The 71,094-nt window shown below is 50.9% G+C and overlaps 1 protein-coding gene across 2 annotated transcripts; it reads right to left on the reverse strand.

The window, feature by feature from the left end:
* Positions 1 to 24,395: 24,395 nt before the first annotated feature.
* Positions 24,396 to 49,881, reverse strand: SYNGR1 (synaptogyrin 1). Of its 2 annotated transcripts, none has more exons than XM_081249491.1 (4): positions 49,728 to 49,881; positions 30,372 to 30,609; positions 28,839 to 28,984; positions 24,396 to 24,740 (listed from the first exon to the last, which is right to left on the reverse strand). In XM_081249491.1, the coding sequence occupies exons 1-4, from the start codon at positions 49,824 to 49,826 to the stop codon at positions 24,519 to 24,521; spliced, it is 705 nt and encodes a 234-aa protein (XP_081105617.1). In that variant the 5' UTR covers positions 49,827 to 49,881; the 3' UTR covers positions 24,396 to 24,518. The 2 variants fall into 2 exon arrangements, with proteins under 2 accessions (XP_081105617.1, XP_081105616.1); XM_081249490.1 differs by lacking the exon at positions 24,396 to 24,740 and adding an exon at positions 27,303 to 27,606.
* Positions 49,882 to 71,094: the final 21,213 nt, after the last annotated feature.

Below are 71,094 nucleotides of genomic sequence, written 5' to 3' on the forward strand. Positions count from 1 at the left end.
GGACTTCCCTGGTGGCACAGTGGTTAAGAATCCGCCTGCCAATGCAGGGGACACGGGTTCGAGCCCTGGTCCGGGAAGATCCCACATGCCGCAGAGCAACTAAGCCCGTGTGCCACAGCTACTGAGCCCGCGTACCACAGCTACTGAAGCCTGTGTGCCTAGAGCCCATGCTCCGCAACAAGAGAAGCCACCGCAATGAGAAGCGCGCGCACCGCAATGAAGAGTAGCTCCTGCTCGCCATAACTAGAGAAAGCCTGCGCGCAGCAAGGAAGACCCAACGCAGCCATAAATAAATAGATAAATAAATAAAATTAAAAAGAAAAAGTGTCCTGCTATTGTGGGTAAAAACACATTAGTAGGAGACACCAAGGCCTTTCCTGGCAACCAGTGAAGTAAGCAGACCCGCCAAGGCCCTTCCCAGCTAAGCCTCTGCATAACTTCTTCAAGTTTCTCAGACAACCACATGTTTCCTGCCTCCGTCTTTGTCCCTGTTGTTCCCACACTTGCCTGCCCCGTGAACTTCTGCTCCATCTCCAAGGCCCCTAGCAAATGAAAGCCCTTGACATTTTTCTTGATCCTTAGGGGAGGAAAAATTTCCCTCTGCCCTTCTAGGTTCTCTTTGGCTGGTCTAATATAATTAAATTGGCATAAGACAGATCAACAGGAGAAAAACAATCAAATTTAATTTCAAACGTACAGGAGCCCCAAACATACGAAGCTCAAAGAAATGACTAAAGCAGGCAGCTTTTATACCTTGTAGGCAAAGAAACAATTACTTGTGAAGATTTGACAAAACGGAAGCCTTTTTGCTTGTGGTAGCAAATTAATGAAGAAGTAACAAAGTTTGTTTATACAGCCTTCTTGGCCTTGAGGCCTTGAATTTGCTGTCTCTGGTGATAAGGATGCCTCCTCTGTTCCTGGTAGAGGGTATCTTCACATGGGAGATTTATTTCCTGCTTTTTCAGGGGGACAAAGGAGGGTAAGCATGTTCTCGCACTAGCTGTTTCCCAATAAACTTTAATTCAGAATAATCAATATGCCAGAGTGGCATGTTTGGGGGTAGCCTGCCCTGAACCCCATCAATTCCCTCACCAAGAATCACTCCCTCAGTCATTTTTTGATCATTTAAAACCACAGGGCTTCCCTGGTGGCGCAGTGGTTGAGAGTCCGCCTGCCGATGCAGGGGACACGGGTTTGTGCCCCAGTCCGGGAAGATCCCACATGCCGCAGAGCGGCTGGGCCCGTGAGCCTTGGCCGCTGGGCCTGCGCGTCTGGAGCCTGTGCTCCGCAACGGGAGAGGCCACAACAGTGAGAGGCCCGTGTACCGCAAAACAAAACAAAACAAAACAAAAAAAACCACACAGTTATTGTTTGGAGTGACCTTTCCGAAGACAGGAACTATGGCAGTTCAGCTCTGGGTCTCCTCGTAGGCCCTGGGGAAGCTGCTCAGTGACCGTGTGTGGCATCAAATTGATTGAAGAGTCAGAGATGAATGGATACATTGGTAGATGAGGCAAGTGGGGGACAGGCAGTCCCAAGGTCCCCAGGTGACTTATAGGGGAGCTGGGACTAGACTTGGGGCTTCTAGATAACCCCCCAATGCCTCTTTCCACCCCTGACCCCCTAACCAATGCACTATGATGGGTCCTTTTTCCAAAATTCCTCGAGTCTGATTTTCTAGGGAGCAAAAAGACACTGAGCTCAGCATGGCACTTGGGAGAACAAGCATTAAGTCAGCGCCTCCTGTTTGCAGGGCACTGAGCTCCCAAGGAGTAGGGGTGGACCCAAGGAAGTCCACTGGGGACAGGCCCCCTTCTCCTCTGGGGTCACCGTGCCTGGGAACCAAGCTGTAAAGTGGATCCTGTTTTCCCCAGGGCAACCCTGTGGGTCAGAGTTTGCCATCAGTCCAAGTGATGCTTCTGCCAAGGAACAAAGATGTCACAGCTGCTGACCTTGATAACTGTTTAAACAGCCAGAGCAAGCTCCAGGTGCCCAGGTGGGCAGGCCACCTGGCGGGGACAAGGGCCCCGATGCACTGTGAAGCACACACATGGCCCGGGACATCAGATAACTCCATGCCACCACACCGTGGCCTTTCCAAACCCCCAGCAGCAGAAGAACAAACAGCCATGCAGCTCGTTGGCCACCTTCTGGGAACTGAGAAGGGCGTGCCTGGGGGTTGGATCCGCCCTTTGTCATGAGGTCTGCAGCAAGGCTTTCTATGGCTCCAGCAAGCTCCCCATGGAGCCAGCAGATGCCATCAGTCCTTTGTTCAGCCTCACACACAGCCCTGCAGCGAATCTGGTTTGCAGGTAACAGCTTGGAAAGGTGCTGTTAAAGACGAAGAATATTTGGAAGAGAGAATAGCATATTCGCCCACATCCCACCACCCTCATCCTCACCTTCCTTTCTGCCTTCTCCCTTCTGGCTGGGAACCCAGGCAGATATTTTGGCCTGGTTGCCAAAAGAGAATGCAGAGACCACCTTGGACTGGGGTCTCTGCCTTTCCGGGCTTTTCTTGGTCACTAGCATTTTTCCATGGGGCTGCGTGGTCTTCATACTGACCATCTGAAAGGATGCATCAGAGTCCTTTGGGAACCCCCTCATTTTCAAATGTAAGCTGATAAGCGTGTTTCCAGTTGGGGGCTATTATAAACAGCTTGGCAGCAGTCATTCATATGATTAAAAACTACTGATTAAATTTCTTAGAGAAGCACAGTGAAATACATGGCGGGGGGGAGGGAATGATTTGCTTTACAATTTTAGGAAAGGGGAAAAAAGAAAACAAAGAAAAGGGGAGAGAGGTAGAACCAGTGGGACAAAATCAGTATAATCTGGGGTGATGGGTGAATGGGATTTTATCGTGCTGTTCTCTCCCTTTTTTGTGTATGTTTGAAATTTTTCATAAAAAATTAAAAATAGAAATGTAAACACAGTTCCTGCCCTCAAGGAACTCACAGTCCTGCAAGGAAACAGACAAAGAACCAGACCCCGGCAGAGCAGTGTGACAGGGCTAGCATGGGGCTAGGGGACCCAGAAGAGGGCCACCTCCTCTGACTTAGGAAATCAGGGAAGGCTTCCCAGAGGAAGTGACATCTTAGCTGAGGCCTGAAGGATACATAGGAGGTGGTCAAATGATATGGAAGGGAAGGGTGTTCCAGGCAGAGGTACCTGCAAGAGCATACACCTGGTAGAGAAAGAAAGGTGGCAGCTAAAGCCTGAAGCGATGGTCTGTCTGGCTTCAGTGTTGGTGAGGCTGAGCCAAAGCTGGAGCAGAGGCAGGGGCAGGACCAGTGGTGCTTCGTGACCCGTAAGTGTCTGGGGGCCTCCAGGTGCCTGGCAGCTGGGGAAGGATGTGATCAGATCTGGATTTGAGGATGATCGTTCTGATCTCTGTGATTCCTGGGCACAGGGTGAATTGTGGGTGGTGGAGAAAGCCCCAGGCATCCTCACGTTTGCAGCTTTACTTTCCCCTGAATTACTCCTTTAAGATCATTTCCAGAATGCTCACCCCCACGTCGTGCTCTCAATTTCTCTGTGCACTACTGCCATCTTCACTTTGGTTTACCTCTTCAAAGATGCTGTGACCTCTTTGAAAGCAGGGACTAGGTTTTACTCATCTCTGCAACCCCTGTGTTTAGCACACAGCAGACACTAAATAAATGCTTTGTGAATGAATGAACTTTTATTGAGCACGTACCAAGTGCCAAGCACTTTCCTCAGTGCTTTACCCATATTACTTCGTGTGCAGGGTTGTCATAACCACTCCTGTGGAATGTGTTACTATTACCCCTGTCTGGGATATGCCATCAGACCATGATGCAGGTCTGAAGGTCTGACTCCTAGGGGTGGGGGGGTGGGGGGGTGAGTAAGAAGGGTCTCAGATGGCAGGTAGTGCAGTTATAGGAAAGTGTCGGTCAGGTGACCTGGAAAGTCCTGGTTAAAGGCGTCCTGTCTCGTGTGGACCAGCCTGAGTTTGCTCCCCTCTGCTCAGTCACTAATTGGGAGCAGCCCATTCCTGCAACCTCGGCAGGAACATGAGGGTGGATCCGGAAAGGCAGCAGCTGGAGCCGTCTGACAGTGATATGCACAATCCCTATTTTACAGTCATGAAAACTGAGGCCCAGAGAAGTTAGGTCACTTGCCCAAGGTCACACAGCTAGGAAACAGTGGAGCTCCTTTGCTTCAAGGGCTGTCTTTGTGACCCCCCTACTTCGTGGCAGTGTTGTTATGGGTTGAATCATGTCCCCCCAGATTCATAAAGTCCTAACCCCCAGTACCTCAGAATGTGACCTTATTTGAAAATAGGTCGTTGCAGAGGTAATATGTTTTGTTTTGTTTTGTCTTCTTTTGGCCGTGCTGCATGGCATGTGGGATCTTAGTTCCCCAATCAGGGATCAAACCCATGCCCCCTGCAGTGGAAGCACGGAGTCTTAACCACTGGACCGCCAGGGAAGTCCCAGATGTAATATGTTAATATGTGATCATACTGGAGTTAGGTGGGCCTCTAATCCAATATGACGGTATGAATTCCTCTCTAAAGTGGAGCCATAATACCTACTTCACAGTGTTGTCGTGGGTTCATAACACACGGGGGAATGTATGCAAAGATGTCCAAACTGGGAAAGGCAAGGTGGTGCTCTTATTACAGAGAGGGAGACTGAAGCCCGGGGAGTTGAAGTAACAGCTAGAATGTGGCAGAGCCAGGATGTGAACGCAGGCCCCTCGGAGCCCCAGGTGGATCTGACTTCCTCTGGTCCCTGCCAACCCCTGGAAATGGCCCAGCGTGACAAGAGGAAGCCAACTCAGGCAGGAATGTGCCCCGGCCCCCAGCCAGCAGCATGACCGAGGCTGGGATCCTTCCCCGGCTCGGTTCCAGCTCCTGACCATGGTCGGGTGCTCGCGGACAACACCATGTCCTGTGGCTCCTGTCCCTGCCTCCTGTGGCTCAACCCTCTGGAGGATATCTGTGCGGGGGACTCCTCTGGCCAGCCACCCCCAGGGCCCAGTCGTGACCTCCCTCGTGTATCTGCCCCTCAGCTCTGTCTGTGGAGACTCCTGGCTTCCGAGCCGTCCAAGGGAAGCAGGTCCTCCTTGAGTCCAGCCCGGTGCCACCAGGCTGCCCATCTGCCAGGCAGGCTGTTTCCCCACCTGGCAGCTCCTAGAGACAAGGCCTCTCCTTTCCGGCACTCCAGACCCCTCCCTGAGCATCCCAGACCCCCAGTGCCCACCCCAGGCTTCAGGAGCCCAAAGGAAGGGGAGTTTGCTGGAAGGTGGTCAGAGCTGACAAAGAAAAGGGCAAAAGGTGTCTTTCCTGAGCATCCAGAGGGCTATGGAAAAAGAAGGACTGGCGTTTGAGTCTCAGCTAGAACACTGCTAGCTGCGTGGCCCTCCATCCAGCCACTCATTCAACAAATACCTACCTAGCACCTACCATGCATCAGACCCTTAGAGAAGGCGGTATGTGCACGACTCTGGACACAGACAGACCTGGTTCAAGTCCCAGCTCAGCCCTTTACTGTGTGACCTCAGATGAGTTGCTTAACCTCTCTGAGCTTTCTTTGTCTCGTCAGTTAAATGGAAGGAATGTTACCATCCTCTTTTCAGGATTGCTGGGAAGATAGAATAGACATCGATAAGGAGTTTTGCACGCACCTGGCACCCAATGAGTACTCCATAAATGGCCTTGTTGCTGCTATAGAAGGTGCTGGAGGTTGAAAGGTAAGTAACATGGATCCCCTGCCCTTGAGAAGCAAATGGAGAGAGAGAGATGAACCTGAATCAGTGATTAGTAAAAACACACCCTGGGTTTGGCGTAGAAGGACAGACACGCTGGATGGGGTGGGGGCGAGGAGGAATAAAGAGGATGGAGAATCCAAAAGGCTTCCCAGAGGAGGTGCCCAACCTTAGGGAGTTCAGCTAACTTCTCTAAACATCTCATCAATCGTTTATTTTCTTTAATGAGTAATTCTTAGGCAAAACTATAGTCACCAAAAGCAGGTCAGTAGGTACCAGGGGTGCAGGGAAGCAGTTGGATAGCACTGTACATATTATTTTATAACCTGTTTTTCCCACTGAATATAATTTTAATGTTTTATTTCATTATTCTTCTACAATAAAGTTCTTATTTCCCTCATGGTATTCCATTGTAAAGATACAACCAAGATTAATTAACCAGTTTCCCTTGCAAGATGTCTTGGTTGTTTCCTGCTTCTCAGGATTCAACTCCAGGTTGCATGGTGTATCCCTGTAGACCAAGATTTCTTAACCTTCTCTGTGCAAGAGAGCCCCTGCCACCAGGAGAAGCCTCCCACCCCCCAAAAATAATATTTTAAAATGCATAAAATAATATACCAAAGTTTGCAAAGGAAACCAATTATCCTGAAACACATTTATCAAAATATATTTTAAAATTGGGCTACAGCGGTCCAAAGAAGGTGTGAGACCCGTGGAACAGAGCAGCCCACAGATCTTCAGGCTGCGAGTGGCCTGAAGCACCCAGCCCCACCCAGCCCCACCCAGCCACGATCAGCTGAACCCCGCAACACCCACAGATGTGTGAGTTTATTTTAAACCACTGAGTTTTGGGACTTCCCTGGTGGAGCAGTGGCTAAGACTCTGTGCTCCCAAGGCAGGGGGTCCGGGTTCGATCCCTGGTCAGGGAGCTAGATCCCGCATGCATGCTGCAACTAAAAGTTCGCATGTCACAACTAAGGAGCCCACGTGCTGCAACTAAGGAGCCCTGGAGCCTCAACTAACGAGCCCGCCTGCCGCAACTAAGACCCGGCGCAACCAAATAAATAAATAGAAATAAATATTAAAAATAAATAAACTACTGAGTTTTGGAATAGTGTGTTACACAGCAAAGGCTAACTGATAACAGTGGGGGAGGATAGTCTTCCTACAGAAAGCATCATCTAAGCTTATGATTAAACCTGGAGCAGAAATGGCAAATAAGCATATGAAAAGATGCTCCACATGTCTTTGGGGAACTGCAAATTAAACAACAATGAGTTACCACTACATACTTATTAGAATGTCTAAAATCCAAAACACTGACACCACCAAATGCTCGCAAGGATGTAGAACAAGAGGAATTTTCCTTCATTGCTTGTGGGAATGCAAAACGGCATAGACACTTTGGAAGACAGTTTGGTGGTTTCATATAGTTTCACCATATGATCCAGCAATTGCGCACCTTAGTGTTTATCTAAATGAGTTGAAAATTACATCCACACAAAAACCTGCACATGGATATTTATAGAAGCTTTATTCATGATTGCCAAAACTGAAGCAACCAAGATATCCTTCAGTAGATGAATGGATAAAGAACTGTGGGAATCCAGACAATGAAATATTATCAGAGATAAAAATAAATGAGCTATTGGGACTTCCCTGGCGGTCCAGTGGTTAGGACTCTGCACTTTTCACTGCTGTGGCCCGGGGTTCAATCCCCAGTCAAGGAATTAAGATCCTGCAAGCCGCATAGCATGGCCAAAAAAAAAAAAAAAAGAGCTATTAAGCTTCATGAAAAGACATGGAGTAACCTTAACTGCATATTGTTAAGTAACGAAGCCAGTCTGAAAAGGCCACATGCTGTATGATACCAGCTATATGACATTCTGGAAAAGGCAAAACTAGACACAGTAAAAAATCAGTGGTTCCAGGGGTTCAGGAAGAGAGAGGAAGGGAGGAATAGGTGAAGCACAGGGCATTTATAGGGCAATGTAAATATTCTATATGGTACTGTAATGGTGGATACGTGACATTATGCATTTGTCAAAACCCATAGAATGTGCAACATAAAGAGTGAACCCTGATGTAAACTGTGGACTTTAGTTAAGAATAATATATCATTCATATATACAATGAAATACTACTCAGCCATAAAAAAGATTGAAATAATGCCATTTGCAGCAACATGGATGGGCCTAGAGATTATCATACTAAGTGAAGTAAGTCAGGAAGAGAAAGATAAATACCATATTATATCACTTATATGTGGAATCTAAAATATAACACAAATGAACTTATCTATGAAACAGAAACAGACTCACAGACATAGAGAACAGACTTGTGGTTGCCAAGGGAGAAGGGGGGTGGGGGAGGGAGGGATTGGGAGTTTGGGGTTAGCAGATGAAAACTATTATATATAGAATGGGTAAACAACAAGGTCTTACTGTATAGAGCAGGGAACTATATTCAATATCCTGTGATAAACCATAATGGAAAAGAATATAAAAAAGAATATATATATATGTGTATAACTGAATCACTTTGCTGTACAGTAGAAATTAACACAACATTGTAAATCAACTGTACTTCAACAAAATAAATTTCTTAAAAGTAGTAATAATAATGCATCATTATTGGTTTATCAATGGTAACAAATGTATCAGTAATGCAGGACATTAATAATAGGGTAAACTCTGGGGGCAGTGAGATGAGAAGTATGTGGGAACTTTCTGTATTTCCTATTCTATTTATTTATTTATTTATTTATTTTCCGGTATGCGGACCTCTCACTGTTGTGGCCTCTCCCATTGTGGAGCACAAGCTCTGGACGTGCAGGCTCAGCGGCCATGGCTCACAGGCCTAGCCACTCCGCGGCGTGTGGGATCTTCCCAGACCGGGGCACGAACCCGCGTCCCCTGCATCGGCAGGCGGACCCTCAACCACTGCGCAACCAGGGAAGCCCACAGTTGCCTTTCTTTGGCCTTCGGATAAACTCCAGGAAATGGTTTTGTTGGGTCAGAGGATGCGCATTTTTGAAAGGTTTTGCTGCAATTGGAAAATTGTCTTCCAGTTTGCAGGTGCAGTTTCCAGTCACCCAGCATATAAAGGGGCCTGTTCTCCTGCCTCCAACCTGCAGCCAGGGGTCCTGGGCTTCTGCATCCCCTGGGCCACTCTGCTGTTTAATACTCAAGTGACAATCACCTAAGCGTCAGCCCGGGAGACCAAGCCTTCCGAGGCTCACTTTGCCAGTGACTTCCAAGCAATGCTTCCTGTTTCCTGCTCTGACCTGGTTGCCACTCGTCACCTCGGCCACCTCCCTTCCTCTGGACCACTGCCCTTCTCCCCAGAAATGGGTCACCTCCTGCCATCTGGTGACATCTCCAGGCTTCAGCTCCCAGGATGGCTTCTCTGGGCTCAGCACCCTCCCTGAATTCCCTAAAACACAGCTACCACCAACCTGACAAAACCTGGCTGCAGGTTTGGGGAGAACAAAAGGCAGATTTAAATCGGAGATCAGGGACTTCCCTGATGGTCCAGTGGTTAAGACTGCATGCTCCCAATGCAGGGGGGCCCAGGTTCAATCCCTGGTCAGGGAACTAGATCCCACATGCCGTAACTAAGAGTCCACATGCCGCAACTAAAGACCCAGCAAGCCAAATAAATAAATAAATATTTAAAAATTAAAAATAAACTGGAGGGCTTCCCTGGTGGCGCAGTGGTTGAGAGTCCGCCTGCCGATGCGGGGGACACGGGTTCGTGCCCCGGTCTGGGAGGATCCTACATGCTGCGGAGCGGCTGGGCCCATGAGCCATGGCCGCTGAGCCTGCGCGTCCGGAGCCTGTGCTCCACAACGGGAGAGGCCACAACAGTGAGAGGCCCGCGTACCGCAAAAAAGAACCCCAAAAAACAAAAAACTGGAAGTCCACAGTCGGGGATTCTTCACGGGGGCCACATGCCTGCTTTCTTCTTAGCCCCCACTGGCCTCTGTGCAGGGGCTCAGTGCCCTTGACTGGGTCCCTATTGCCCAGCATGCAGACCTCCCCAGCCCCCCACCCCAGGGGAGAAGAAATCCTGGCCTCCCGTCTAAAGCTTGCTTCACCTCCTTCTCCTGCACCCTCCTGCACAGAGCAGTCCAAAATCGAAATTAAGGAGGAAAAAAAGTTCTTTAACTAGCTGACCCAGTTTATATAACTGAATAGAATACTTAACACCTTAGTCTAAAGCAGCTGGCTTTGGGCGTCCCCGAGTACAGCAGGAGGCTCTTACTTCACAGCTGCCTGACCAAGAGGGCTCAAGAAAGTGGTCTTTCCAAAACAATCCAGAACAAAGGGAGGATCATCTCTGTAAACAGATCCCCTCTGCTGCCCTAGAATGCAAAAGATGTTTATAACCTTTAAGATTGTCACAGTTTCTATCATCAGCAGTTTTATGCTGCATTCTCCCATGGCGCCCCATGACACTCTCGTTTTATTAAAATGAATGTTTGATAATTTAGTAAAATTTATTTTTTTAATTAATGAATTTATTTTGGCTGCGTTGGGTCTTCATTGCTGCACACGGGCTTTCTCTAGTTGCGGCGAGCAGGGGCTACTCCTCTTTGCGGTGTGTGGGCTTCTCATTGCAGTGGCTTCTCTTGTTGCGGAGTACAGGCTTTAGGTGCATGGGCTTGAGTAGCTGTGGCTCACGGGCTTTAGAGTGCAGGCTCAGTAGTTGTGGCACACGGGCTTAGTTGCTCTGTGGCATGTGGAATCTTCCCAGACCAGGGCTCAAACCCGTGTCCCCTACATTGGCAGGTGGATTCTTAACCACTGTGCCACCAGGGAAGTCCCTAATTTGGTAAATTTTAAATGGTACCTCAATTTGATTTAATTTATATTTCTCTGATTACTAGAAAAATTGAACTCTGGCCCATTTAAATTTCTTCCTATGTGAATTGTCTGTTTAGATTAGGAATCTATATTTCTCTCTGGTAACATATAGGAAATATTTTTCCCAGTTTTCCATTGTCATTTTAACTTAATTTGTTGACATAAAACGTTTACACTTTTACCTAGTCAAGTCTCTTAGTACTTTCCTTTCTGGTGGCTGCCTTCTGTGTTATGCTGAGAAAGACCTCCCCTACCCCAAATTCACATAAATAATCACTTAAATGATGGTGTTTACTCCATTTGGAGTTTTAATGCAGTGTAAGGGATCCAACTTGATTGTTTCCATGTATATAGCCAATTTCACATTAAAGTCTTCTATTGAATAGTCTCTTATTTCCCCACAGCTTTGAAATGCTACCTTTATTAGTTTTGGAAATCCTATACACCAGTTCCTTTGTTTTTAAAATCCCTACCTCCCAGGGATGTTTTGATGATTAAATGAAGTAGCATCTTCAGAGCCTTTAGCACTAGAACATAGAATCTGCTCCAAACATGTTGGTTCTCGTCCCTTCTCCTTCTCTTTCCCAGTCCCATTTCCCTCTTCTCATGCCATATGCATCTACCATTTGACCTTGGGATTCTGGGAACAGTTCCAGATTCACAGAAGGTGTTTACTAAGGCCTTTGCCATTTGGGCCCCCAAAACTGCTTTTTAGCCTGTTAATCATCTCAGCCAAGGTGACCTTGCTCGTGAGGACTGGATGAGTGAGCCCCCGGTGAGGAAGGTGGTAATTACACAGTGCTGGGGAGGTGGGAGGGGGTGGTCAGGGAAGAGTTCACAGTGGAGGTGACCTTGGAGCTGGGTCTAGGAGGGGAGAGGAACTGGGCAGGCAGAGAAGGGAGAAGTCATTTCAGGCCAAGGGAACAGCATGACCAAGGGGTGGGTTGCGGGGTGTTGGGCAATGGCTGAAGTTGAATGTGGCAGGACGCTGGGGATGGCAAGTCAGGGAGGGTGCACGGGAAAGAGTAGGGCTTCATCTAAGTGGGAGAGTCACGTGATCATGCTTGTGTTTTTGGAAGATCACCCCAGGCCAGGCAGCAGGCAGGGAGACCAGGACTAAGAGGCTGCTAAGAAAACCCAAATAAAAGTCCAGGGGCGGTGACCTGGACTAGAATGGCGGCCATGAGGAGGAAAGGAAATGGTCAGTTTTCCAAAATATCCAAATAGGTAAAATAGAAAGAATGGCCTTAGACTGGCAGAGAGGGGAGCTGAGGATGCCTCCCGGGTGCCTGGCTCGGGCAGCTGGGCCAATGGTGGAGGGTTTCCTGAGACAGGAGGAGCAGGTTGGGGCCCGGGTTGGGAGGACTTGGGGATGGATGGGGAGAGGCAGGGGTGGAGAAGACACGGAAAAATTCAAAATATGCAAACTCAGTATATTACTGTGTGCATTCCTGGCATCTGTTGTGGAAGGGCAGAACCAAGGAAGTGGCAGAAGGGATGGTGGGAAGTGGACGGTTTAAAAAATACTTAGGAAGTTGAGTCAATAAGACCCGGGGGTGGATTTCTGCAGAGAGGGATAAATCTCGGATAAGACCCCCGGCAGGAACTGGAGACTGATGGCACCTTTTTCTGAGATGGTGAACACAGAGAAAAGTGGAGGTTTGGTGGGAAGATCAACTCAGTAACTCAACAATTCTCAATTAAGCACCTAACTGCTCTATGCCAGGTACCTTTTTTAAAAAATTTTTATTGGAGTATAGTTGATTTACAATGTTATGTTTCAGGTGTACAGCAAAGTGAATCAGTTATACATATATATACATATATCCACTCTCTTTCTTTTTTTTTTTAATGCCAGGTACTTTTGTATTTGGGATAGAGCAATGACAAGATCTCTGCCCTCATGAAATGTACGTTCAGTGAGGAGAGCCAGACAGTAAAGAAATAAACAGGCAAACATGTTAAATGGTAAAAAGTGCTACGGAGGAAAATAAAGTGGGGGTGGGGACTGCTGTTTTTAAAGGCATGACTAGGGAAGATGCCATTGAGAAGGTGTCATGTGGGCAGAGACTTGGAGTGGGGAAGAGCATTCCAGGCAGAGGAAACTGCAAGTGCAAATGTCCTGAGGCAGGAACGTGCTAGGTGTGTTCAAGACACAGTGAGGAGGCCAGTGTGGCTGGAGAACATGCGATGGGAGAAGTGGCAGAGGCAGATCCTGTGGGGCCATGTAGGTTATTGTAAAGACTCTGGCTTTTATGCTCAGAAGGACAGGAAAACTTTCTGGAGAGTCTTGAGCAGAAGAGGACCATGAGCTAACCTGTATTTTATCTTTTTAAATTTTTTAATTAATTAATTTAGTTTTGGCTGCATTGGGTCTTTGTTGCGGTGCGCGGGCTTCTCATTGTGGTGGCTTCTCCTGCTGTGGAGCGCAGGCTCAGTTGTTGTGGCACACAGCTAAGTAGTTGTGGCTCACGGGCTCTAGAGCGCAGGCTCAGTAGTTGTGGCGCACGGGCTTAGTTGCTCCGCAGCATGTGGGATCTTCCCGGACCAGGGCTCGAACCCGTGTCGCCTGCATTGGCAGGCGGATTCTTAACCACTGTGCCACCAGGGAAGCCCTAACCTGTATTTTAAAAGCTTAGTGATTAAGAATTCTTTGGTCTTTAGATTCCCAATTCCACCATTTTCTAGCTGGGTGACCTTGGATAAGTTTTATGTATATATATATGTATATATACATATATGTATGTATGTATTCTTTTCCAGATTCTTTTCCATTATAGGTCATTACAAGATATTGAATATAGCTCTCTGTGCTATACAGTAGGTCCTTGTTGTTTATCTATTTTATATTTAGTAGTGTGTATCTATTAACCCCATGTTCCAAATTTATCCCGCCCTTCTTGGACAAGTTATTTAATTTCTCTGTGCCTCAGTTTCACTATCTGTAAAATGAGGATAATAATAGTACTCCCTCTGGGGAAGCAGCCGCATAGCACAGGGAGATCAGCTCGGTGCTTTGTGACCACCTAGAGGGGTGGGATAGGGAGGGTGGGAGGGAGGGAGACGCAAGAGGGAAGAGATATGGGAACATATGTATACGTATAACTGATTCACTTTGTTATAAAGCAGAAACTAACACACCATTGTAAAGCAATTATATTCCAATAAAGATGTAAAAAGATAGTACTCTGTATGGATATTGTGAGGATTATAGAAAGTTAATATAAGGAAAGCACTTAGAACAGTTTCTGGCACATTATGGCACTGTATAGTGGGAGCAGTGATTGTGATAATATTGAATAGTTATATCTTGGCTGCTGGCGTTGAGCACAGACTGGAGGGGCCCACGGTGGAAGCAGGGATGCCATCTGGGCAGCTCCTGCCGTGGTCCAGGAGAACGATGAGAAGGGCTTGGACTAGAGGCCATAGTGGACATGGAGAATTAGGAGGAGCAGACAGCATTTGCCAGTGGATCAGATGTGAAATATGACAGAAAAGGGGAACCAAGGACAGCTCCGAGGATTTCGCCCCGGACATGTGGAAGACGGAGTTCACTGAGCTGGGGAGTCTGGGTTTCAGGGAGGAGCATCATCAGGACTTGGGCTTTGAGTATGTTACATGGGAGACGTCGACGAGGCATCTCCGCGTAAAGATGCTTGGATCTACAAGTGACCTGAGCTGGGGGTGTACGCTTGGGAGTGGTCAGTAAACTGTGGATATTTAAAGCCAAGAGACCAGATAGGCTCACCCAGGAAGCGAGTATGGATTGAGAAAAGGGCCAAGGATGGGCCTGGGAGTCTGCCATGTTGACGCTAGGGCTCAACGGATGCCACCACCAAATTGATGCGACTTGAACAGCCTGCAGACTCTGGAAAAAGCTTGAGTAAAAGGTTTTTGGTTTTGTCGGAGCTCTCTCAAACGTTTGAAGTAGCACTTCTAGGACATGTATTGGGACAGGCTTGGGAAGACAGCAGAGATGGGTAAGCCCAGAGGACGGATGGGTACCAAAGCTGAAGCCTTTGCTGATCCAGAAATATTCAGAGCTGGGGAAATTGTTGCATAAAACAGCCTTTAAGGATATGTGAACTACTGAAAGTGTATAAAAATATTTCAACAAAAAGCAGCAAAGTGGCCAAGAGCATTTTTTTTTTTTTTTGGCCGCACCGCCCAACATGCGGGATCTTAGTTCCCCAACCAGGGATCAAGCTCGCGCCCCCTGCAGGAGAAGTGAGGAGTCTTAACCACTGGACCACCAGGGAAGTCCCAGAGCATGGGTTTTTTGTTTTTTATAAATTTATTTATTTATTTTTGGCTGCGTTGGGTCTTCGTTGCTGTGGGCGGGCTTTCTCTAGTTGCAGCGAGTGGGAGCTACTCTGCGTTGCGGTGTGTGGGCTTCTCATTGCAGTGGCTTCTCTTGTTGTGGAGCAGGGGCTCTAGGCACGTGGGCTCAGTAGTTGTGGCTTGCGGGCTCTAGAGTGCAGCAGAGCCTAGGTTTTGAAGGTGGGTGCACTATGGTGCTTCAGGCTCTGCCCCAGTGTGACCCTGGCTCTACCCAGCTCCTCCTCAGTAGAATGGGGTCAGCTTAGTGCCTCTATCCATAGGCGCTGGAGAAGTGAAATAGATAATACAAAGTACCTAGCATAGCGCTGGCCCTAAAAGAAAAAAACAAGGGCTTCCTGGGTGGCGCAGTGGTTGAGAGTCTGCCTGCCGATGCAGGGGACGCGGGTTCATGACCCGGTCCGGGAAGATCCCACATGCCGCAGAGCGGCTGGGCCCGTCCGGAGCCTGTGCTCTGCAACGGGAGAGACCACAACAGTGAGAGGCCTGCGTACCACAAAAAAAAAAAAAAGAAAAGAAAAAGAAAAAAACAGTTTTCTTCCTTTTTTTTTTTTTAATCGGGGTATAGTTATTTTACAATGTTGCGTTCATTTCTACTGTACAGTGACATAGAGTTCCCTGGACTATACAGCAGGTAAACACTGTTTTCTTCTATACCTACTCACACTCACACTTGTGACACCAAAAGTGTGGGGCTTCTCCCACACTGACCAATTCTCTGACACCAGCTGGGTATCCTAACCGAACCCTATTCAGTTCTGACACTATCCACCTGGAGTTAGGGTCCCATCCCACAAGTTAGGGGACCAGTTTCACAGACTGCCCTCACTTCAGAAACTATTTCTGACCTACCGGATATAAATCAGAGGTTCCCATGACCCCCTCCTTGGGTTCAATAATTTGGTAGAATGGCTCACAGAACTCCAGAAAGTGCTTTACTTATTTTTACCTATTTATTATAAAAGGATACATCTCAGGAACAGTCAGATGGAAGAGATGAATAGGGCAAGGCATGTGGAAGGGGGTACAGGGCTTCCATACCCTCTTCAGGCCTGCCATCCTCCCAGCACCAACCTAGAAGCTCTTGGAACCCCTTTGGTTAGGAGTCTTATGGCGGCTTCATGATGTAGGCATGATTGATTAAATCATTAGCTGTTGGTGATTGAACTCAATCTGCAGCCCCTCCCATCTCTCCAGAAGTCAGGGGGTAGGGCTGAAAGTTCCAACCCTCTAAGCACATGGTTGGTACCCCTGGAACTAATCCCCCATCCTTAGGGGCTTTCCAAAAGTCACCTCATTAACATCTGCTCAGGTGTGGTTGAAAGGGGCTTATTATGAATAATAAAAGACATTTCTTTTACCCATATCATTCAGAAATTCCAAGGATTTTAGGAGCTCTGTGCCAGGAACTGGAACTGGATGAAGACCAAATATGTATTTCTTCTTATAGCACAATATTACAGGCCCACAGTCAAGTGTAGCTATGTAGTTGACAAAGAGAGTAAAAGGAGAAGGAAAAAAAGATTCAGAATAGAATAAAGGGGAAATGGAGAGGGGGCCAGAATCAGTATTCTGGGTAGGGCTGAACTCATGGGCATGTGACCTGTGCAGTCACACAGAGCCCTGCTCTCAGAATGGACCCAGCCTTTGGTTTAATGCCAGCATGCGCCATCTTGAAATTCTTAATAATTTTCTCCTTGAACTTTTTTTTTTTTTTTTTTGCGGTACGCGGGCCTCTTACTGTTGTGGCCTCTCCTGTTGTGGAGCACAGACTCCGGACACACAGGCTCAGCAGCCATGGCTCACGGGCCCAGCCGCTCCGCGGCATGTGGGATCTTCCCGGACTGGGGCACAAACCCGCGTCCCCTGCATTGGCAGGCAGACTCTCAACCACTGCGCCACCAGGGAAGCCCTCCTTGAACTTGTTTTGTAAGAGAAGTCCAATGGGACGATGATGCATGTGTATGAGCGGAGAAGATACACCAGGTGGCAGCAAGCAGGCTCTGGCCATCAAGAACAGCAGGCAGTGGGCAGTATGGGTGCTGAGCAGTTGGCCTGGCCACCCCACGTGCACCCATTTGGCTGGGCAATCTGGGACGCCGTGGGGCTGTAAGGGGCCAGGATCTGAGCCCAGATCGACAGCAGTAGAAGATGGTAGCAGTCCACCAAGGCCGTGGTGAGAGAAGGAACCCCATATGGAAGAGCCCGTTCTGTAGCATCTACACAAATATAAGCTCTGCGACCTAAGTCTGGGACAGGAACTGCCAGCACTCACACCGTAAGATGTCAGTAAATTATCACAAAACTAAAGCATATACACATGGATGTTGCAATAAAGCATACCAGGGAGTCATCAGAATTCATTAGAGCTAGAACCTCTGGCTTTAAAAACCGCTGCAGGGCTTCCCTGGTGGCGCAGTGGTTGCGAGTCCGCCTGCCGAGGCAGGGGACATGGGTTCGTGCCCCGGTCCGGGAAGATCCCACATGCTATGGAGCGGCTGGGCCCGTGAGCCATGGCCGCTGAGCCTGCGTGTCTGGAGCCTGTGTTCTGCAACGGGAGGGGCCACAACAGTAAGAGGCCCGCGTACCGCAAAAAAAAAAAACCTAAAACCGCTGCAGCATTGCAAAGCAAGTATTCACAGGCTTAGAAATACAAATTAAATTTAAAGATCATATACTTCAGAAAAGAATTCTATTTTCACTGAAGTTTCATTATTAATGAAGAAGGCAATTTAAAACTAATTTTTCCTTGTAATCAAAGATAGAGCAATCAAATGTATAAACAGGTTATTAAAATTATATACAGGGACTTCCCTGGTGGCGCAGTGGTTAAGACTGCATGCTCCCAATGCAGGGGGCCCGAGTTCAAACCCTTGTCAGGGAACTAGATCCCCCATGCACGCTGCAACTGAGAGTTCTAATGCCACAACTAAGGAGCCCATGAGCTGCAACTAAGGAGCCCGCTTGCCTCAACTGAGACCTGGCACAACCAAATTAAAAAAAAAATTATATACAAATCATGAAGTCACTCAGATTCTTATACAACTTCCACAAGTTACAGAAAATGTTAGGGGAAACATGAAAATGTCACTGTATAACTTTACATATAAAATTAAATTCAGACATATGAAACTGGTTTGTATGAAGAGTTAAATCTTTTTAGAAAGATTGTTCCACAAGAATCATAGTTCTAGATGTACTAATATTTGATATATTTTGAAGTAGTTTATCAGAAATTTCTCCTAATGTGACAGCCTATAAAATATTCTTAACAACTCCAGTAACAACTGCATCAGCAGAGCCTCAAAATTAAAAATTATAAAAAATTATCTGTGATCTTGCATTTGCCAAGAATGACTGTCATAGCTTTTAATTATGTCAATTGAAATGAAGTTGACAAAAGTATGTTTTGATGACTTAATAAATGAATTTACAAAAAAGTAAGCCAAAATAGTTTAATGATCAGATATCATATTAACAAGGTATTATTTATTGTATTATATAAAATTATGACAATAAAAATTTTTATTTTGCAATTTTAGGTTTATGGTGTTACTCATGTATCACTATTACCCCTTACTTATCATTATAAGTAATAAAATGGGCTTCCCTGGTGGCGCAGTGGTTGAGAGTCCGCCTGCCGATGCAGGGGACACGGGTTCGTGCCCCGGTTCGGGAAGATCCCACATGCCGCGGAGCGGCTGGGCCCGTGAGCCATGGCTGCTGAGCCTGCGCGTACGGAACCTGTGCTCCGCAACGGGAGAGGCCACAACAGTGAGAGGCCCGCATACCGCCAAAAAAAAAACCAAACAAAAAAAGTAATAAAATATTTTGAAAGGAAAAATCTTTGCATTTTAGTAACTTTAACTGTACTATTTTTTTTACACGGCTTTTTGAACAAGAGGCCCTGCGTTTAATTTTGAACTGGGCTCTGCAAATTATGTAGCGGCCCTGATTCTGAAAACTAGTATTTTTTCCAAGGGTTTTCACATTTCCGCAAATTGTCCTGACTCTGTGACAGGACAATTCAGGCTTTTACAGACTTCCCTCCAGTCCAATGAATGGCCATCACGTGATAACTTCTTAAAACCCACATCACAGTGTGGAGGGCTGGTCATCTTGGAAGGCTGACACTCTTCACTGTGATGTCCTATTCATCTCGTTTGGGGCACAGTCTTCTCAACCTGAGACACATTCTTCTGAATCGCTCCCCCACCCCCACCCCAGATGGCAGATCTGAGTCCTTCGATGTCAATTTTTGAAGTCCTTTGGCAATATGTGACAAGTGGTAACTGTAAAGAGTGGAGGGAATACCTGAATGATGACGAGGACGGAAAGTGCAAATAGAGGACGGTGTGACTGCTAAGTGATCACAATTCCATTAATCTTCTTGAAGACTGAGGGGAAAGGTTGTTACAGGTGAGCCCCGGGGTCAAGCAGAAGCTAGCGGGTTGGAGCCCGGCCCCACTGTGTCCCAGGGGTACGCTTCCTCACGCCGGGGTGGGGATGGGGGGACAGCAGCCTCAAGGGCGGGCCTTCCAGGGGTGGTGGGGCTCTTCTGATTGCGAGCAGTTGCAGCCTTCAGGCCTCCTTAAAGCAAAGCTGGACAGAACCTGGGTAGGCTGAAACCTGCGGTTCTCCACTTTCTCCTGGAACTCGCGCCTCTTCCTGAGTCTCCGCCCACCCCTGATTGACCAGTCCCTCTGCTCCATCGCCGAGGGAAGCAATCTGATTGGCTTAGTCATAGCGGGGTGGGGGGTGGGGGGCGGTGCTTTATAACAGACATGGCGCCAAGGCCCTGGAACCCATCAGCCTGTGAAGGGGCGGCCCATGGATCAGGTGCTCACCTCTATCCAATCAGAGGCCTAGAGGCTATTTCCCAGGCCGGGACTACTGCGGAATTTGCAGAGAGCAGGGGAGTGGGCGCGGCCAGCACCATAACTGACAGGTCCATACTGAAAGCCGAGCTCACCTGCTCCTCCCCGCCAGCCTGACCTCCAGCACTTCCAGTACTTGGGAGCTGTTCTCACACCTACCTCACCCCTCTTTACTCAGTCCATCATTTACTGATCTGCTCCTCCGTCAAACTTCTTCCACCCTTCTCATCGCCATGGTGACCTTCCTGTCTGAACACTGGGCAGCAACCTCAACTGCCATCTCACCACCGGAGTGGTCTTTTTAAAGAACACACTGGGACGGTCACTCGCTCTTCAGTGGGTTCCACACACTTGCTCTGAACCAAACCCCTACGCAGGCCTCAAGGCCCTGCGCCGTGCAACTCGAGTACCCTCCGCATTCTCTCCTGTGTCCGCCACCCTCAAGCTCTTCCCCAGACAGGACGGCGTTTTAGTTCCTCTCCAGAATGCTCACCAGCCCACCTTCTTGCCAGCGAACCCCTGCTCATCCTAGACAGCTCAGGTTAAGGGTCATCTGCTCAGAGGGGCCCAGGTCTAAACCGCACCTTCTGACACTCTCTCAGCACTTCACACAGTTGAGATTTTTGCTTTCACGTTGGTTTAACGTCCATCTCCCCTGCTGGAAGACCACCTCTGCAAGGGCAGGGGTGTCTACCTCGTTCAGTGTTGAGCTCCTAGGGCCCAGCACAGTGTCTGGCACTTTATAGAGTCTGAATAAATACTGTGCCAGCTGAGGGCCACTAACTTTAAAAACAGCGCCCTGCAAACATGTGTAAGAGCATGGGAATGGTCTGGAAGGAATGAGGCCAAGCTAATCTTGGCTGCCTCTGGTGGTTGGGGAAGGGACCAGGAAAGGGAGTGGCGATGGGGTGTGCGTGCATGCACACATGTAAAGGTGTGGGGCACTGGCTTCATCTGTAATGACTTTACTTTTTACTAAACATTAATGAACAAATAAAGCATGTTCCAGGTCAGGGGAGACAGAGGGGATGGGCAAATGCCAAGCCACACTCACCAAGAACCAAAAAAACACCGTGACACTCTGCAATCCACTGGTGGGTTTGGAGTCTTCACTTTATTACTATGTCACCAGAAGTCACCATCTTCACTTGGTTCACCACAAATGGACGGATGTCATAGAGGAGGGTGCCACGGGGCCACTGGATTCACTCTTGAGAGACTTAACCAGGTGGTGGGGGAGTCCAGAGTGGGGGCCCAGGATGGGGACTGCCATTCACTGCACACACACACGCACAGTATATTTGTGGAGCCTTATATTATACATCTTATATATAGAAAATATATATATTTATACTATACACAGGCAGTAACGCTGCGGGAAGGGCCAGGGCACCCAGACAAGGGCTGTGGGCACCAGGGGATGGTGAGCGTCACATCAAGGGGCAGCGCTGGGAGACGGATGGACAAGTCCATCCTCCCACAAACTCTTGGGGGGGGTGCTCCCCCTTTGTGCTCCTTAGAGAATCAAAGGGGTCTTGGGCCAAGGTTGGGGGCTCCCGAGGGGTAACACGGGGGCTCTTGGTTACATGGGGGAAGCCTGGGACCCCCAACAGTCTTCGAAGATCAAGAACCACCAGGGAAGGGTGGAGTGGGGAGCAGATACCAGTACCCTGGGAGTTAGTCCCTCAATTGTTACACACCCTGGTGGACCAGGAGCCACAGCCAAGCAGATGTCTGTGATGGAGCAGGATCAGTGTCAACTCAGAGGCAGGAGACCTGGATCCCGAACCTCTAGCTCTGTGCTTGACTTTGGACAAGTCACTGTCTTCCTGGCCCAGACTCTACCACCCCTAAGTATCCTTGCAGCTCTAAACTTGTGTGGAACCCAGTTTTCCTTGGCCCTCTCTTGTGCTTGATGGGAGGAGGGAGCCCAAACTCAGCAAGGTCGGACTGCAGGGGTGCCCTTCTCCAAGGAAGGGCTTGGAAGCAAGGGAGAGGCAGAGGGGGGCAGCAGGGAGGGAAAAGGGATACCGCTGGCCTGTGAGCACAGGCTCTAAGCTTGGGGCCCCCAGGGGGCTGTCCTCAGCCAACAGAAGGAGCAGGGCTTCCCCACCAACCACTCAGTGGGGAGTCAGGAGCCCTGGGTCTCAATCAATTCCCGCCCTCCAAATCTCTGCTCCTGTTTCTCACCCCCACCGCAGCACAGCCTGACCACGGGACCCTGTCTGGGCAGCACCCCAGGACTAGTGGGGAATGCTGAGTGAGATGATTCAGCAGCCCCCAATCCTGGCAGGGCCTTGTAAATTTTCCCATTCTGGGGTGGCAGGTAGAGTCTGTAATAAACACCCAGCGACCGGGTAAAGTTTAAATGGTACCCTGCCCTCTAGCCCAGCATCACCAGCAGCTGATCGGTGCCCAGGGGAAGAGATGGGCAGCACCCTGGGGTCTCCTGGTGCCCATCAGCAAGGGATGTTTTTGGTGGGAAGTGGGTGAGGGACAGAACTTCTCTCTGCCAGAAACACACCCACTCCCACCCTTATTTACCTTTTTTGCAAACCTCTGGTCTGGTACTGGTTCCACTGCTCAACCTGGCAGATACCAGAGCCTCATCCTGTTCCCCACTTGGGCCACCCAGGGGGAGAGAACCATAGATAGAGCCCCTTCCCCAGATGTGGAAAATTGAAGTCAGCAACAAGCAGCTGTCACTTGGCTGTCTGGGGTCCTCTCCCGTCACCGCCACCCCTTGGGAGGACTTGACCAGACCTGATCCATGCTCCACTGCTAATTCACGTGCTGAGCCTCCGTTTCCCCTTAAGTGGGGACAATGATGCTGCTTCTCTGCCTAGGAAATTCCCTCTCCTTCCCTCGTTGCCAAGCTAACTGCTGCCCATTCTCAGGGCCCCTCCTTGGGGAGCCACAGCCCGTCATGCACTCGCATAGCGCCTCACCCCTGTAATGGACCCTGGATACAGCTGTCGGTTTAATGCTCATCTCTGACGACTGCAGCTCCTTGAGGGCAGGGACCCCACGCTCTGTATTCCCAGCACAGATGCCCCATAACTGCTGAATCAACAGGCAAGTGAACAAATATTACCTGCCCCTTAGGGTTCTCGTGGGGGCTGGTGGTGGGAACACCCAGCACCGTGCTGACCTGCAATCCCAGTGCCCTGCTTCCCGAGGCACTGGCTGGTGGACTCTGGGCCCCAGGTCTCCCCACACCTCTCCCCTCTTCTTCAAGGCCTCCCCAACCCTTAAGGCTCAGTGGAGAGCCCACGTTGTGTAAGAGTCCCTCCTTGTGCCTTTGAGGACACCTGCCACCCTCTCCCCTACAGCCTGTGGCCTCCCGGAGCGTTCCACGCCCCAGGGGCTCTCACCGTTCATCTTGAGGACAGTTTGTCCCACGGCAGCAATTGCAGGCTGGCCTTGCTGGGTCTAAAGCCCGTCTTCCCATAGGGAGACCAGCCGTTTGGCAGGCCTTCTGGAAGGCTCTGGCTTGGCTGCCCCAGCCCCTGGGCCCCTGGCTGACCCCAAATGAGGAAAGATGACACAGTGTCCCAGATCAGTTCTGTTTCCTGGGAGGTCACAAGGGCAGGGAATGGGGCACCTGCTGGGTAGCTGGGACCAAGAAGACCAGGTAGCAAGCCCAGCCCTGCCACTCACTCACTGTAACCTGGGGCGAGGTGTTCCCCATCCAGGCCTCCTTGTCCACTCGGCCCCTGGCAGGGACACAGCGAGCCCCTCCTAGAGGCAGGGACAGTGGTCAGTCGTCGGGAGGCCACAGAGGCGTGCTGGAGCTCCTGGCGGGATACGCGCAGCATGGAGCAGCACACGGGAGCCAGGCCCGCCCTCTTGGCTCTCCCGCCCTGGGAGGCGGCCGGGGAGGGGCTGGCGGGATGTGGGGAGAGGGGCCTGGAGGCAGGGCTGTCCCACTTGGGGGAACAGTCGGGGCAGAGCAGGCCCCTGGCTTGCAGCAGAATCAGGGTGTCTCATGGGCTGAGGTCCCCAAGGCCTCCCAGAGTGACGGTAGCACTGAGCAGTGGAGTCCACAGCTCGGGGAGGGGGGATGGTGGGAAGGCCAGGGGACAGCAGGTGCTCTACAGTCAGGGGGCCTGGGCTTGGCCCCATCTCTATCACTGGCTGCCTGAGTGACCCTGGGCAAGTGACCTTCACCCCTCCAGGCCTCCGTTTCCTCAGCCATAAAATGGAGACAGGCCAACACTCCTAGCAGGGCGGTTGTATCACTCCTAGCAGGTGACAGCCCCCAGTGTCCTGTGGGTGCTCACACCCTGCAGCCAAACCTTCCCAGCATCCTCCCGGTCTAGCTTTCTCTCCATTCCTACTTCTGGTACCAGTAGGGCCTCCTCCACCTCTCTTCCCCATTTCCAGGGACCATTTGTCTTTCAGCACTCATGCCAAGCACAGGCCTGATATACAGTAGGTGCTCAACGAACGCTCGAAGACACAAGGAATGAATGCAAACACCCCAGGGCCCTGCTGGACACACCTGCACACACATGTGGATACCCCCCCAACCCCTCACTGCCCCATCCCACCCGAGCTGCCCTGGACCTCAGTGGAGCCACCTGGAGGGACCGGGCAGGGCAGCCTGGGAGGGAGAAGGGGGCCGGGTGTGAAGGGAGGGAGCAGGGGGCAGCTGGGGCAGGTCACAGGCAGGTGGGGGGCAGGCGGTCACTGTGGCTCAGTAGCCCTGCGACTGGTAGCCCTGGGGCTCGGGCTCAAAGGCGCTGGCTGGCTGCTGGTAGGTGCCGCCCATGCCGGCAGGGTCTGGCCCGGTGCTGGGCTCCACGTAGGGGGCGTAAGGCATGCTGGAGTCCTGGCTGGGGTCCATGTAGTCCTGGGAGAAGAGGGCCGAGTCTGCGCCAATCTGGTACCTCTGGAAGGCCAGCACAGCCTGGCCCGCCTGGGGACGGGGGTCGGCGGGGACAAGGACAGGCGGGAGGGGATGGTTAGGGGAGAGACAGACAAGAGCACTGGGTTAGTAGAGGTTAGTCCACAGGACACGGGCAATAGAGGGTTAAATATCCTCAAAACACAGAAGATGAAACCATGCTTGACTGGGGAGGAAGGAAGGCTGTCCTCGCAGCCAGCCCAGAACCACACTCTCTAGCCACAGAGAACTTCGGAAATCACCTGCCCTATGTCCCCTAATCCCAGAGGTCACTCTGGGTCAACAAAAATTCTAGAGTCTTCATTTTAGAGTGTTAAAATGCCCCCAAGGCCCACAGCACCCTTCTCAAAATGTGTTCTTAGGGAGTTAGATGGAATGGAGAAAAAAGTTTTTGTTGGGACAGAGAAATGTCGGCATCTCCTAAAAGCTATTCTGTCTCTCTTGCAGTTAGGCACAGCCATATGACTAAGTTCTAGCCAATGGGTCACCCCCAAGTTCTTTGTCCCACCCTTTGACCTGATGCCTGGAATGCAGGTGTGATAGTGGGCGCTCTAGTTGTCATAATGGGCCATGAGGTCCATGAGCCAAATTGTAGGGATGGACGAAGCCTGGGTCACTAAAGACTTCTGGAGCCACTATGCCAGCCCTGGACTGTCTTCCCAGACTTAGACTTTGTTTAAACCACTGTCATTTGTGATTTCTGTCATTTGTCACTGAACCTAATTCTAACTGAAATGCTTCACCAAACAAGTTTGGGAAACTGAGTTAAATAGAAGAATATAGGACTTGTCAGAGCTTTGACTAATGACAAATGTATGCTGGGATCCCCAAGGGGAAAACTATGGCAAGCAACATTTGCCAACCTTATCCAACCACTGAAGCCCTTTTTTCATAGGACCCAGTTGGGAAAGACTTGTCTACCGCATAAATGCATAGGTGGGAAATTCTTTTCCAGTAAAAGCAGCTACATTGTTATGAAGGACAAGGACACTGATCACACCAAGCTAGGGAATAAATTAAATCTGTCATTAAACGACAATGTTTAAAAGTTTACACTGAAAGCCTTCTCCAGAGACCTTCCCAATCCAGGTAATCTGCCTGTGATGGGAAAATGCTAATGTTCTACATACCCTTGTTTTGGGGCTGGGGCTGGGAAGACTGAGGCCTAGAAAAGGGTGGCCTCATGGCAGTCAGTGCCAGAACCCAGACCTGAACACAGGGGTCCTGCCCCTTCCCAGGCCACAGCCCTCCCCATCTCCTTCCTTTTGATCAGCCTGCTGACAAGGCACAAAGTCAACCAGGAACCCAAGAGGGTCAATGGGTGAGAAGCAAGGGCCAGGGGCCTGGGAAAGGCAGACCAGGCCTCAAGGAGGTGGGCTGAGGAAGTTAGGAGTGGCCCTCCTATATTTTCCACTATGTTGGTACGAGGTCCTGGCTGCGAGGACGCTCAGATGCAGGAGCCTGGAGTAGCAGGGAGGTGGAAAGTCCCCCCTGGGGTACCGGCTACGTTGTCAGCACCCTTGAGCCATCAGTGAGCCCACAAGAGCACACGGGGAATGAATGAATGAATGAATGAGTCCCTGAGAGGAACTTCTGCAGACCTGGTCCCCCCACAGCTCCCTGGCTCCACTGGTGTCTGCACTGAGGCAGAGGCCTGGAGCAGATGACCTCTGCAGACCCTTCCAGGGAGGGGCCTCTAGCTACAGGCACCTAGAGCTATATCTGTGGTCACTCCTCCATCCCCACTGAGTCAAGGCCTCCCTTAGCCAGCCAGTTCAAAGAGCCACAGACAGGAGCCATGGAGGGGTGTGGGCCCCTGCTGGACTGGGGTGCAGAGGTGAGGCTGGGCGTTCTGTTCAGAGCCCAGGGACCTGGTGGTCCACTTGGCCCTGCTTCTTCAGAGCAGGCGCACTCTCTGTGGCATTTCCACCGTGCAGTGCTTTGCCCTGGGGGCCAGTTTGTATTCCAGGGCAGCAGAGGGAACCTGTGTAGAAATGGGGGCCAAGGTCCTTTGGAAGAACAGCAATTCACCACACGGGAATCACTCCCAAAGTAGAGATTATGAAGGTGTCCTTGACTCCTTGGAGAGAATGAATGAATGAATGAATGAATGAATGAATGAATAAACAAAAGAACCTACATTTATTGAGCATCTCTGTGCCGAGCCCTGTGTCAAGCTTTGTTTCATCTGTGCAACAGCCCTGAGAGGTTGGTCCATTATCACTCCTCAGTCCAGGGAAGTAGACTGAGGCTCAGAGAGGTGCACAGGTCTGCCCAAGGTCACAAAGCACACGAAAGCAGAGCCAGACCATGAGTCCTCTGATGTCCTGGGCCAGACCCCCCTTGGCAGCCAGCCTCCATGGGGACTGGAAAATCGGCCTTCATGTTGCAGCCATGGGATGGGCTCTCAGCCCACAGCTCGGCACCCTGACAGCCCATGTGTGGAGCCACCTCCAGCCCTTCTACAACCTGTGCAGTACATTTGGGGGAGGTTTCGGTTTGCCTGTCTTCGCCTCCCCAGGCTGTGGGCTCCTGGGGCCAGGGACCACATCTGATTCATCACTAGGCACAGAACAGTTGCTCAATAAATGTTTACTGAATGAACAGACACATGAAGAATAAACAAAGGAGGCAATGAGTGAATGGTGAGTCTTAACTGGCCCCTCTAGCCAGCTTTCCACTGCCCTACACGCCCTGGCATCTTGGCCGGTCCAGGAAGTGGGCTGCCCCCCAACCTTGCCACTGGGCATGATTAGGGCTCCCTGCCTCTGGAAGCCGGGAGGGCCTACGGCTGTGCTGAAGTGGGAAACAGCGTGCTGTATTCCTCCTGGAAGGTAAGGTCCTTGAATCTCCGCACGGCCAAGGCTGCGGTCAGGCTCTGCCAGGAGAGAGCAGGGGTGAGGCCAGCGGGGAAGAACAGGGAGAGGCAGAGGTGCCAGCAGGGAGGCTGACTTCAGTGGGCTGGTGGGCACCTGTCAGTCAGGCTTTCAGACCCACCCCTGGAAGTCCTGGTGTCCAGTCACTCACTCCTCCTCTGCAAGCCCCGCCCCCAAGAGAAAAGGGATAGCCAGGAGCCCTCAAAAAAGGAAGAAGTCTAGGACAGGCCCAGGAGGGCAGGGGGGACAGGGAAGGCTGGCTGCAGCAAGGCTTCACAGGAGGGGTCAGGACAGCTGGAAGGTCTGGAGGGAAGGGGGCACTGTCAGAGGGGAGGCGAGAACCCTTGGGATGTGGGAACGGAGCCTGTATAACCCCAGATATCTGCAGGAGGGAGACTAGAGAAGAAAAAATAAATCGAGAGGACCTGGAACCAGTGGGAAAGAAGGACCAGCCTTGCTGTCATGCTGATGGGTGCTCAAGACCACTCGGTCTAGAGCCTGCAAAGGGGTGACCTCTGGCCAGTGGGGCCCAGAGACATGCTTTTTTGGACCCACACAATATGTTTTCTTAAACTTGAACAAATTGCTAACACATAAAGATGAGATTTCTCATAGAAATTCAGACTTCTGGGCTCCCTGGGAAAACAGGAAGACCTGGCCTCTGTGGGTCCCCATTACTGCTCAGAACAGGGGCCGGACAGAGGGTACCCTTTTAGGATGGTGTCCACATGTCACCCGGTCCGCTCACGCCTTCTCACATCCTGCCTGCCCCGTGGCCATCTGCGTTTGTGACACACCCCACAGCAAATCCAATCTCCCCACTTTACAGATGGGAAGACAGAGGCCCAGAAAATTAGAGGCAGCCCCACGATTTGACCCAGGTCTCCTGACTCTCAGCTTGGGCTCCTTCCCCGCCTTGAACCTCAAGGCCTTATCTTCCCATCTAGGCCTCAGCTTTGTCATCTGTAAAAGGGGACAGTAAATACCTACCACCCAACTATTGGAGTGGTTGGGAGGGGAGTCCATTACCACAGGAATGGTGCTCCGCACCACAGCCAGGGTCTGTCACCACCGCCTGACTGTCTTTGCTGGACAGTCTCCTTCCTCAGGGAGCAGCTCCGCCATGAGCATTGAGGAGGGAAGCAGAACAGAGTCCATGGCTATGCTCAAAAGCCGCCAGCCCAGGAGCCTGGCTGGGGCCGGCGAGTGTGGGCTGGGTGGGCGGTGTACTCACCCACGTGAAGATGGAGAAGAAGGAGAAGGCGATGGCAGCCCGGGCCGCGTCTGTCCCTTCATTCAGCGGGTTGTCCTCGGGCTTGGAGACCTGCCACTGGTTGGCCAGGTAGCAGAAGCCCACGAACCAGAGGAAGGCCCAGAAGGCTGGGGTGTGCACGGGGCCAGGCGGAACGCCCACATGGGGAGAGAGGGCGAATAGGGAGGAAATCGGAAACCGAGGAACAGGGGCGGTTCAAGATCATGTCTCCCACGCTCCCCCAGCCCCAAAGGGAGAGGAGGTGGGGGTCAGAGCGGGGAGAGCACAGGGAAGGCGCAGGCGAAAACAGAGAGGCCGGTCAGATGCAGAGCGGGAGAGAGACCACAGAAAGGAACCAGCCAGGCCGGGAGCAGACCCAGGGAGGGCCGGGCAGTGAGAGGGAGGGAGAGACAGAGGGAAGGAGAGACAGAGAAAAGTCAGTCAGCCTCGGCCGGCGTTTCTCTAACCTCAGCCAACACAGATTTCCTGGCTGAATCCCTGACTGACCCACAGTCCACCCTGAGGCCTGCAGCTCTCTGGGAGGAGCGTCCACCCAACCCCGCACCTGACTGCAGCCTCCCAGAGAACTGGGCAGGGGAGGATGAGGGGACGCTGGGGCCAGCAGCCTCACAAAGCCCCGAGGTTAGTGAGGGGCCCTCTGAGAGCCGAGGTCTGAGGAGTTTAGTGGTGTGAGCCTTGTGGCAACAAGATCTCTGGGTGCCCACAGTCTATCCATAGAAGTCCAGAGCTGCTCAGGATAAAAAGCATGTGTGCGGGGGGCGGTGCCTAGAGCCCAGCCCCTCCCAGAGACACTGCTGGGGAACCCTGGGGCTCCATGGAACAAATTTGAGAACCACTCATGTCATTCTAGTTCCTTCAAGTCTAAGGGACCCAGTGCCTCACTGCCTGCAAGCCAGGTACATCCTGAGAGTCCTGGGGCCAGGAAGTGGGGGGAGGCCCCAGCCAGACACCTGAGACCACAACCCTAGGCCAGTGACACCAAACCCAAGCACCCTCCAATCAGTCTCTCAGAACTCATGGGGACAGAGGCCAGGGTACTTCTGCCAAAGGCCATTTCTGAAGGGCAAGGGTGGCAGGTCACGGCAGCTCCCCAGCTCCAGGTCCTGACCCACCCGGGGTACCTACTGTGTGCTAGGGCCTTCAGCCATCGCCTTGCTTACTTCTCACGGGGCTCCACCCGGGAAGGGGCCAGAAGAGGCCACTGAAAGAAGAGGTGACTCCTCTGGTCGTTGTGCTCCCCTCCCCGCATGAGATGTGGGCTGTTCTGGGGTTTCAGGCCCAGCCCTGGTCCCACCCTTCCCTGCTGCCAGCCCTGTGACCCCAAGTCTGTCCCTTCACCCACCTGCACCTCAGTTTCCCCATCTGGAAAATAGGGAGGAGGGTGGCAGCTGCCTCCCAGGTGTGCGTGAGGATGAGCAGGACCACGGCCGGGACAGCCCCCTGTGGACTCTGTTGTGCTGGGGTTGGGGGGTGCCCACTGGGATGGGGGCTCACCCGAGACACCGATGTCGGACAGGACGGCCTTCTTACGGTCCTTGACACTGCTGATCTGCGGGAAGTACACGTCCAGGGCCAGGTAGAGCAGGCAGGTGAGGAAGGCAAGCACGCCCACGGTCACGCCGTAGCCGCAGGCATTGGGGTTGCGGTTGTAGATGCAAAACTCCTCGCTCTCCGAGGGGCTGTTGAGGTAGCCCTCATTCACGATGGAGGCGAACACCACGATGGAGAACACCTGCGGTGGCGGGGGAGGGGCAGGGGCAGGCGTGAGACCCCTCCCAGTACCAGCCCCAGGGGAGGGGAGGGCTGCCAACCCCCTCGGCCTGCTGCCGGCCTCTCTGTGAGCCCTCTTCACCCCAAACAGCCACAGGGCCGAGCCCTCTTCACCCCAAACAGCCACAGGGCCGGTGTTAAGCAGGCATTTCAGAGGGCAGGCCCAGAGAGGGAGGGGAACTTGCTTGGGGTCACACAGCACAGGCAGGGTCAATCGCCTTCTTCTTCAGCTGCAGGCACTGAGGACCCTCCGACCACAGATGTGGCCCCACTCCCCTTCCAGCCAGGTGCTGAGAGGTCTTCCTGGGCCCTGATACCACGGTTCCTCTAGGACTGGACCTGGCCTCCCAGAAGAAGAGGTCTCAGCCCTCTGGGTGGTGAACTGCCAAGCCAGCAAGCCCCCAGCTGATTCCTCCAGATGTGGGCACGTGCCCAGCCCCATTTTGTGCTCCCCTCTGCTCTGCAGAGCCATGGGCTGTTCTGGGGTCTCAGGCCCTGTCCTTGGTCCCACCCTTCCCTGTTGCCCAGGCCCTGACAAGTGGAAAGAATGATAAATGAAAAAAATACAACAGTCATAACCCTGTCAATTACAGAGCAACAGGTCAATTACTTGCAGGACCCCAAGTATAACATGTGTTACCTCCTTAAGTGTGCCCAACAACTTCCAAGACAGGTCTATTTCAGCTGGGCTGGCAGCCAGCAGAGGTGGTCCTCTAAGACCCCACCTCCTGGTATTCACACATTTGTGCAATCTCCTTCCCCTAGACTGTGGGCTGAGCACACGTTTGTGCAATCTCCTTCCCCTAGACTGTGGGCTGAGCCTAGCGATTTGCTTCTAAACAAACAGAATATGGCAAAAAGTGATGGGATGTCACCTGTGCGAGGAGGTTACAAAGACCTGGCCTCCATCGTGCTCACCCTCTCTTGACCCCTCTCACTTGCTTGCTCTGATGGAAGCAGCTGCCAGGTTTTGAGCTGCTTTATGGAGAAACACACGCAGCATGGAACTGAAAGAGGCCTCCAGTCAACAGCCAGCAGGGAACTGAGCCCCGCGGCCCACAGGGAACGAGTCCTGCCAGCACCATGTAAGTGAGCTTGACAATGGATCCTCCCTCAGCCTTCAGATGAGACCGCAACCCTGGCTGACACCATGATGTGAGAGGCAGTGGCACCTCGCTAAGCAGATTCCTGGCCACAGAAACTGTGAGATAACAAATGTTTGTTGTTTTAAGCCACTACATTTTGGGGTGTCTTGTTACATAGCAGCAGCTAACGAATACAATCAGCATCATCGGCGTTTTGCAGATGAGGCAGGAAAGGTATAGGTATTGGTTAATGTGCCCAGAGTCACACAGCTGGTACGTGGCAGAGCTGGCTTCAAACCCAGGGACCTGACTCTGAAGTTCATGCTTTTTCCTCCTACCTCCCGCCTCCCCGGAAACTATGATTATGAGGAGGCCCAGACCCAACTGACAAACACACAAACAGGAAAAGAGAACCTCAGATGTGGCCTACAGTGAACTTGAGGTGCAGGCTGCAGAGGGTTTATTGTCCATTTTCCACTTCACTTTGCTTTCCAATTTTTCTACAATAAGGAACTAGAATTTCAATATGACCCAGATGCATTTTCGTCCTTAGCTAACATCTAGGATGGGAAGTGACTCCAGCGCAGGTGTGAGAAAAAATATAAGAAGCATCATTTTATAAATTGTATCTTTTTAAGATGTCTACACTTTACATGGGTTTTATCATGTACTGGATATATTAGTGTAGCAGTAATATATATAAAACAAATCCACATTTTTTATTGAAGTATAGTTGATGTACAAAATTATTAAGTTACAAGTATACAATATAGTGATTCACAATTTTTAAAGGTTATATTCCATTTACAGTTATTATAAAATATTGGCTATAGTCCCTTGTACAATAAATCCTTGTAGCTTATTTTATACGTAATAGTTTGTACCTCTTAATCCCCTACCGCTATACTGCCCCTCCCCACTAGTAACCACTAGTTTGTTCTCTGTATCTATGAGTCTGCTTCTTTTTTGTTATATTCACTAGTTTGCTGTGTTTTTTAGATTCCACATGTAAGTGATATACAGTACTTGTCTCTCTCTGTCTGACTTATTTCACTTAGCATAATACCCTCCAAGTCCACCCTTGTTGCTGCAATAGCAAAATTTCATTCTTTTTTATGGCTGAGTAGTATTCCATTGTATATATACACAATATTTACCACATCTTCTTTATCCATTCATCTGTTGATGGACACTTAGGTTGCTTCCATTTCTTGGCAACTGTAAATAATGCATGAACGTTGGGTGGCATGTATCTTTTCAAGTCGGTGTTTCTGTTCTTTTTAGATATATGTCCAGGAGTGGAATTGCTGGGTCATATGGTAGTTCTATTTTTAGTTTTTTGAGAAACCTCCATACTGTTTTCCACAGTGGCTGCACCAATTTACATTCCCTCCAACAGTGTATGAGGGTTCCCTTTCCTCCACATCCTCGTCAACATTTGTTATTTGTGTTCTTTTTTTTTTTTTTTTTGCGGTACACAGGCCTCTCACTGCTGTGGCCTCTCCCGTTGCGGAGCACAGGCTCCGGACGCGCAGGCTCAGCAGCCATGGCTCATGGGCCCAGCCGCTCCGCGGCACGTGGGATCTTCCCGGACCAGGGCACGAACCCATGTCCCCTGCATCGGCAGGTGGACTCTCAACCACTGCGCCACCAGGGAAGCCCTGTGTTCTTTTTTAAAAATATTTATTTATTTATTTTATTTTGGCTGCACTGGGTCTTCATTGCAGCATGCGGGATCTTTAGTTGCAGCATTTGGACTCTTAGTTGCAGCATGCATGCAGGATCTAGTTCCCTGACCAGGGATAAAACCCGGGCCCCCTGCATTGGAAGTGTAAAGTTTTACCCACTGGACCACCAGGGAAGTCTTTATGTTCTTTGTGATGATAACCATTCTGACAGGTGTGATATGATATCTCATTTTTGTTTTGATTTGCATTTCCCTGACAATTAGTGATGGTGAGCATTTTTTACGTGCTTGCTGGCCATCTGCATTTCCTCTCTGGAAAAATGTCTATTCAGGTCTTCTGTCCATTTTTTAATCAGGTTGTTTTTTTGATGTTGAGTTATAAAGCTGTTTATATATGTTGGATATTAACCTCTTATCAGTCATATCATTTGCAAATATTTTCTCCCATTCAGTAGGGTTGTGTTTTTGTTTTGTTCATGTTTCCTTTGCTGTGCAAAAGGTTTTAAGTTTAATTAGGTCCCATTTGTTTATTTTTGCCTTTATTTCCTTTGCTTTAGGAGATAAATCCAAAAAAACACTGCTATGATTTATGTCAAAGAGTGTTCTGCCTATGTTTTCCTCTAGGAGTTTTATGGTTTCCAGTCTTACATTTAGGTCTTTAATCCATTTTGAGTTTATTTTTGTGTATGGTGTTAGGGAGTGTTCTAATTTCATTCTTTTACATGTAGCTGTCCAGTTTTCCCAGCACTACTTATCGAAGAGACTGTCTTTTCTCCACTGTATATTCTTGCCTCCTGTGTCATAGATTAACTGACCATAGGTGCGTGGGTTTCAAATTTACATTTAATGGGAGGACTGATTCAAAAATTTTTCCTGAAGGACGGCATGAACTAAGGTTTGGAGACCACTGGTTCATGACACTTGTGCTAACAAGGATTCTGACCCAAATGTCCATCAATGGATGAATGGAGAAGTAAGCTATGGCACATCCATACAATGGAATATTATTCAGCCATAAAAGGGGCAGAGTTCTGATATATGCTGCAACTAGATGAACCTTAAAACAGGTGAAGAAAGAAGTGAAAGAAGCCCAGACACGAAAGGTCAGTATTATGATTTCTTTTATGTATCATACCCAGAATGGGCAAAACAGAGACAGAAAGCAGACTAGAGGTTACCAGGGGCTGGGGGAAGGAAGAATGTGGAGTGATTACTTAATGGGTATGGGGGGTATTTATGGGGTGATGAAAAAGTTTCAAAACTAGACAGGTGGTAGTTGCACAACATTGTGAATCCACTAAATGCCACTGAACTGTATACTTTAAAATGGTTTATTGTGGGTAATATGAATTTTTCTGCAATTCAAAAAAAAAAAAAAGAAAGGATGGGGGGTCTGTGTCCTGGTTCAGCCATGGGCACTGAAATGGGCAGTGGTGGCCTGTGAGCCACACATTTGCCAATCCTGATTTGGGAATGTACATGTCACCTCAACCTGCAGACCAGTGCAGGCCTCCTGGCACACAGCTCTGCCTGGTCACAAGCTCTGCATCTTCACAATCTCCACATGGAGCAGCAAGGGCAATTCGTACTGCCCCCAATTGACAGAGAAGGAAAACTGAGGCTCAGAAAGAGAAGGTGACACTGTGGTCAGGGTACAGGCTGAACTTGAACCTAGGTCTCTTGAATCTCAGCCCTACGCTCTCTTCCACCTGACCAAGCTGACCCTCAGCCTCGGGAGGTGGGCCCTGAAGCAGGCATGACCCTTTATTTCCAGAGACCCAGGGGAGCAGTAGGAAAGCATCAGTGTGACGGGAACAGGCCGTGGGACTGGAATGGCAAGTCTGGTGTTCAGGGGCACAGGAGGGGGCAGGCACGAAGTCCAGAATTCAGAGCAATTGTCAAAGGGACCCCTGGGCTACTGACAGCCCAGACAAGCAACACAGACACAACTGGGAGACAAAGGCGGGCTCTGACAGCCAGCCGCCTGGGCCGTGCATTACACAACTCCAGGGACCGCCACTCACACAGTCCCTTGGGCTTGTGCACCAAGACAAGTCCAAGGCTCCTACCAGAAAACTGCCAGGTTGGGAATCTGAGGCCCAGTCCCAATATCATCAGACATCACCAATCCAGCAAAATGGAAAAGCCTCTTGATTAGACAAGAGACTTCAGACACTGAGGAGTCACACAGACCTGCTGGATTCAAATCCCAGCCCTGCTCCTCATGCTGTGTGGCCTCAGGCAAACGACTTAACCTCTCTGAGCCTCAGATTGGTCCTCTGTAAAAATTAACCTTCCTTCCAGGGCTGATGGGAGAATTACACACAGGTACACAGAGCACAGCAGTCAGGACTTCGTTCAGGGTTAACTCCCTTCTCCAGAGGCCCTGGGAGAGAAGACATGCTCCCTGGGGGCTGGAACAAGGGTGGACCCCTTCCCTAAAGCAGGCTGAGTGGAGGGGTGGGGGCAGCAGGTGGGCGGAAGTCTGGGCTTTGGGGACAGCAGAGGAGGAACCATTAAGACGGGCCCTCTTGGGGGACAGGTGCAGGGAGTCCTCAGAGAGGCCAGGAGGAAAGTGCTGGTGAGGACATGTCCCCAAGAGGGGAAGGAGCAAGATCAAAACAGCCTCCGAGGGACCTGGCGGGGCCACGGAACTGGCAGAGCTAGCGTGCCAGCTCCCTGCAGCCAGTCCTTCAGGCCCCGAGCTCCCCGCCCTCCTCTCCGCCCACGGCTCCCTCCTGCAGACTTGGGCCTTGGTCAGGCATTCATCACAGGTCACAGGCTTCTCAGTGCCTTGCACTGTGCTGGGAGGGGGCGTCAAGGGGGACCGCGTCCGTGGAGCCCCTGCTGTCAGGGAGCTGATCGTCTGGAGGGACAGGAGTGAGGGGGTGACAGGAGTGAGGGGGCGAGAGCCTGGGTCAGATTACCTGGGCTTGCTGAATCCGAACCTGGCCCCTTGTCTAGCGGGGTGACCTTGGGCTTAACCTCTCTGAGTCTCAGTTCGCAACAACAATAGCACCTAAACCACTGACATTTTGTGAGGAATAAATGAGGTCCTACGTGTAAGGAAGAGCATGTGATGCAGAGTAAGCATCCAAAAAATGCCAGACTGACACTAAACAAGTGGAATAGATAATTGAGGCAATGACCCACGGTGGCAAGTGCTGGGAAGAAGTGGCAGTGATCAGGGAAGGGAGCCCTGAGCAGTGATCTCTGAGCTGGGTCAAGAAGGAGCCAGCCCTGCACAGATCAGGGGAAGCGTGTTTCAGGCACAGGAACAGAAGGGGCAAAGGCTGAAGGTGAGGGAAGGAGCTCGGCTGGAGCAGGGACCAGGGAGCTGGGGCTGGAGGAGGCAATGGGACAGGAAGCGGCAGGGAGGGCAGGGCCTGGTGGGCCACAGGAACATTGGATTAAATGCAGTGAGAAGCCACAGGAGCAACGAGATCTGGGTCTATGGATCATGGTCCCCACCCTGCAGAAGGAAGGTCACCTAAGTGCCCCCGCCCCCAATCCCCGGCCCTGGGCCTTCTGGACACAATCCAAGCTTCTAGGGCTGGTGGTCAAGGTCCTCTAAGTACCCGCTCTGCCCACCTCTCCCGGGGCCTCCCTTCCCTCCACTTCCCACCAGCCACCTACTTGCCCACCTCACACCCCCGGCCCTTTCCACTGTTTTCTTTCCGTAATATTCTTTCTACCATGTGGTAGGTGCTGGGCTATAAGTAACTTTTCTGATTATGTTGGGTGGCGGTGGGGTGAGCTGCCCCTCTGCTGGGCATGCACTACCCAGGGAGCTGACCGCTCTGCAGCCACAGGGACCCCTGCCTCCAGGGCCTGGGAGGCCACATCTCGGAGGCCAGAGAACTGGGGCTTGCTATCGGTTGTTCATTCATCTGAAAGTATTTCTAAGCACCTAGTATGTGCCAAGCCCCGTGCGAGAGGCTGAGGGGGCAAGGTCCCTGTTCTCATCAGGGAGAAAAACAGCTGAGAAACATGTACAAAAGTCCGGACAAGTGTCCCGAAGAAGCATCAAGCAGGGCAGGAGGAGACAGACTGGGTGAATGGGGGTCACTGATGTAGTGACCTTTGAGCGGACGCCCATATGCAGAAAGGCAGAGCCATGCAGATATTGGGGAGAGACATTCCAGGGAGAAGTAACCACAAGTGCAAAGGCCCTGGGGTGCGAATAAGCTTGGTGCCTTGAGGAGGGGCACAGGGTGTGGCTGGAGCACAGTGAGCAAGGGGAGGTCTCCAAGGTAGGCAGGGGCTGGCCCCCAGGGCCTGCAGGGGAAGGCTGAATTCAGGAGTCACTTCAGGGTTAAGAGCAGGTGAGTGATGGATCCGACTTAGGTTTAAGAAGACTCACCCTGGTCATGGTGGAGAAAAGACTGTGGGGCGAGGGTGAAAGCAGGGAGACCAGAGGGGCTAATCAGCGCCCAGGCGAGGGACAAGGGGGCAGGGCTGGCATGGGCAGCGGGATGGGGTGAATTAGTGGGGGCTGAATGTCCTTTGGAGGTAAAGCCACCAGAATCTGCAGACACTGGCCTGCTGCGGGGAGCAGGGCAAGAGCAAGAGCAGGTCGGGGAGGGGCTGGGCTGGATGAGAATTGGGAACAGAGGTGTCGTGCCAGGTTCCCTGAAGGCTGCAGGGCCAGGGCAGGGAGCCACCCCTGGACCAGGCTGAGAGTCTACAGATGGAGAAACTGAGCCTAGGGGAGGGGAAGCAGCATTGCCAAGGACACACAACAAGGCCCTTGCAGTCTCACCACACCCCCTGCAGGACCCTCTGGGCCCCAGGTTAACTCCTCCATTTAGCTGCAGTCTCCCCACCCCGAGTGGGAGGGAGCCTCCCAAAAGCAGGCCCAGGCCCCATGTTTCTGTTCCAGAGTCCAAGGCAGGAGGAACGGGGACTCCCTCAAGACCCACGATGTGACTGAAACACATGCTCTTCACTCCACAAGGTCCATGGCCTTATTCTCATTTTACCCACGTCCAGGGAACTGCCCAGGTCCCACGGCTGTTTAAGGGTGGATGGAGTATTGACAAAAATCCAAGGCCGGTGCCCTGTATCGGGCGGCCTCTGGGGTGACATGCCAAGGCCAGATCGGCAGGGATGGCAGGGAGCACGCAGAGCAGCCACCAGAGAACCGGAAATTAAACCACAATGAAATTCTATGCTGGCCCCAGTGGCAGAGGCATGGGAGGGAGCAGCTCACCCCAACAAGCAGATCTGCTGCAGGGGCCGGAGATAGGTCTGCAGAGGCAGAACCAGCAGCCAGGAAACAGGAGAGGATGGAGGGTGAGGGCCTTGGGAGGTCCTCAGGGGGGCCACTGGTCACAGGCAGGCACAGGAAAAACCACCTCCCTCCCTTGCACTAGAGAAAAATGTTTAAAAAAAAAGCATCAAGGTAAACCAGGGCAAGACTCTGTTTTTTTCACCATCTTTATAATCCAATCCTGAGTCTTAAAAAAACAGATTCCAGATGGAACTTAGAGCAGAGCTATCTCCAACTCAGAAAAACAAATCGAAGGAATCTCAGCATCTCAGGCTCCTGGATTCAGAGACACACAGAAACAGAGACCCCAGAACTGCTAGACCCTGCCCTGGCCTCACATCTCTCCCTCTCCCACCCCATGACTCAACCATCCTAGAGGGCCAGCATTAGCAAAGCCACAGGCTGTTTGATAATTTCACCCTAGCTGTTCCCACCTCCCAGAACACCCTTCCCCACCTTCTTCATCTTTCAAATAGGAACGAACTCCTTCCCACCCTTCAAAACCCTGTTGGGAGGTGGTGACTTGCAGCTGCCTCCTGGGACACCCTCCTTCCCAGTCACTCTCGCCCACCCTAACCCTGCACATACTCCTGCTTGGGATTCATCTACCGGTCTGTCCCCACCTGGCCCACCCTCACCTCCGACCCTGAGTCAGCCCACAGCCTCTGCAGGGGCCCTGCATCCACTGGGAGGGCTTGACAAAAATCATCTCATTTAATCCTCAACAAAACCTTAAAGGAAAAAAGTAAACCTAAAAACACCCCACAGATTAGGAGATACACACTACTATGTACAAAATAGATAAACAAGGTCCTACTGTAGAGAACAGGGAACTATATTCAGTATCTTGTAATAACCTATAACGTAAAAGAATCTGAAAAAATATATATATACACCTATATGTATAACTGAATCACTTTGCTGTATGCCAGAAACATTGTAAAAATCAACTACACTTCAACAGATAAACAAAAACAACAACAAAACGTCCACCCCCACAAAGCAGGCTTACTTAGCCCACTCCAGCAGAGGGCAGCTGAGGTTCCATGAGGCCTGGACTCTGGCCAGCCCACGGCCGGATGACCCGGAGCAGGTAAGCATGGTGCCGGGCCTCCTGCCTAGGCCTGCCCCCGGTCCAGCCCCATTCCAGAATGTGAGCCAAACCTCGACCTTCAGCTGCCTCCCCGTGAAGAAATGACTTCCAGATCCCAGACTCTAGGACCAGCACGAGACCCAGGAGAGACAGCTGCTGTGCCGAGCCTGTCACCTCCCCACAGTGCAGGAGGGGCCCGGCCCACTTTTCTCCACATCCGCCCAGAGAGCTGGCAGGCTGTGCCTGGGCCAGTGCTGGGCATCAGGCTAACTCGGGCTCCAGGGACAGCTGGGCCCAGCCAGCATCAGGGGCAGGTGGGGACAGAGGTCCCTGCTGTTCTCAGGGAATTTCCCAGAGGCCTGGCTTTAAACATCCTTAGGCACCTGCTGAGTCTTCCCCCAGACAAGCTGTCAAGAGATGAGGTCAGGAGTCCACAACCCTCCGGTCCTGCCAGCTCCGGATGGCACCTTCTATCTACCTCACCCTGTACAGGGACATCTGTTCCCCAGACGGGTGGCTGGGAGGAGTCCCTGGTCCCTGCCTCACGCTGCAGGCAGCCAGAGGACCCGCTCACTGGCTCTCCACTTCGCGGCATCGGCTACTGTCCACTTCCAGGCCACAGTGTTGCTTGCCTGACTCAGGACAGCCTCCTCTCCCACCTCCTCCAACCCATCTCCAGACGGGCGCCAGGGGGCACTCACCACTCCCCCAACTCTCACCAGTCCCTCCTGGGGCTGTGGATAAAGTCCAGCCCCGAAGAAGAAGACAACGATGGGCTGCTGGTCTCACCTCTGGTCTCTCCCCGCCCCCTCATCCATCTGCACACTGGCCCCCACTCAGCTGCTCAGACCCCAGAGTGGGCGCATCCTTGAACCCCATCCAACCTGGCACTTGGGTCTATTTCTTCATCCTTCCCCAAACAACTCTCAATTTCCTCCATGCAGCGCCACCCCCCGCCCCTGTGCCGGTCCAGGCCACCATCACCTCTTGCTAAGCGGTGACAGCAGCTTCCCAGCCTCTGTGTGCCACTCCTGCGCCCCTGTACCATCCACTTCACTGGGGCTGAAAAGATCTCTCTAAACTGAAGTCAGATCGTGTCACCGCCCCCCCCACCGCTGCATCCCACTCACCAACACCCGCACGGTGAAATCCCCCTCCCCACCCCAACCCCCAGGGTTCTTGCCTTCCTCTCAGCCTCCTCTCCTGCCACTCCCTCCTAAGCTCATTCCTGCCTCAGGGCCTTGGCACTGGCTGTTCCCTCTACCTGGGATGCCTAGAGTTTCCCAGATCTTCCAGGCTGGCTCCTGCTGGTTCCTTCTCAACATCCAAATCTCAATGCAAGCCACCTCCTCAGAGAAGCTCTCCAGACCTGACTCCCAATATTCTCCAATACCCCCATTTATTTTCTTGATAACCTCATTACATATTTTTTTCTTAGTTTTTGGTTCAGTTGTTGGGTGTATGTCTGCACTCCAGACCCAGAGGGAGGGTCAGGAAAGGCTTCAAGGTGAGTGAACAGCAAGCCTGATAGATGGGCAGAGGCATAGGCAGCACGAGAGAGTTGGGAGAAAGACTGTTCTCTCCTCAGCATCCTTGGCTTGCACACCTCTGACCACAGGGAGCTCACTCCGTAACAAAGGGCTGAGCCCACCTTCCTGCCGGCATCCCCATGAAGTCCTCAACCTGCCTCCTGGGCCCCACAGAAAGAGCGGACAAAGAAACCGGCAGCCGGGCGTTTGAGGGATGAGTCAGGCTGCAAGGGCCCCCCTTCACGGGAATGGGCCCTGCCTCCCCCCGGCTCACGTGAGGGAAAGGGCCGAAGCCGACGCAGGGGCGCGTGACGGGCACTGGGGGGGCACTGGGCTTCCTCAAGAGCCTCGTGCAGAGCCGCAGGGCGGGGCAGGCGGGCTCCCTTCTCTCCTCCCAGGCCCGGCCCGGCCACCACCTCTGCAGCCTTGGAAGCAGAGACCTGCTGAGGATTAGGCAGTAATCTTCCCGCAAGCTGTCTCCGCGTGCTCTCCGCAGTGGGGGTGGGGAGTGGGCTTGCTGGGCAGGGGCCCTGGCCCCGTGGCACTGAGACTCGCTCGACCTGGTGATCTGAAGGCTCCCCTGTCTTCTCCCTCCCGTGGCTGCACAAACACCAGGAGAGCAGGGAGCCCCCTTAGAAATGGGGAAACTGAGACCCAGCCCTGAAGACTGGAGACTTGAATAGGGACGGTGGGTGGACGCAGGAGGACAGAGCACTGCAATTCCCAGCCTCATTCACCCGCGTGTGAGCCATGACAAGACGCCAGGTGCCGTCTCGCACTGGGGATACGACAGTGACCTGACAGACACGGTCCCTGCCTCCCAGAGCTTACAGCCCATGGGGCGTGGGGGGGGGCAGCAGCCTCTCATCACCGCCCTGCCGCGCCTCTCGGCCTTGGCTTTGACCTTGGCCTTCACCCGTGCTGCTCCTTCTGCTTGGAATGTCCCCCCTCTCCGTCTGGCTGGCCCCATCCCTCCCACCTGTCCCGAGCCCGGCTGAGCCTGAGTGAGCGTTCCCTCACTCTAGGGCTTATGCTCATCTCCATATTTTAAGTGGTTTCTCAGCCACATTTCCTGCCACTAGACTGTGAGTCTCGCAAAGACCAGGCACATTAAAGAGAAGGCGGCAGTCCCACGGCTGTTGGAACCAACGGAACCAACGGGAGGACGTACGAACCCCTCACTGCACCAGATGCGGCCGTGAGAGCCATTAATAACAATTGGCCACAGGATTTGGCAACGTGAAGGTCACGGATGATCCTGACGAGATGGAGAGGTGAGGGCGAGAGCCTGAGCAGGGCGCAAGTGAGAGAAAACTGGGGGAGAAACACCAGAGACGGTGACCACAGACAAGTCTTCTGCAGGACCAGAGGCATGGGCAAGGGGGTGGGAAGAGCTCACATTTGTATAAGCTGATGGGAAAGAGCCAGAGTGGAGGATGGAGGCAAGGGCGGAGGGAGGGAGGGAAGGAGGGAAGGAGGGAATCTGAGTCCTCCAGCAGGTGAGAGGGTGCACCTGGTGGACCCTGCGAGGCTGGCCTGGCCACCAGAACAGGAGAGAGCCTGGGGGAGGGGCGGGTGCGAGGAGGCCAAGGGCGGATGCAAGCAGGGCTTTGCCAGGTGAGCGCAGCGATGCAGGGGGGCCAGAGCTGGGAGCAGGTGGGTGAGACCACCAGGGAGCCCAAGCTGGCGAGGGGGGCGGGGAGGATGGGGTGAGGGCCAGTGCACAGAGGGAGTCCCAGGCCAGGGACCGTGTGCGAGGCAGAGCACTGGAACGACAGGATGGGTGGGGAGAGGCGGACGCCTGAGTTCTCGCCAGGAACAAGGGCCAGGCCCAGGGCACACCCAGTGGGAGTGGCTGAGGCAGGGAGGACAAGACTGTGGGAGGCTGAGAGGCCAGGGTGTGAGAAGGATCACGGAAGCGGGAGCTACAGTCAGCAGGACGGAAGGCAGGGTGGTGCTGAGGGACAGGGCAAGTGACCTGGGGCTGGCTTGCAATGAGGGGAGTGGCTGGTCCAGTGCTGCGATGAGATTCAAAGCTGGGGGAGAATGGTCTGGAAGCAGCCTCAGGAGCCGGGAGGACTGTGTCCCATCTCCAGGCCCCGTGGAGGGAGGGCATGAGGCAAAGAACAACCCCCAATGAGAAGGCTGCTGGGGAAGCCGGGTCTGGGGGCAGTGGGAAGGCCAGGTTACAGTGCAACTTACAAAAGGTGTCAGGGATGCTCAGAGGGGGGCCCAAGATTTGGGGAAGACCATGTCCTCTTGACCCCTGGACCCTGAGTCATTTGAGGAGCCGGGATGGTTGGGGTTCCCAGGTAATGGCTTTCTGAACGGTCTGGGCCTGACAGCCTGCGACTCTCCCAGCCACCCCTTCCCCGCGGTCCCCCTCCCCCCACACCATCTTCCCAGGCAGAGGTGGGGTGAGCACAACTCCCTCCAGGAAGGGAGGGCTACCCTGCCGGCGCCAGCTGGCACTGTTCTGCTCCTGCAGTATGGATCTGGGGCCCAGGCTCCCCCTGCAGGCCCCCGCAAAGCATCAGGGGTGTGGGAGGCTGGTCCTTGACATCACTTCTTTAAATACTGACCAGTCCCCCAGTTCCCAACCTACAATCTACTAGGAGCAAGAGTAGCACTTGTTGAGGGTGGAAAGGCTGGGAACCACCAGGCCAACCTGTCTTCTCCCATCTGATAGATGGGGAAACTGGGGCCCAGAGAGCACTGGCGTCTTGCTCACGTCACACCGCCCGTCAGGGGTGGAGTGGGCGCAGAACAGGGACTCAGGCCTCGGGCCCCCGGCACTTCCTGACGCTCCGCCCTGCCTCGTTCTTCCGGTGTAGGTGCCAAATGTGGCGCCGTGCCAGCTCTGCCATCTGCCCTCTCCCTTTCCTCCCTCCTCCCCCTGGCTCTTCCTCCTCTCTGCCCTCCCTCCCCAAGCCTTTGTTCTTTCTCCCCAGGCTCAAGCCTGCCTAACAGCTCTGCACAAGTGGCCCTGCGGGGACTCCCCATGTGGCTGGGGACTCCCCATAGCAGGAAGCAAGGGCCATGCCCTGGAAGTCAGCCATGGGCTGCAATCCCAGGAGCTCCAGTTAACCTCTCTGGGCCTCAGCATCTCACCTAAAAAAGTGGGGGTAATGAAACCCATTGGACAGGGATGTCATGTGCCTAGAGGAAGGAATTGGATGGCAGGCCCATGATACATCCATTTTCACAAACCGAGTCCGCCCTGAACCCAGGCACTCCAAGCCCACGTTACAGGTGAGGATTTTCCAAGGTCCCTCTCTGGCGGCCCTGGTCTCGATGCCAAACCCAAGACTCCTCAAGCTCCCACACTGCCCCAGGACACGAAGAAATGCCCAAGATGCAATCAAAAACCTATCATCCACGTCTCCTTGTCCTGACTGTCTCCCAGGCCTGAGAGAGATGGACCAGCCAAAGGTCAGTCACAGGCAGGCGAAGAGGTCAAGAAGATTCTGAGACTGTCAGCGATACACGCCAAAGGAGCACAGGACATGCCTGCGTGGACCCAGCTCCCTGAGTAAGTGGCAGGGCCTTGCCCGGTGCTGGGAGAGGACAGGCTAGACCATACCACACATTTCCTGCTGGGCCTCCTGCCCCCAGAGCCCTCCCCAAGCCATACCTCCACATGGCGCCGCAGGGAACTTCCGAAACACACCTCTTCTCTGCTTAAAACCCCTCTCTGAGGCTGTCCATGGCCCTCTGTTGCAGCCCAGCTTGTGAAACTGGCATCCAAGTCTGACCCTGGGTTGCCCCCCCTGCCTGCCCCCCACACCCGGGGTCCCCAGGAGCTCAGCAACGTTTCTAAAACCCACTCAGACCTTGTGCCCCCAGGTGTTTATTTATACATGTTGTTCCTCCCACCTGGAATGCACCTCCCCCCCACCTTCTTTATTAGGACCAACACAGGGGTCACCTCCCCCTGGAAGCCCTCCACGCCCCCTGGCAGAGGTACCTACTCCCCACTGGATTTCCTTCTTGTTGCGTTCCAAGCCTTCTGGATGGTGCCCGTCGACTCAGTTCTGTCCTCGCTGGACTGAGAGCATCTCCGGTGGGACACACAGGCTGGCACCGAGCAGGGACTTGGTATTTGTGGAATGAATGAATGAATGCCAGAGCTGGCCAGAGGCTCTGTCTCCACCCTGGACCCATTTCACCCCAGCCCCTGAAGGCTCTAGAATTTCTATGTGGGACAGCTAGAGTGTGGCAATCTGGTTGGGAACGGAGACAAGGGGTCTCATTTTGAAGCTGCTGGGTTTGCAAAGCAAACTCAGCATTTTTTTTTTTTTTTTTTTTTTTTTTGGCTGAGCCTCGCAGCATCCGGAATTCCCAAACCAGGGGTTGAATCCGCGCTCCCTGCAGTGGAAGCGCGGAGTCTTAACCATTGGACCGCCAGGGAAGTCCCGCAAGCTCAGCTCTTATACTCAGTGTTTGCTTGGAGTGATTGAGGGGGTCTGATAAAAGTGAGGGTGTAAAACCGCTCACTCAAGCCACTCCTTGGTGCCACTGCGACTCAGACAGGGAAGCCACGGGGAGTACAGTGAATGTGGACCCGATGGACTGGATTGAAACTGCGGCTCTGACAGTCCAGGGCCCAGCAGCTCTGTCTCTAGTCAGTAGAGAAGTCACCTCCAGCCTGCCCCTTACTTCTGTCATGCGAGGGATGACACCCACCCTCCTTACAACATCCTGAGTGTTACAGCCAAAGCCCTTAAGAGATCAACCTGGAAAACGGCAAAATTTCAAACATTTTATTGTTTTATTTTTGCCAAAACAGAGAATTTAAAAAAAAGAAAGAAAGAAAGAAAAAGAAAACCTCTCATCTACCAGCGCCAATATTCTTTTCCCATAGGTCATTTCAAAGCTCTAAAAGGATGTAAATTCCAAATAGAAGGTGGTCCTTTATATGAAATCAGCTAGCTCCCTGCTGAAACTCCACTTCCCCCCACCTGGCTCCAGGTAAAGAAAGGGGTCACTGACAGGCTGCAGGATCGGGGCAGGATTGGGCACCTCTGACCCAGCCCAGCCTCCGCTTTCTGATGGGGAGACAGAGGCAGAGGGGGTGGCCACAGCTGGTGCCAGATCTCCTGGTCCCCGGCCAGCACAGCCCACCTCCCCGCCAACCCAGGTCAGGGGAGGCAGCTCTGAGCTCACCCTGGACGCTGTCCCAACTTAGCCATCACCTCCTCGCCCAGGGCAGGAAGGGTCCAAGTTGGGATCTGCCAGAGGGCTCACCAGCGCCCTCCCCACCTTAACCCTCAGGGTCCATTCCTCAATTCCGAAGTGAGTAATCACCCCCCACCCCAGGTGTGTGTGGGGGGTGGGGGGAGGTGGTGTAGGGCACACAGGGGCAGAGAGGAGCTGAGAAAGCCTCAGTCAAAAGATAAGGGGTCCTGCAGGCCTGGGGGCTCAGGTTCCAGGGTAGGTCCAGGTTTGGTAACTCCCTGAAGCTTACATGTTTGGGGACCCACTTCAAATAAACAAATAACAGAAAAAAGATCTTTCTCTTACAAATTTTACAAAATCGCAAGCCCAAGTGCTCACGTTGTTAGGGCCCTACAGGGTGGCAGAAGGGGTCTTGGGGAGCACAGGAGTCCTGGATAGAGTGACCAACAGTCTTGTCTGTCTGGAACAGGGGGGCCCCCAGGACACGGGGCTTTCAGTGCTGAAGCCAGGAAAGTTCTGGCAAACCAGGGCAAGCTGGTGCTGAATGCTCAGGCTCCATTAGCTCGAAGGTGAAGCTTAACGCCAGCCAGACCCTGCCTGCCAGACCCTGCGGTGAGCAAGCAGAGGGAGCTCCAGGGAGGAGGGCAGGTGGCCATGTGCGTCCACTACGTGCCCCCACGTGTTAAAATGTCTCAGCACATCACGTGTTTTTGAAAAAGACTGGTAGGAGATAGCAGCCCTCCCTAAGTGGTGAGATCAGATGTGCTTCTTTTTCCAATTTTTTTTTTTTTTGGTGAAATACACACAACATAAAATTTACCATCTTAACCATCTTTAAGCGTACAGTTCAGTGGTACTCAGTACATATGTATTGTTGTGTAACCATCACAAGTGACTTATGTTTTCCAACAATCGTCAGGTATTACTTCTATGATCAGAAAAAAACCTATATATTTTTAAAAAGTTCAATCAGCCTGTATCAGACACCTCTGCTCATGCAAAGGTAGTGAGCAGGGCTGGGAGACTGTTGGGGGCCTCCGGGAGGATTTGGACATTGGATGGGGGTTGACCCAGATGACCCTTATCCTTTCCAACCTGAAATCCCAGGACTTCAAACTCTTCCTGATCCAGGGGAAGCACTGTGCTTTGGAGACAGGAAGATCTGGGTTCAAATTTTCCATCTGCTACTTACATGCTCAGTAACCTTGGGCCTCTCTGAGCCTCAGTTCCCTCAAGTGTGATACAGACTGTGGGGGGAACTAGCCAGGTAATGGTGAGAACAGCCCTGCATACAGTGGGTGCTCAGTGACTTTTTCTCCCTTCTGCTTGGAAAGTCCTCCCGGCACCTTGATATGCACACATGTAAACCCTCCCCATCCTTCCAGGTCCAATTTGACATCGCCTTCTCCAGGAAGCTTCTCTGATTGCTCTCCTGGTTTTGCCGGTCTCTGCCTGGGGGTGCCTGGCTCACTCCCCAGGGGGAATGTAGGCTCCCTGAGCACTAAGGGCTGCGTCTGAGTCACGCCGCCTTCCCTCGGAGCCTGGCCAACTCAATAAAGCTTTGCTAAATGAAGCCCTCACCAGCAGAAGTGACCCAAGCAGACAAAATGCCCACACCCACTCACAAAGCCAGTGACTTCACACTCCGGGCCGGCGGAGGGGAGCAGTGCACAGAGCCGGCCCACCTCATCAGGCAGGTGTCCCCCAGAGCTCTACCTTTGCCAAGGACCTGCCAGGGTCTCTGGGAGACAACACACGGATGAATGAACTCAGCACCACAAACCCTCCTGGATGTACCCAGGGTGCCAGGCCATGTGCCAGCACCGGGGACCCAAAGACTAAAGAATAGGGCTTCCCTGCCCTCAAAGAGCTCCCCATCTGGTGGGCACTTGAAAAGAAGGGGTTTAAACGTGGCCACCCTTCCTGTGGCACCAGAGGGAAGTTTTAACATTTTTAGACAAAGGAAAGGTAGCTCCCTTTCCCTCTGGGAGGCCAGAGATAAACACCCCAGATGTCCCACACATCACACCCTTATATGGCCCTGAAAATCCAGGAAGTGAGGGAGCCTGAGCACCCCACAGCTGGCTTTAGGCTTAGCCCCCTGGGGTGGCTGACAGGGCCCCTGCCCAGCGTCCCCAATCCAGGCCTTTCTGATCTAGGCCCACAGGAAGGGGCCCCAGGCCTGCAGAGGCAAGACCCTCTAGTGAGGGGGTCTGGGCAATGGCCAGCAACCCTAGGGAGCCCCAGACACCCCTCCCCAGACAGCAGCAGGCCTCCTTTCCCTGGGGTGCTGCCCAGGTCATGTGAACCCCTCCCCGTGTGCTGACTCTGTCCCATCCTCCTCTCCCCGACCCCAGGTTTGAACAGGGACCCCCCACTCAGCTCTCTGCACTGAGGGATCCTGCCCTCGCCAGGCTGGAGATCCAGAACGGGCTTCTCTGCTCTTCCCTGTGGGCAGGGGACCTCTCTCCCGCCCTCAAGGCCCACGGCCCTCCTCAGGCATGCAGGTGTCTGCACGAATTCAGAAAATATCCGAGCCCAGGGAGGTCTCAAGGAGGCTCCTCCCACCTCGCTACAAATCGGGAAACTGAGGCAAGCGAGAGGAGGTGACGCTGCCCACCTCGGAATTTAACTCCTCACTTTCCATGAACATTTCTCGGGTGGCTTCCAGCCCAAGGTCACGCTGCCGAAAGGCGGTTCCCGTGGAGAGAGCCCAGGTATCCGGCTCCCGGCGCGTCGCTCCACAGGAGCCCAGCTAAGCCACAAAAACCCGGTTTCCTACCCTCTCCTTCTTGAACGTCCATGGCAAGAGCGCGTGCACCCCACGAAACGATTCACGCCCCGATCCACCCCCGAATAAAGGCCACCTGAAACCAGGGTTCCGTCCCCACGGTCGCCGGTCCGCCCAGGCGGCCGCGCTCAACCCGAACCGCGAGGCGCCAGGTCGCGGCCTGGAGGTCACCGCGATGGGGGGCGGGGTGGGGAGAGTAAGAAGTGGGGACACCGGGAAGCCAGGGGTCGGGGAGCAGGCGCCCCCGCGAGGGTCGGGACCCCCGCCCGGAGCCCGGGAAGGAGGGAGGGGCGGGCGCCAGTACGCCGGCCGGACGGCTCCCCACCCGCGGCCGCACCCGGACAGCAGGCCCGGTGGGGTTGGGGTCCGTCCGGGCGCGCAGCCCTCGCCCGCGCCCCCACCCCGCCCCACCCCCTGCTTGGCCGGGCCACCCAGACGTCCTTACCCAGGACACGACGCGCAGGATGGTGTGCGGCTGCCGGACCAGGGTGTAGGGGTCGAAGGCGCCCCCGGCTTTGCCCGCTCCGTACGCACCCCCCTCCATCGTGGCTGCACCCGTGCGGTGCACCCCGCTCGGCGCGCTCCGCCAGCCCGTGCGCGTGCGCGGCGCCCCCGCCCCCTCCCCTGCTCGCGCGACCGGCGAGGTCGAGGGCTCCCGCGAGGGGGCGCCGTAAGCCGAGGGCGCCGGGCGGGTGGGCGCGGCGCGGCGCGGCGCGGCGCGGGCGGGCGGGCCACGCGCGCCCTCGATCGCGGGGACGCGGGTGCTGCGGAGCCGGCGGGGGGCGCGCGTCGCCGGCTTGTTGACCTCTTTGCTGAGTAGGGGGGACGAGGAGTGGGGGTGCAGTAAATGCAGAACTTGTCCCCGCCCCCGGGTGGCGGGTCTGCCGGGCCGCCCTCCCCGCTCCGAGCCTACGGCCCTGGATGAAACCACCTTCGTGACTTTTTTGCTGGTTTCCTGTCGCTCTGTCTGCCCCCAATATAGTGAGCGGACAGGGGCCGCGTTTGTACTCCTCATGGGGTGCTTGGGACACAGTAGGTGCCGCAGGACTTCTCGAATGAATGAACCACGAATGAATTCGATTCACGAATGAATAACCCTTCTCTCAGAGCCTTCTGAAGCACAGCCCCACCTCCCCGGAGGACCTTTCCACCCTGTTTTTACGCTGATGTCACGTGAGTCCCCGAGTCTGCGCACCCCCCACCCCCAGCCTGGAGGGGTCCGAGGTACCTGGCTCAGAGGCAGAGACCGAGGAAGGGCAATTAATTCTTTATGAGACACCCTCACCCCCACCCCACCAGCACTCTACCCTTTTCCTTAATCCACTAATTAATTATGTAGTTATTTGTTCATTGTCCTCCTCTGCTAGTCTGCGAATTTTGTCTGACTTGTTAACTGCTGTAGCCAAGGGCCTGGCACACAGTAGGTGCTCAGTAAACAGACCCTAATCCCCATCACCCCATCACTGCTTGGCCTAGATCTCCAGCTTTCATGCAGACCGAGGCTGGATGGAGGAGTGCTCGCTGCAGTGAGAATGACTGCCTTCCAGGTCTGGCTCTTAGCATGACCTGTAGTCCCTAGGGCCTCATGTCTCCACTGGTTCCAGGAGGCTGTTGGATAAGGATGTCTATCTGCAGGGGCCTTTGGTGTCCTGGTGATGACAGAACATGCCGCATCCTGTGATGTCAGGACACCAGATCCGTGCAGAGGAAATGTGCTGGGTGTGAGGCCACCCCTTATAAACATTCCACAGACAAATGTCCATCTTAGGCTCTGTTTAGTGAGTGTTAACTCAGCACCAGGCCCTGAGCTAAGGGCTTTACATACATTATCCCATTTAATACAACAATCATATTCTATGATTATATGAAACTTCTAGAAGCAAACAGAAATTTTTTGTGACTTTGGGTTAGGCAAAGAGTTCTTAGATATGATACCAAGACCATGATCCATAAAAGAAAATCAATAAATTGGAGTTCATCAAAATTAGGAACACTCATCTGGGGATTTCCCTGGTGGTCCAGTGGTTAAGGCTCCACGCTCCCAATGCAGAGGACTGGGGTTCGATCCCTGGTCAGGGAAGTAGATCCCACATGCCGCAAATAAAAGATCCTGCATGATGCAACTAAAAGATCCCACACGCCACAACAAAGATCCAACACATGGCAACGAACATCCCGCGTGCCACAGCTAAGACCTGGCACAGCCAAATAAATAAATAAATAAATAAATATTTTTTGCAGTACGCGGGCCTCTCACTGTTGCAGGATGTCTCTTACCTGCGCCACCAGGGAAGCCCCCCTAATTTTTTATTAATGGAGAAAAAAGTGTGCAAGGGTGATGGGCTGAATCAGTGAGTGATATTCAGATCAGTGAGTCATGTTCATTCATTTATTCATTCAATAAATATTTATTTGAAGCCCACCATGCATTAGGCTTTGTGCTAGGCATAGGGCCATAAGAGTGAAGAATTTAGAGACTGTCCCTAGACCTTCCAGCACTAAGGTTTGATCACACTAATGTATTAAATCTCAGAAAGGGTAGTGTTCAGGAACCTGAGCTTCAGACTGAGATATTCTTGGGTGCATGTCCTGACTCCTGCCACCCTTCACTCACTGTGTGACCTTGGGCAAATGGCTTCACCTGTCTGTGCCTGTTTCCTCATCTGAAAAATGGAAATAAGCATAGTACCTACCTCTGGGGATTGCTGACAGGATGAAAGGAGAGAACTCACAAAATGTGCTTAGAATAGCGCTTGATACAAAGAATGAGCTCAGTAAACGTTAGTGAGCTACCCATCCCCGTTGGTCTTCAGGGTAGCTGTGTACAACAGGGTATACAGGCACTTTCTTAGAGACACAAAGCTATACATGGTGGGTAGCTTCCAGACTCACCCAGGAACCTCTACTTTTTTTTTTTTTTTTTTTTTTTTTTTTGCAGTACGCGGGCCTCTCGCTATTGTGGCCTCTCCCGTTGTGGAGCACAGGCTCCGGACGCGCAAGCTCAGCGGCCATGGCTCACGGGCCCAGCCGCTCCGCGGCATGTGGGATCTTCCCAGACCGGGGCACGAACCCGCGTCCCCTGAATCGGCAGGCAGACTCCCAACCACTGCGCCACCAGGGAAGCCCGGAACCTCTACTTTTTAACTATCATTGCAGGTCATAGAAACATCCTCCTCTTCTACTGTCTGTATTTATGTGTTCTGCATTAGCGGCAAGGCCAAAGGAGGAAGTCAGGCTGTCCTTCGTAGGTCAAGCTTTTGCAGACCCAGAGCTGCCTGGATCATGCCTTGTACTGCCTGGTCGTTCAAGTTCCCAGCCCAGGCTGAGCTGTAACTTGCCTTTGTTCCTTCTCTCCTGCCCCCTGGAGGCCGCTTTGTTATGGAAGGTGTTTGGTCTGTTTTGTGTGAGTGTGGAGTTACCTGGGCAAATGGGCAATGCATTCATTGTATTTGAGTGCATGAGCCATAGCATAATGATAACGTTAAAAATTTGCCAAAGGTACGTTTCTGGAGAGCCGTTTGGCAGTGTGTTTCAATTGAATAAAGAATGTGCCATTTGAGGGCTTCCCTGGTGGCGCAGTGGTTGAGAGTCCACCTGCTAATGCAGGGGACACAGGTTCGAGCCCTGGTCTGGGAGGATCCCACATGCAGCGGAGCAACTAGGCCCGTGAGCCACAGCTACTGGGCCTGCGCGTCTGGAGCCTGTGCTCCGCAACAAGACAGGCCGCGATAGTGAGAGGCCCGTGCATCGTGATGAAGAGTGGCCCCCACTTGCCACAACTAGAGAAAGCCCTCGCACAGAAACGAAGACCCAACACAGCAAAAATAAATAAGTTAATTAATAAACTCCTACCCCCAACATCTTCTAAAAAAAAAAAAAAGAATGTGCCATTTGATACAGAAATCCCATTCTTTTCCCAAGGAAGGGATGTAGGAAGTACACACAGATCTAGTTAGCTCTAAGACTGGGTTGCACATTCACCTAGTCATTTGTTCAATATTTCTGTAACACCACTGTGCGCCAGGTCATTGAAGACCCTTGGGATCCAACAGTGACATAGTACGTGGTCTCTTTGATGCTCCTCCCACAGAGAGGTGGGGTCTGTGTCTCCTCCCCTTGAATATGGGCAGGCTTGTGATTCGTTGATCAATAGGATGGCATTGTGCCCTTTTCCTGGCCCAGGCCTTAAGAAAATATCAGCTTTCACATTCCACCTCTTGAAACACTCAGCCCTGAGCTGTCATGTAAGAAGTCTGACCATGTTGACACCACTGAGACATCATGTCCATACTCAGGTCAAGAATCCCAGCTGAGGGAATTCCCTGGCAGTCCAGTGGTTATGACTCAGCACTTTCCCAGCTGAGCCCATCCTTCCAGCCATCACTACCACTGTCCTGAACCCTCCAGACTGATCATGTACCAACTGAATACCACAGAGCAGAAATACGAGCTGGGGAGAGGGCTGAAGTCATGGATACTTGAGCTCTGGATCCTAGTAGCCACCAGAGCTTTGGCTTTTGTAGGATAACAGAGATTAAAACTTTCCAAAAGAGACAGAACCTGAGCCAGGCTCTTGCAGCAACAAGAGTCAGCAACAGAAGTCAGCAACAGGGGTGGCACTCCATCACTGGGAAAGGAAGCAAAGAATAGAACTGCAGGGGATTCTTGCCTGGGACTCTGACTTAAGAAAGTGATGGGTCCAGGAAGGGAGGACAAAGATTTAGCTTGCCACCGAATGCTGAAGCAAGCCTCCCACTGCATCCCCAAACAAGGCATCCCTAATATGTCCATAGGAAAGAGCCCTAACACATCATTGTGAGAGCTGCAGAGATTTAAAATAATAATACCAATATAGCAAGAGAATATTGTGAACTTTACGCCAATAAAATTTGAAAATAAAGAAAAATGGACAATTGCCTAGGTATTTATAGAAAAATATAGCTTACCAAAACTGATTCAACAAGACATAGAAAAATCTATGTAGTCCTATAGCCATTAAAGAAGCTGAAACAGTGTCTAAAAAATCTAGTTACAAATAAAATACAAGGCCCAGATAATTTTGAGTGAATTTTAACAATCACCCAAAAAAGATGATTTCATTTTCACACAAATTCTTTTAGAGTGAAAAAGTGGATATACTTGGGCTTCCCTGGTGGTACAGTGGTTGAGGGTCCACCTGCTGATGCAGGAGACACGGGTTCATGCCCCAGTCCGGGAGCATCCCACATGCCGCGGAGCGGCTGGGCCCGTGAGCCATGGTTGCTGAGCCTGCACGTCCGGAGCCTGTGCTCCGCAACAGGAGAGGCTGCAGCGGTGAGAGGCCCGCATACCGCAAAAAAAAAAAAAAAAGTGGGTATACTTATTTTATTCTATGAATTTAGAATACTTTGACATCAAAATCAGAGAAAGATAGTACTAGAAAGGAAAAGCTCAGGGCAATCTCATTCATGAATATCATTGCAAAGAGTGCTGAGAAAATATTAGCAAACCTAATCCTGCAATGCATAAAATGATAATACATCATGAGCAAGTTGGTTGTATCCTAGGAATGCAAACTTGGTTCATTTTTAGGGAATCAGTAAATGTAATTTTTCATATAAACAGATTAAAAGGTAAAAAACTACATGATCATCTCAATAGATGCATTAAAACTATTCGATAAAATCAATACCCGTTCAATATAAAATCTCTTACCGAACTAAAAATACAACATCCTTAACTTAAGATTATCTACAAAAGTCCTATAGGATGAGTATAGTTTTTTGGTTTTTTTGTTTTTTTTTTTTGCGGTACACGGGCCTCTCACTGTTGTGGCCTCTCCCGCTGTGGAGCACAGGCTCCGGATGCGCAGGCCCAGCGGCCATGGCTCATGGGCCCAGCCACTCCGTGGCATGTGGGATCTTCCCGGAGCGGGGCACGAACCCATGTCCCCTGCATCGGCAGGCGGACTCTCAACCACTGCGCCACCAGGTAAGCCCATAGGATGAGTATACTTTTTTTTAAATTTTTTTTTTATTTTATTTATTTTTTATTTTTGGCTGCATTGGGTCTTCATTGCTATGCGCAGGCTTTCTCTAGTTGCAGTGAGTGGAGGCTACTTTTCCTTGTGGTGCGGGCTTCTCATTGTTGTGGCTTCTCTTGTTGCAGAGCATGGGCTCTAGGCACGTGGGCTTCATTAGTTGTGGCGCTCGGGCTCAGTAGTTGTGGCTTGCAGGCTCTAGAGCACAGGCTCAGCAGTTGTGGTACACGGGCTCAGTTGCTCCGCGGCATGTGGGATCTTCCCAGACCAGGGATCGACCCCGTGTCCCCTGCACTGGCAGGTGGATTCTTAACCACTGAGCCACCAGGGAAGCCCCAGGATGAGTATACTTAATAGATGAAGCATTAAAAGCATTCCTTTTAAAAATTAGAGAAAAAACAAGAATACCAGCCATCACTATATTCAACATTGCTCTAGAGATCATAGCCAGGACAGTAAGACAAGGAAAAACCATATTAAGGTACAAAGATTAGAAAGAAATATTCATTAGTTCCAGGTGATATAATTGCTATACATAGAAAACTCTAAAGTCAAATTATTAGAATTGATTAGAGTTTAGTAAGTATGCTCACTAGAAAATCAAAATACCAAAAGCAATTGTATTTTTATATTCCCACAGCCAATAGTTAGAAAATGTAAAATTTAAAAGGGAGCCATTAAAAAAATAATAATTAAAAAAAATAAAAAAATAAAAAATAAAAAAAATAAAAGGGAGCCATTTATAATGCATTTTTTAAAAATCTAGGGGTAATTTTAAAAGGGGGTGTGTGGGGACTTCCCTGGTGGTCCAGTGGGTAAGACTCTGTGCTCCCAATGCAGGGGGCCCAGGCTCAATCCCTGGTTGGGGGACTAGATCGTGTATGCGTGCCGCAACTAAGAAGTCCACATGCCACAACTAAAAGGTCCCGCGTGCTACAACGAAGATCCCACGTGCCGCGACTAAGACCCAGCGCAGCCAAAATAAGTAAATAAATAAATAAATATTTTTAAAATAAAAATAAAACCTAAGCCCTAACACAGTAACCCCTACATACAAACCTTCAAGTTGTGAACTTTCAAAGATGCGAATGTGCCCTTGTGTGCCAGCTGTTGAACGGTACCACTGTACTTTTCAAGGTACTGTACTGTAAGACTAAAATTGTTTTCTTTATGTTTTTTTAAAAAATATTTTTTTAATTAATTTTATTTTTATTTATTTTTGGCTGTGTTGGGTCTTCATTGCTGTGCACGGACTTTATTGTGGCAAGTGGGGGCTGCTCTTCATTGCGGTGCACGGGCTTCATTGTGGTGGCTTCTCTTGTTGCGGAGCATGGGCTCTAGGCGCACAGGCTTCAGTAGTTGGGGCACGTGTGCTCAGTAGTTGTGGCTCACACGTTCTAGAGCGCAGGCTCAGTAGTTGTGGCACACAGGCTTAGTTGCTCCACAGCATGTGGGATCTTCCCGGACCAGGGCTTGAACCCGTGTCCCCTGCATTGGCAGGCAGATTCTTCACCACTGCACCACCAGGGAAGCCCTCTTTATGTTTTGTGTTTGGTTTTTATGTATTATTTGTGTGAAAAGTATTATAAACCTATTATAGTACAATACTATATAGCCAATTGTGTCAGTTGGGTGCCTAGGCTAACTTTGTTGGACTTATGAACAAATTGGACTTACAAACACGCTCTCGGATCGGACCTCATTCGTATGTAGGGGACTTACTGTAAAGAAGACCTAAGAAAATGGAGATGTATTCCAAGATAATCAGGTATGAATACTCAATATTATAAAGATCTCAATTCTTCCCAAATTGATCTACAGAGTCAGTGCAATTCCAATTCAAATATCAATAAGCTTTTTAGTGGAACTTGATATGCTGATTCTAAAATTTTTATGGAAAAACAAAGGACCAAGAATTGGTAAAACAGTCTGAGGAAGAAGGGCAAGCCCTATTGGACAGGTAGGGCAGCTGTAAAGGTTTATTATAAAGCTAAAGTAAGGTGGTAGACAGAAAGAACAATGGAACAGAATACAGAGCCCAGAAATAGAACAGTGAACATATAGAAGTGTGTTATACAGCAGAAGTGACCCTGCAAACAGAAGGATGGGCCATTCAGTAAGTAAGTAGTAGCTGGGAAGAATGGCTATCCATATGGGGGGGAAAATGAGGTTGGGTTCCTACCTCACATCATTCACACAAGTTAATTCCACATGCTGGTTGCAAGTACCATCAGCGCAAATCAAAAGCCCCAGCGGGTGTGGCAGTTGTGAAAACAGGTGTGGACTGGCCGCAGGAGTCACTTACGCACCCCCCCCTCCAAATCAGCAGCTCAGGGATGACAGCTGGGAGACAGCCTCCTCCCAAAGCCCCTTCACCCTAAACGTTTTCAGGTAAAACCATGGTAAAGTGGGAGGTAGTGTCAGCAAGAGGGTGTGCTTGGCTGTCTTGTGGAGCTTGGAGCTCTCTGCCCCAGGGCTCACCCTCCCCTCTACTTCAATTTCCTGGGCGAGTGAGGGCTACTCTTTGTTGCAGTGCACGGGCTTCTCATTGCAGTGTCTTCTCTCATTGTGGAGCACAGGCTCTAGGCGCACAGGCTTCAGTAGTTGCAGCACGTGGGCTCAGTAGTTGTGGCTCACGGGCTCAGTTGCTCTGCGGCATGTGGGATCTTCCCGGGCCAGGGATCGAACCCGTGTCCCCTGAATTGGCAGGCGGATTCTCAACCACTGCGCCACCTGGGAAGCCAGAAACTGCCCTTTTTCTTTTCCCAATACACATTACCAGATTGAATAGTTGAAATCCTTGTGGGGGAGGGTGGGGCTCAGAGGCTTAAATAACTAAATGTCTGAGTAGGACAAGTCCCTGAAAATAAACACAGTAAACCTGCAGGACATATACCATTTGAAGCCGGGCTACTGGAAAAAACAAACCAAGAATATAAAATAGACCTGACACAGAGCTAAGGGATGATATTAATGATATAAATGAGGAAAAGAAATAATCAAAGTGAATCCAGCAGAAGGATTTCATTTTATTTTATTTTTTGGCCGCACTGCATGGCTTGTGGGATCTCAGTTCCCTGACCAGGACTGAACCTGGGCTACGGCAGTGAAGGCACAGAATCCTAACCACTAAGTGACCAGGGAAGTCCCTTGAAGTACTGAATGAAAAATATAAATGTTGAAATGAAGAACACAGCATGGATACAGCTGAAGAATGAATTAGTGAGGTGGATGATCAGAGTGATTAAATGCCTTGGTATAGTTTACTGATGGCTAGAGTGCCCTGTTGTTTGGTCAAACATTAGTCTAGTTGTTGCTGTGCAAGTAGTATTTTGTAGATGTAATTAATATATAATCATTTGACTAAGTAAAGGAGATTATCCTCAATAACATGGGTGGGCTTCATCTCATCAGGTAAAGGCCTGAAGGCTTCCCAGAGTGGAAGGAATTCAGACTCCAGATTACAACATCAACCCCTTTCTGAGTTTCCAGGCTGCTGGCCAGCCCTACAAATTTCAGACTTGCCAGCCCCCATGATCACATGAACTAATTCCTTAAAATAAATCATACATATATTTTTATTGGTTCTGTTTCTCTGGAAAACTTCAACTGATACAAGTAGGTTGTAAAAATCTTGCCATCATAGAAGTCCCTTTACCCTCTCTGCTCTATGTTGTACTTGTCATAAGTGTCACCTCTACATACACTGCAAACCCCATCTGTGGGAGTTGCAATAAATTTAGAGGAGCTGAAGGGGAGAGCTTGAGAAGGGGCCGGGGGAAAGTGGAGGCCAGGGAGGCACGATTTGTCTGTTTCCTCATAATGACACCTACGTGAAATGTTTGGACGTTAGTAGTTCACATATGATGTCATGCACTTCACCGTGCACCCCACTGGGAGGGACATGATGCCAGGTTGTCCTACTATGTGCTGCTGGCTTAAAGTGTGACCATCAGTCTGCCTGATGTTGAAGTGCACTTTTCCTTGGTTATTAATAAGTAATCTGTAGCTGATACTTCGCATGACTAGCCTGTTTCCCAGCTGTGTTTCACCCAATGGTTTTAACGTCTCTTGACAATCCTTGCTTGATTCAATTAGGAATTACAAAGGGGTGATTTTTCTATTTTTATTCTGTATTTATTAGCAGAGCTGTTATCTGGTGTTTTGTTTTTTAACAACATAGTAGTAGATTTTGGTTGGTTGGATTAGAAACACAGCTCATCTAGAATCCTAAAGGTAAGTGGAAGGGGCCTGGGACCATCCATTAAAGAGATTCTGGTCCAACCCCCTCATTTTCCAGAGATGGGAAGGGATTTGCTCAAAGGCTCCCAACAAGAGCTTTGTAATGTCCTACAGGAGCTTTTTGGTGCACAGCAAAGACTTATGCAATTACTCGGATTTTAAGCTTAAATGATTTGCCCAAACTTTCCCTAGCTGAGTGGACTGTGCCACCAGGGAAGTCCCTAATTTTTAAATGAATAGGATTATAGCATTTGCACTATTCCATGAATTGTTTTTTTTTTAACCTGATGTGTTTTGAAAGTCTTCTCACGTCACTATATATAGATCTACCTAATTCTGATTAACAGGCTGTAAACTATTTCACTGTACAGAAATATCATTGAAGGAAACCAGAATATGTCACCCCCAAATATGCCTCTTTGACATAAGAATTCTTTTGAGCTGAAGGCAATTAAGAAGTAGCAAATACAGGGGCTTCCCTGGTGGCACAGTGGTTGAGAATCCTCCTGCCAATGCAGGGGACATGGGCTCGAGCCCTGGTCCGGGAAGATCCCACATGCCGTGGAGCAACTAAGCCCGTGCTCCACAACTACTGAGCCTGCGCTCTAGAGCCCATGAGCCACAACTACTGAGCCCGTGAGCCACACCTACTGAGCTCGCGCGCCACAGTTACTGAAGCCCACATACCACAACTACTGAAGCCCAGGCGCTTAGAGCCCGTGCTCGGCAACAAGAGAAACCACAGCATTGAGAAGCCCTCGCACCGCAACGAAGAGTAGCCCCCGCTCGCGGTAACTAGAGAAAGCCCGTGCACAGAAACGGAAGACTCAACGCAGCCAAAAATAAATAAACAAATAAATAAATAAAATAAATCTATTAAAAAAATTTTTTTAAGTAGCAAATACAGGAAAAGCTCTCTTTCCCCTCCCCTTTTCTAGGGTATAAATTTTCCTTTCCTGGAGACAACTCTAGACTCTTATTAGCCTAGAGACAGCACCAGAGGAATCTGAAAACAAACTGTATTCCATTCGTTTCCTCCCATGTATTTACTTCCCCACAGTTTGCCACCCTTGGACGCTTAAACCCATTTCCTTTGTCCCGTCATTCTTCTACAATCGTGTGGTTCTTTATTGCAGCTGCAAGATAAGCCCAAGGTTTAGCCACTGCTTTGAGTTACTCATGGGTTTCTCCCATGTGTATATACTATATAAATGTTAATAAACTTCTGTTTGTTTTTCTCTTGTTAATCAGTCATATGTTATAGAGCCCCAGCCAAGAACCTAGAAGCGTAGAAGGAAAAATAATTTTTTCCTCCCCTACAGTCATCATGGTAATAATAATAATTATTGTTCTTTGTTCACCTCAAGTGCAAACTGCCGGGTTCATTGGTCTCCTCAGCTCACAACACATTACAGTCTCCAGACTGGGTCAAAAGCCCTCTCCTGTCTCCTCTAATTTCTTGCCTTTTCCGCTGACCCTCACTCCCAGGCCCTTCCTCACAACAGTTTCTAAAGAGAGGTTCTCAAATGCTGGAGTGCATCAACCTCCCCGGGAGAGCTAAGAAAGAACACGGAGCCCCAGCTTCACTGACAGGTATGGCCTGGGCCTTTGGGTTTCTACCTTGTTCCCCCTTGTAAATTAAGTATGGATACATTTGTGTTTGTGTTTTTAAATAGTATTAATGGCATTGGGCTATACATCTTACTGTTTCTTCCCTTTTTCAACTCCACATTATGTTTTAAGATGTCTCCATGTTATAGTAGGAGCATCGAACTTGGCAATTCCAAATGTGGTCCAGCATCCCATTGTGTACATCCCCACATCTTATTCATCCATCCCTGTAGTGGTGGCCACTGGGGCTGCCGCCACCTCCTGCTACAATTCCACTGTTCTCATTTGCTTCAAGAAGTACTGAATTAAAGTAAAGGGAAGACATACTGTATAGCACAGGGAACTCTCTTCAATATCTGTAATAACCTGTAATGGAAAGGAACTGAAGAAGAATATATATGTATAGCTGAATTGCTTTGCTGTACTACCTGAAACTAATACAACATTGTAAATCAACTATACTTCAAAAAAAAAAATAAAGAGAAAGGAAGATAAGGGTTTATATATCCACTTAGGGACTTCCCTGGTGGCACAGTGGTTAAGAATCCGCCTGCCAGTGCAGGGGAGAAGGGTTCAAGCCCTGGTCTGGGAAGATCCCACATGCCGCGGAGCAACTAAGCCCGTGCACCACAGCTACTGAGCCTGCGTGCCTAGAACCTGTGCTCCGAAACAAGAGAAGACACCGCAATGAGAAGCCTGCGCACCACAAAAAAGAGTAGCCCCTGCTCGCCGCAACTAGAGAAAGCCCCCCGCGTGCAGCAACGAAGACCTAACGCAGCCAAAAATAAATTAAAAAAAAAAAAAAAAAAAAAAAGGTCTGAGGAGGGGAGAGAGGCCAGTTTACAAGATCAGGTGACTGAGGAAGGCTCCCGAAGAGATAACATACAAGATAAGTTGTGAACAGTATAGGAACATTTAAAGATTTCTGGAATAAGCAAAAGAGATCACTGGCTATCCTTTTAGTGACAAGCTGGAGCCTCAGAGATTATCTAGTTCTTTGTAGTTTAAAGGTTCTTCTTTGCCCTTAAACTATTTTGCGTCTCTGTACACTGTAGACAAAGGATAGCAATGCACATAATCCTTATCTGTACACATGCAAATAAATCCTGTCCAGTGGAAGGACACTCCCACCGCCACCACCCCCCACCCACCGCCAGTGGAAAAAGCCAGTTTTATGTCTATTTGTAAATTCATTTCAACATTTCTTTGCTCCATATAACTACGTGGTTCTGTGTTCTCCTTTGAATCATTTGCAGCATCTGCCTGGTTTCCTCGTTAATTAATGAGCTAAATAAAAATCTTTCACATATGTTCATTTTATATCTGTACAAGTGTCGTGATTTATATCATCTTTTACAATTTATGCTTTAACAAGAATAGAAGTCAGCCCATGTTCCGGGCAGGAAGAGAAGCAGGTCCAAAGACTCTGCTGCAGGGAGGGCTGCATGTGGAAGGGGGGAGGTCAGCGTGAGGGGAAACCCCAGGACCAAGGGATGTGCTGGGACCCAGCTGGCAGTCCCCAGAGGCCTCATATGGAAAGCAACTGGAGGTCTTAATCAGTGGAATAATGGTCTGATTCTCGGTATAATATCTACCTAGCTACTGGGTGGAGAACGGTTTAAAGGGGCAGGAGGGGGACCAAGAGGATGCACCTGTAGATTGGTTCAGCAATCCAGGTGGGAGGTGACCGTGACCTGGACTTAGTGGGTTGAGGGTTGAGTATCTGCTGAACCACAAACAAATGGGGATGGCACAGGCGAAAGTCTACAAGGGGATACTGCATCTGATTTCTTTTCTTTCTTTTTTTAATATTTATTTATTTTTATTTTTGGCTGTGTGGACTCTCTAGTTGTGGCACATGGCTTAGTTGCCCTGAGAGATGTGGGATCTTAGTTCCCCAACCAGGGATTGAACCCGCGTCCTCTGCATTGGAAGGTGGATTCTTAACCACTGGACCACCAGGGAAGTCCTGCATCTGATTTCATTCATAGGATAAATGCCCTAGGCCTTTAGCAGGGAACTCAGCAGAGCCCATCTACATGACACCTGAGTAGGAGGTGAAGGCTTGTGGTTGAAGATGTGAGCTCTGTTGTATGATCTCAGGAAGTTACTTAATTCTTTTGGGACAATTTCCTTAACTATAAAATGGAGACATAAAAGAGTGCTTTCCTCAAAGGGTTGATTGGATGATCCGATGAAATAAAAGACTGTTCTGCCCTCAGTAAATGGCAGCTAATATCATTTCCCAAATAATAATAAATGCCTCAAGAACATTAAAATAACCTCTGGTTTGGTATACTGCCGCAAATATTTTTGGACCTTAGGTATAGAGTTGAGATACAAGGTAAAGATCTGTATTAGTTTCCTAGGGCTGCGGTAAGAAATCACCAAAAACTTGGTGGCTTAAAACAACAGAAACTCACTCTGCCACAGTTCTGGAAACAGGAAGTCTGAAATCAGGTGTCGGCAGGGTTCATTCCTCCTGGAAGGGCTGAAGGAAAAACTGTTTCATGCCTCTCTCTTAGCTTCCGGTGGCTATTGGCAACCCTTGGCATTCCTTGGCTAATCTGCTTCCCGCTTCACATGGCCTTCTGTGTTTCTCCTCCCTTTAGCTTCTCTTATAAAGACACATATCATTGGGTCCCCCATCCTAATCCAGGATGATCTAATCTCAAGATCCTTAGTTCAAAGTGTCCTTTGCAAAGACCCTTTTCCCAAATAAGGCCACATTCACAGGTTCTAGATAGACATATCTTTGGGGGACCACCATTCAACCAACTAGAAGACGCATATTTATTTATTTTTTCATATAGTGAACCAATTTCTCCAACTCTATCTGCTATATAGTTCCTGCTCTCCCCACTGGTTTGTGATGTCACCTTTTCCATGTACCAAGTTCCCATTCGTAGCCAGCTTATGCCTGGGCTCTGCATTCTGTTCCATTCATCTGCCTGTTTTTTTCTGCCACATTGTTTTTACTCTTGTGATTTCATACTATGCCTTAATATTTGGTAGAGCAAGTCTCCTACCTTGGCTCCATTTTTTTTTTAATGCTTTAAAATTTTAAGGACCTTGATTTTCCATATACATCTTAGAATCACTTTATGAGTCCTCTCCCTTGCCCTCAAATCCCTTGAGATTCTTTTTTTTTTTTTTTTTTTTTTGCCGTATGCGGGCCTCTCACTGCTGTGGCCTCTCCCGTTGCGGAGCACAGGCTCTGGACGCTCAGGCTCAGTGGCCATGGCTCATGGGCCCAGCCGCTCCGTGGCACGTGGGATCTTCCCGGACTGGGGCACGAACCCGTGTCCCCTGCATCGGCAGGCGGACTCTCAACCACTGCACCACCAGGGAAGCCCCCCTTGAGATTTTGGTTGGAATCCTAATGACTTTATAGATTAATTTGGAGACAATTGACTTTCTTAAGACATTAGGCCAGTTCACCCGTACATTGATTATGTCCCTCTTTATTCGGGTCTTCTTTTTATGTCCTTTAATAGAATCTAAGTGTTCTCCAAGGAGGGCTTGTACGCTCTGTTAGGATAACTGGGGGGCAAGAGCACTGTACAACTTACAAACGGCTCAGTTTTATATACCCCTTCTCCCTGGGGGCTTATCATCCACATTTTACAGAAAAGGAAACTGAGGCCCAGGAAATTCCCCAAGGACACATAGAAGTGACAGAGCTGAGACCAGGTCCCCTAGCCCAGGCCCTGCTATGCAATATGGCTTGCATACTGGTTACCACCCACCCTTGCCCCCAGCCCAGCAAAGGCTTGGGTAGACGGATCTGATGCCATTCAATCACTTCTTGACAAAGCAAGTCATGGACATACCAGAGGCTGGCTCACACTTGGTTATTTATTTTAAGATCTGCACGAAGAGACACATGGCATAGATATACAGAAGAACAATGAGAATACAGGTCGCCTTGACTTGTCGTGCGAGGGCCTGCTTGGATGAAGACCTGAAGGCTATCTTGCTTGTACTGTTGCTCTGGAACCTGGTGCTAATGGGCATCTTACTGGCCCCCAGACTGCAGCCTCCCTCTCCCTCACTGGAATCCTTGTCCCCAGCCACTAGGCACAGGCTGATGGAGGCTGGCGTGAACCCACCTCAGGGTGGCCGGGTCAGGTCCAGGGAAGTGCTGGCTAAAAGGGATAGTGGTCACTGGAAGGATGGTGGTGACCGCATCCAGGTCTTTGGAGAGTGCCCCGCACAGCCCGGCCCACCCCAGGGACTGCAGGCCACTGCCCTGCAGGGCCTGAGCCACCTGTCGCACGATCACCCACAGCCTGTCCTGGCAGCGGAGCAGCAGGGACACTGCCACCTGCTGCAGCACAGCCCGCAGCAGCAACTCCAAGACCTTGCAGTTCTCGTGGTGGAAGTCGACCAGGCTATAGTAGGCCCACTGGGCCACAGAGAGCAGGGTTACGGGGTTCTCCCGCCGCAAGTGCCGCTGGAGCCACAGGACGCAGTGGCAAGCTCCGTGCATCAGGGTGGTGAGCAGTTGAAGGCCCTAGCCCTGCACGACAGTCAGCAGCTGCCACAAGGCCTGCTGGATGGGCAGCAGTACATCAACGCACAGCTTCCAGGCCAGGACGAGCCCCCCAGTCACCTGCAGACTCCTGCCGCACAGGACGCAGAGGCCCAGCATGGAGATAGAAAGGCAGTGAGAAGCCATGTTTGCCATGGTTGCCTGCTGCCCCAGCAGGGCTCCATAGAATTTCACCAGGCCCAGCCCGCACAGGAGCAGAAGCTGCCAGGCGCCTCTGGCCAGCAGACTCCCTTTCTGAGGGGCATCCCCTTGGCAGCTGGCGGTGGAGGAGCAGGGAGGGGGCCCTTCATGACACAGAGGCTCTGTGCCCAGCCTCCTGCTCCAGAGGCAAGGGGCTGCACTCATGCCACAAGCTCATATTAACTGAGCCTCTGACCCAAATGCCCTGTCATCTGAGCCAGGTGGCTTTGCAACAATCAATGACAGCACAAAAGATCAGTATGTGAACTCTTGTCAAAAGAGGGAGCTGGGCCTCCCTGGTGGTGCAGTGGTTAAGAACCCGCCTGCCAATGCAGGGGACACGGGTTTGAGCCCTGGTCCGGGAAGATCCCACATGCCGCGGAGCAACTAAGCCTGTGCACCACAACTACTGAGCCTGCGCTCTAGAGCCACGAGCCACAACTACTGAGCTCACGTGCCACAACTACTGAAGCCCGCACACCTGGAGCCCGTGCTCCACAACAAGAGAAGCCACTGCAATGAGAAGCCCGCACACCACGAGGAAGAGTAGCCCCTGCTCACCACAACTAGAGAAAGCCCACACGTAGCAACGAAGACCCAACGCAGCCAAATATAAAATAAATTAAATTAAATAAATTTAAAAAAAGAGAGGGGGCATTATTGTTTCAATGGGCAAGGGAGGCAGCCTTGGAAACTGTGATGTTCTAGTTCATGCCCACATCTGCCAAATGTGAGCCAGAGCCTTCTCTGGGCTAGGACCTGCAATCTCTGCCACCACAAAGCATCCTGTCCAGCAAGAGAGATGGACATTGAAATGCCCTCATGACAAAACTGCATCACTCAGTTCCTCTCTTGCCCTCGTGCTTCCCATTCTTTTCTGTTCTTTTTTTTTTTTTTTTTTTGGCCACAGCATGTGGCTTGCAAAATCCTAGTTCCTGACAAGGGATTGTACCTGGGATGAACCTGGTGCTTTCATATGCCCCGGCAGTGAAAGCTCCAACTCCTAACCACTGGACCACCGGGGAATTCCCCCATGCTTCCCCATTCTGCTCCTCAAGCCCCCCTAACTTCTGCCGAGTTTAGTCCATGTCTCTGGTTTTACCTGGCAGCAGAGAACATCTGCCCTTCAGGGATGTGAGCAAAACCTTGGACCCTTTTCCATTCTTTACTAGAAGTTCCGTTTTGAAAAACAGTATCGATGGGGGACCATTTGTAAACAAAGCTAATCCATTTCTTTCCAGACTCTGGATTTTATCTTTGGATTAAACCAGCAATTCGGGATCCGGTAACCCAACCCCCTTGTTTTGGCCTTTTTTTTTTTTTTTTTGCGGTACGCGGGCCTCTCACTGTTGTGGCCTCTCCCATTGCGGAGCACAGGCTCTGGACGCGCAGGCTCAGCGGCCATGGCTCACGGGCCCAGCCACTCCGCGGCATGTGGGATCCTCCCGGACCGGGGCACGAACCCGTGTCCCCTGCATCAGCAGGCAGACTCTCAACCACTGCGCCACCAGGGAAGCCCTGTTTTGGCCTTTTGTAAAGAGCTCACACAGATGGGCTTAGTGAGTCACCCTGATTTCACTGGTCCGCATCAAATATGCTCAACAATTGTGTGTTCACTGAGGGGTGATGTTCAGGGTGTCATTAGCTGCATCCCACTTTGGCCCGTTTAGGAGAACCCCATCTCCCCAGAGAAATTTCTTTCAAGCCTTATTTTAGGCACAGTGGATTCCTTTGGCCACTGGTTTGTTTTTATCATGTGGATATTGTGAATCATGTTACTAATCATATTTATCTTTCTTATTTAGCTGGACAGAGGCTTGAAACCTAGTGGGAGGACTACTCTAAGACAAACAAGAGTTCTATAATGTTTTTTTGGGTGTGATCGTGAAACCGAGCGGGGCCCTGTGGGGCTCCCGGGCACGGAGGCCTTTTTGTCCCCCCATTTCTTGTAGGCAAGACTCCAGCCTTCCTGACCTTCCCTGAGTTCCAAAGGGCAGATTTGAACAGTTGCTAATCAAGGGAGGAGCAGCCAAGAAACCACCTGAGGCAAGATTAAAGGGACCAGGGACTTCCTGGTGGTCCAGGGGTTAAGACTCCGCCCTCCCAATGCAGGGGGCCCGGCTCTGATCCCTGGTCAGGGAACTAGATCCCACACACCTGCCACAACGAAGATTCCACGTGCAGCAACTAAGAACCCCACCCTGAGTTGGGACACATAGTTTTCGAGGGCAGGAGCCCTCTGTGTCCCCCTTTGCCTGGCAAAGCAATAAAGCTATTCTTTTCTGTTTCACCCAAAACTGTCTCCGAGATTCGATTCGTCATGGGTGTACAGAGAGGCTGAGCTTTCGGCATCAATCCCTCTCTGGCTTCATTTTATTTCCCTTCACTCACGTCCTTACTTTTTTTTTTCCTTTAAATAGACTTTTCCTTTTTAAATAATTTTTTTAATTAAAAAAAATTTTTTGGCTGCGTTGGGTTTTCATTGCTGCGCGTGGAATTTCTCTAGCTGCAGCAAGCGGGGGCTACTCTTCGTTGCGGTGCGCGGGCTTCTCATTGCGGTGGCTTCTCTTGTTGCGGAGCACGGGCTCTCGGCGCGTGGGCTTCAGTAGTTGTGGCTCGCAGGCTTTAGAGCACAGCCTCAGTAGTTGTGGCGCACGGGCTTCGTTGCTCCTCGGCATGTGGGATCTTCCCAGACCAGGGATCAAACCAGTGTCCTCTGCATTGGCAGGCGGATTGCTAACCACTGTGCCACCAGGGAAGTCCCTTATTTTTTTCTTGTTGATTGCATACACCTTGCTGTGTAGTCTTAGACATGTTCTTGGAAGAAGGAAAGATACAGTTAACCCCATAACTGAATCCAAACCTACATATGTAAATTAATCTATCCTTTCTAAAAGTAACGTTATCTATCCAATATTCCAAAACGGATATCCTGACTCCTGTCATCTCTGCTTCCTCTCCCTGCCCCCACCCACAATGACTCATACACATAGTCTCTGGATCCTGCTATCCTAAATATCTCCTGATTCTGCTCCTTCATGTCTACCCTCAGTGTCCTTTTCCAGGTCACCCACTTGACAGCTTCCATGGAGTAGTGAAAGCCCTTCTACCTTATTCTCACCTTTAGTTGGTCCTTTAATGTCATTCTTAGGCAGAGTAGGCTCAGTACACATTTGCTGAGTGAATGAATGAATCCCTCATTTGACAGATGGGGAAACTGAGGCCCAAGGCAATAACCCAGTGAGCTATGTGCACAACCGGCAGGACTGTGCAGGTCTGTTGATACTCTCTTTTCTCTGACTGGAAAGAGGGAATTCCTTTTAGGGGGAATGGTTTGTCCAGGACCTTTGGTAACATTGTTTGTTAAATCTTTGTCAACCCTCATCACAATTTTAAACAGTCTTATTCAGTCTGCAATGGTAGCTGTCTTGTTCTCTTACAAATTCCCACAGACTGGTGCAGTACCTGGCACAGAGCAGGCCTTTAGGAAGAATTTCTTATTGAGTGAATGAGTGACTCAGGACCCCAGAGCTCCTTTTCCAGTGAAAGGGCTACTGAACCCTGAGTCTGATGTCATGAAAACCCAACCTAGACTCAGTCAGACTTGAGCTCTGTCCTTTATTAATTGCTTGACTTTTGCCAAATTATTTCCTCTTGGCCTGAACTTAGTTTTCTGTGTCATATGGGCCATAATTCCTTGTCTGCAATTCTGAAATGAAAAAACGTTTTTTTTAATTGAGGTATAGTTGATTTACAATGTTGTGTCAGTTTCTGGTGTATAGCAAAATGATTCAGTTATATCTTTTTCATATTCATTTTCATTACAGTTTATTACAGGATATTGAATATAGTTCCCTGTGCTATACAGTAGCACCTTGTTTATCTATTTTATGTATAGTAGTTTGTATCTGCTAATCCCAAACGCCAAATCCACCCCTCCCCCATTCCTCTTTGGTAACCGTAAGTTTGTTTTCTATGTCTGTGAGTCCGTTTCTGTTTTGTAAATAAGTTCAATTGTATCATATTTTAGATTCCACATATGTGATATCACACGGTATTGGTCTTTCTCTTTCTGACTTACTTCACTCAGTATGATAATCTCTAGGTCAATCCATGTTGCTGTAAATGGCATTATGAAAAAACTTCTTAAGTGATTTGGTGGCAAAAACCAAACTAACCTGAATTTTTTAGGTAGCTAAGTTAGCCTTTAACTGTGAGGCTATTTATACTTATCCCACTCCATGTGAATATTCACGTTTCTTAGCAGAATTAATGTGTTTCATTCAACAGTTTAGGGGTGATTACATAATATACAGTATGTGCACCATATTGCACGGTATTATCTAAAACATGAAGAATGCTGAATTTGGATACATATCTGGCCCCAAAGACTTCCAATAAGGGGCTGAGGACTATCAGCACTGCCACTGGGGGATGGCGTGAGGGTTACATGAGAGAATTTTTTTAACAATTGTGTGAGCAATGGTCAGGCCCAGAATCCAAGAACAGGACTGGCGTAGGATGGATGTGGAAGGTGGTGATCTATGAAAAAGTGTGTATTCGCCTGCAGCGAAGAGGCTGGAGTAGCTAGTTAGGGCAGATTCTTGGCTGGCAGGCTCAGAAGTTAAGGCTTAATCCACAGAAAAAAACGAGGGTTGGGGGTAGGCGTGGGGAGGGGCATGGGAAGTAACAAGAAGAGATTTGATTCTCAGAAAGATTTGGAGGGGCAAGCCTGGCGGCAGGGAGAGCCACTAGCAGCCTCCTAGAACCTAGGTGACCCCGAGCCCAAGCAGACATCAGCAAGGGCCATTCATGCAGAGTCTGGGAAGCAGGGAGGGCCAGGGTCCGTGAGGCCGGGCAGCTGGACCCATGACCCTTGACGGTGAGGTGGTTCCGTTGCCTAAGACCTTCAGAACCAAGCACGGGCCCCCACAGCCAGATTCTCGGAGGAGTAGCCGAGATGGGGCTTGAGGGAGGGGGGCCCGAAATCAGGAAGCATTAAAGGCAAGCTGGTACCGGGAAGCGGCTCTGGGTTGGGAGCCAGGAAACCAGGGTTCCTGTCTTTCCTCTCCAACTTCGAGCTGGTGGAAACGGTGCGAGTCGTCCCATTTCTATGTGCCTGCAAAATGGCAACAACGCTGCGTGGGACGGAAGCGGGATACCACGTGGGAAAGCGCCTTGGAACTGAAGCCCCAACAGGGTTAC

Source organism: Mesoplodon bidens (assembly GCF_964165515.1).
Source record: "Mesoplodon bidens genome assembly, chromosome: 11".
Lineage (NCBI taxonomy): Eukaryota > Metazoa > Chordata > Mammalia > Artiodactyla > Ziphiidae > Mesoplodon > Mesoplodon bidens.

Bases quoted from the DNA above. Each gene is read 5' to 3' on its own strand.
- SYNGR1 (XM_081249491.1), bottom strand. From the start codon at position 49,826: ATGGAGGGGGGTGCGTACGGAGCGGGCAAAGCCGGGGGCGCCTTCGAC. The intron at 30,610-49,727 runs GTAAGGACGTCT...CCGCCACCGCAG, and splicing joins TCCTGCGCGTCGTGTCCTGG to GTGTTCTCCATCGTGGTGTT. The intron at 28,985-30,371 runs GTGAGCCCCCAT...TGCACACCCCAG, and splicing joins GTCCGACATCGGTGTCTCGG to CCTTCTGGGCCTTCCTCTGG.